Source organism: Desmodus rotundus, chromosome 10 (genome assembly GCF_022682495.2).
Source record: "Desmodus rotundus isolate HL8 chromosome 10, HLdesRot8A.1, whole genome shotgun sequence".
In the NCBI taxonomy this organism is placed as follows: Eukaryota; Metazoa; Chordata; class Mammalia; order Chiroptera; family Phyllostomidae; genus Desmodus; species Desmodus rotundus.
The window spans coordinates 91,354,262-91,417,929 of record NC_071396.1 but is presented as its reverse complement, the minus strand read 5'-3'; the positions used below and the strand labels follow the sequence as shown (position 1 = coordinate 91,417,929).

At 39.1% G+C, this 63,668-nt stretch overlaps 1 non-coding gene and 1 pseudogene across 1 annotated transcript; both read right to left on the bottom strand.

Moving 5' to 3' along the window:
• Positions 1 to 27,178: 27,178 nt before the first annotated feature.
• On the bottom strand, positions 27,179 to 28,117 carry LOC112322877 (putative monooxygenase p33MONOX pseudogene; annotated as a pseudogene).
• Positions 28,118 to 33,595: 5,478 nt separating this feature from the next.
• Positions 33,596 to 33,698, bottom strand: LOC128779482 (U6 spliceosomal RNA). Its single transcript, XR_008425457.1, has one exon. It is a non-coding gene; the product is annotated as a U6 spliceosomal RNA (small nuclear RNA).
• Positions 33,699 to 63,668: the final 29,970 nt, after the last annotated feature.

Here is a 63,668-nt window from a genome sequence, read left to right as displayed (position 1 = left end):
TTTTTTTAAAAGTTGGCTCATTTTTTTTTACCAATTAGCTTATCACTAACTCTGAATGTCTTTGTGAAGCATGTGTGAGGGAGCCTTAGAGGCTCAAAAGTTTGTAAAAAAGAGAGATAAAAACAACCTAAGTAGAAAAAAACATCAACAACCGGTGTGTGGTTAGTACTGATACTGAGAGAAAACATAAAAGCATAAGAAAGTTTTCTATGTGAAGATAAAGAAAAACTATATTTTCAAGAGACGGCCTATTGTTTCAAGAGCACAGGTATGAAACCACATTATAAATCAGTGGAGCTGGGACGTGTCCTGAATGATACGATACTTTTCTACAGAACCAGGTGAAGCTCCATCTCCACTGTGACCAGGAGAGCTGGTGTGAGTTCTCGACACTGGGGGGAAATGCCCCCTGGAAAGTGAATTTAGATGGTCCTCTGTGGGAGAATTAGTATTTGTACTGTGTACGAGTATGTACACCTGAGTAAACACAATGAGTTTGATCAAATAGTTTCACCCATAAAGACTAGGGAAACCCGAGAAATAAAAAGACTTCTCTTTTCTTGACACTGGCAAAAGCCACAGGGGGCCAGGCCTGAAGCCTCCTGCCCCCATCCGGACAATTCTGGGAAACGCACCCTGGCACCTCTTCATCCGGACGCCCTTCACCACTCCTCTGTGAACCGAGTCCTGAAGAATGAAATACTTTGGGAGATGTGATACCTTAAGGCGGCAATTTTCAACTCTTTCCATCTCATGGCACACATAAACTAATTACTAAAATTCTACGGCACCCCCCAAAATATATTTTTTCCCAAGCTGACAAAAAAGGGATAGCTGTAATTTCTATTCATTCTCACTAGACAGCTGCCGTTGTGTAGGTTGTTGTCATTTTCTTATTTGACAATCTAAAAAAAAAAAAGAGGTCAGTGCCCCTGACTAAATAGTCAGGTATTGGCATGTTTTAAAAATTCTTGTGGCACACCAGTTGAAAATCGCTGCTTTAGGATATTGTGGCCTTTTGGGGGAGAATGGCTGGGTGAGGGAGAATACTTCTCAAGACAATGGTGAACCCAGGAAGGTTTGAATGTTTCTTTCTTTGAGTTAGAACTTAGGAATTGCCATATTTAGCATCCAGGCTATTTTCCACCCTATCCCCTGTCCCCAGAACCCTAATCACCTCTGGTTAGTCTCCATCCTTTACGTCCTTCAGTAAAGTGTGTTGTGCACGTACAGTCTCTGTATGGTGATATTATGGAGAATTCACAAGAAGTGTGAATCAAGAACTGTGCCCTTCTCTGCAATAGCCTCTGGGGGTGTCAGCACAGTGGTGGCTGCCTTGCATGAGTAGAGAGTTTCCCTGGAATTAGGCATTGCGTCTCTGCAGAAAGAATAGTGGCACTGGAGAGGCAGCAAACTTGCAAAGAGGAGCGCCTACACAATTAATGGACTCAGGGATAATTGTCTGCCAAATTCTCCCTTGCTCAAATGTATGCTAGAACAGGGGTCCCCAACCCCTGGGCCACACAGCAGTCGGTGAGTGGTGGGAAAGGGAGCAAAACTTCATCTGTATTTACAATAGCTCTCCATTGTTCACATGATGTCCTGAGCTCCACCTTCTGTCAGATCAGCAGTAGCATTAGATTCTTATAGGAGCGGGAACCCTACTGAGAGCTGCCCATGCGAGGGACCCAGGGTGCACGCTCCTGGTGAGAATCTAATGCCTACTGATCTGAGGGGGAGCTGAGGCAGTGATGCTAGTGCTGGGGAGCAGCTGCAAATACAGGTTATCATTAGCAGAGGGGTTTCAGTACACAGAGACCATAATAAATCAACTGCTTGCAGACTTATATCAAAACCCTACCAGTGAGTGGCAAGTGACAATTAAGCTGCATCTGGTGGCAGACTATAAGGCCATCCAAGCCCACACCCCTGTCCATGGAAAAATTGTCTTCCACGAAACAAGTCCCTGGTGATGAAAAGGTTGGGGACCACTGTGCTAGAAGAAGATGACCTTTTAAAGTGGTGAGGTTAACACTAGGAATTACATAAAATATTACAATTTTCACAATTGTTAAGCGGGGGGGCAGGCACAAAACTATATCTATACACTGTTCATACTTTAATATTTACATACCTATGTATGTTTATATGTATGTTTCATATAATTATATATATATATTTGCTTCTAATGATACATGATACAAAGATAAGACCATTTTTACACATACATAATACATAGTTTATAAATAAAAGGCTAGAATTTAATGACAGAAATTTAATACTCTAAAATTTTATCAAGGGGTTTATATTCAGGATTTTTTAAAATATATATTTATTTATTTTTAGAGACAGGGAGAAAGAGAGGGAGAGAAACATCAATATGTGGTTGCCTTTTGCATGCCCCTAACTGGGGACCTGGCCTGCAACCCCGGCATGTGCCCTGACTGGGAATCGAACACATGACCCTTTGGTTCGCAGACTGGCACTAAATCCACTGAGCCACACCAGCCAGGGCATGGATTTAACGTTATAAATTATTTCAATTGTTGGACTTTTCTATATATTCTACAACTGGTATCTATTTCTTTTGTGTTTAGAAGAAATAAAATTTTAAATCCTGAGTAGTAGTTACTATTTGAATAGCAGTCTAGGTAGAGGTTTTTTAGAGAAACCTGGGAATACCAAGGTCTCCTCCATTATAAATTCTCCCTCGATTGCTTTAAAACCAGCCTGAGCTCCCTGCCGAAGTGAACAACCATTATAGCACACTAATTAAATCTGGCCTTACACTGGAGTATCATAAGGTTTATTTCGTTAATTCTTTTGAGCCTGGTTATTTCAGGAGAAACAGAATGATAATTAAAGAAATATCTATTGTTATTCTCAGCCTCTACTCCACTGAGGTCTCTGCTCACCCCAAAGAACATTCTGCCTTGGAACCTGCGATGCAGCGGCCTACCTTGTAACGTGTCAGTTCAGGTATCTAGCTCATCAAGACCCAATGCTGTGAAGGTTTCCGGAGTATGTTTGACTATTTTTCCTTCTTATTAACACTCTCCTTTGGCACATTCTCAGAATCACCTTACATTCCCTGGACTCACACTTCTGGCTTACACTGCCTGCTCTGCTGTGATTTCAGATGTGGGCTAGATTGTAAGACCAACAAGGTCAAGAGCTCCTAGTTGGAAGAAGCTGTTTCATGTTTTTAGACTCTGATGAAATGCTACACACTCCAGGTAACTGATTCTCCCTCCAGCTACTTGACATGAGCCTCTCCCCTGACAGATATTACAACATGATCTGTGTTATGACGACTCGTGTGCCCTTTGGGGAGAGCAAGAACTTGTGTGATGGGCAGGACAGAGCACTGGGTTGGCAAGCAGATGACCTGGATTCACTTGAAGTTTCACGACTTAGTGAGTGACTTCGGGCAAGTCACTTTGCCTAGACAGCCTCCGTTTTGTTGTCTCATGTACTTCCAGAATTTCTTCAGGGAGTCAAATAAAATAACGTACACAAGCTCTGGCTGGTGTGGTTCAGTGGATTGAGCACCAGCCTGTGAACCAAAGGGTCACTGGTTCGATTCCCAGTCAGGGTATATGCCTGGGTTGCAGGCCAAGTCGGAGGGGCAACCACACATTGATGTGTCTCTCCCTCTCTTTCTTCCTCCCTTCCCCTCTCTCTAAAAATAAATAAATAATACCTTTAAAAAATACTGTACACAAAACCATGCAAAAGGACATGCAAAATGTTTATGCCATTTTTCACAGTTGAGTTCTGAATAATGGTCGATTATCTTTGCGGGCTCTAAAACACCCAAAACAAAACTTGCTACCTTCTGAGTACTGTGTAAGTCTTGTTCCTTAGGTTAATATACTAAATAAACACTGGATCCGTGAGAAACTCATGCAACATTAACCAAACGAAACTTTGAGAACACTCCCATCCTGGGACACCTTTTCAAAGATCAAATTTTCCCAACTTTCTTCAAAGTGAACGCTTTGATGTGTCTCCTGTGCCCACGCTCGTTTCTTCTTATTGCTGGTTTATGGGAGCTCGCCTCATTTATGGGCAGATTGCTCGTGTCTCAGATGCCTCCCATTTATAACCAGCTCTCATGCTGCCCCATATTTCTTATTGATGGCTTTTAAAAAGCACACCAGCCTGCCATCCCAGCACAGCCTCCACAGTTTTCCTGTTGGATCTTGTTCATCTCTTTACAAGGCCGCAAAATACACATAAACGTGCTTGCCACAGCCCGATGTGGGAAAATACGAGCGATAATCTTGGATTTCAGGAAGAAGTAAATGGTGTATCTATACCCCAAAGGGAGGGCATTAGAAGTGGTTATAGCATCCGGCTGCCAGGGACTGGCGTCATGTAAATGATGCTGACTGGAGCTAGGAAAAAGTATACTTTGTAATTTAATGGTGATAACAGCTAAGATGATAATTAGGGTGCTGATACTAATAGAAACAATACCTATTTCAGTGTCATAATAGACTTGTATGTTATTTGTTTCTCATAAACATCATTTGAGGTAAGTAGGGCAATGATTATTAGCTCCTCTAAAAGATAAAGCAACTGAAGTCGAACTAGGTAACTTTTCCATGCTCCCTTCATTCACTTATGAAGTTTATGTAAACTGGTAGAGCTGCTCCTGTATCCCCAGCACTGTTCCAGAGACGTCTGCCCTCAGGCAGCCTGTGTTCTAGTAGCGGGGTGACAAGTAATGTGCAAGAGAGTAAAGATAATGACAAATGGAATGACGACGATACACATAATGATAACTTTAAAAAACAGAGAGATTGCTGGAAGGGGGGGTAGACAGGGGTCTTCTGAGTGAGGGGTCAAGAGATGTCTCTCTGAGGGGTAAACATGTGACCTGAGAAGAGGGAAAGAAGAGACAGCCAACAGGATAGCCATTGAGAGGAATTCCAGGAAGAGGGAATCAGAGGTACAAAGGTGTTAAAACAGGAAAGGGCCAGATGCGCTACAGAGTATGAAGTTTAGCTGTCTGTGCGACTAACCTCTAGGAGCAATGAAGACAGGAATCAGGTTGACAGGGGAAAGCCAAACTGTGCAAGGTTTATGACCCACGGGTAGGGGTTCATATGGTGATTTAATCTCTCTCCAGCTGCTTGATATGAACCTTTCGCATGGCATTTTGAACACTGGCATAAATCCTATTTAATTATGATGTATGTTTTTGTATTACATTGTTGGAATTGATTACCTAATATCTGCTTTTGAATCTTTAGATTTATCATCTCTTATCCTGTCTATATATGATTGGGGATAAAATTTATGCAGTGCTCCTGAAATAATTAAAGTGTACCTTGTGTTCTAGAAAATACCATGTAAGAAAGAAAATATCTATTTCTCCAAATGTTGATAGAAGATGCTTAAAATCTAAATTGAACAAGTATTCTTATGTTTGGGGGAAGGAAAAGAAATAGTTTGGCCTTTTTATTTAGCATTTTACTATTATTAAATGTTATTAACTTATTCATATTTTAGTTCTTTTTTGAGTCACTTTAACATTTTAGAATTTTCCAGGAATTTCTACTTCTCATTCTTCTTGACAAATTTATTATCACATATTTTATGATGTTTTAAATTCTCTTATAGCTGACCTATTTCTTTTTTTAAATTATCTTTTACTTAGATCTGACTTTTGAATTTTATATCTTCTACCAGAAAATTAGTTATGTATTTAAGAAAAAGAGGTTTTTTAAGGAAGCACCTTAAGATTTTCTATTTTGTCTTTACTTTGCTCTTTTCTTTGTACAGATATGTATGTGTGAGTAAGTACACACACACACACACACATATATATACGTACGCATGCAAATGATTTTCTGTTTTTTTCTTTACTTTGCTCTTTTCTGTGTGTGTGTGTGTGTGTGTGTGTGTGTGTGTGGACACCTGCTCCCCAGCCCTCTACACCCCTGATGAGCTCATCTCCTCTCCTCTGCTTCATTTGGTTTCACTCGGGTCACACGAGACGTGCCACTGTTCCTCACGCTAAGCAAGCTCCTGCCACGAGGTTTTTGTGTTTGCTGCTTCCTCTAAGCAGAACACCCTTTCCTTGGATGTTTGCTTGGCTTGTCTTCACTTTCTTCTTGTCACTTTTCCTATAAGGACTTCTCTGAAGACCCTATTCTAAAAGCAGCCCACGCCCTATCTATGCCCATACTGTACTATTAGAGCTGATCTAGACACAGCAGTTTGAACTCAGGATTTTAAAAATTACACACACACACACACACACACACGTATACATATATATATATAAATATTTTTTTCAACAAAACTGTCAAGAAACCAGGTTCTTCCTAGAATGTGCACCTGATATATACCACTAAGAATCAACAACTTTCTTCTAATATTATTGTCGCTAAAAGAACCCCAGTTTCCTTGGGAAAATGGGTAATTTCCATGTGTGAAGCAGAGACGGCCGAGGGGAGAATGGGATATCTTTTGCAGAAAAAGGGGTTTCCAAAGATTGTGGCCCTTTCAGAAGAACAAAAAGGTGACAGCTTGAGGTGGCGGGGGCTCTCCCCATGACAGCTCTGGCAGAGCGGAGCTCAGAAAGGTGGCCGTGGCAATACTGGCTGACTGCACTGAGTCCACGAAAAGTCCCCGGTCCGCAGTGCTCCTCCCACTGAGAGAAAGCAGGGTGCGGTACAGAAAATCGCCTCTGGTGTCTTTGGGAAAAAACATGTTAACTTGTATTTACTGGAATATTTACAATTAACTTCCCTTCTTTAGGTGTTACAGGGATAAGGGAAAACATTAAATGATACCACAGGAATTAATCACAGAAACCCAAACGAGCTATTTACAGGTCAGCCGGTAGAATGATTTTGCAAAGATGATGTGAAAACTGAAAGACACTTCAGGGACATAACAACCAGAGGTAATGTATGGTTTGGGTTTGGATCGTGACAAACAGAAAAAGATCAAAGGGCATATTTGGACAGAAGAGAACATTTTATTGGTGATTATATTTTGTAACTATGTAAAAAGATACTTTTAGTTTTTGATAAAGCACATGAAATATTTAGGGATGGATTGTTGTGATGTTTACAATTTCCTCTAAAATACTTCAGCACAGTGGATAGTGTAAATGTGTGAAGGGGGGAGGGTAGGATAAATTTTGATCTATTACATACCAGAGTGGCCAATTGATTTAATGACTGACCACAAAGTATGATATATATCTTCACACTTGGCTTCTGATAAATATTTATCTTAACATTCAGCCATCTGGCATGTCAGACTTAATAATATGCATTTGTTGTACAAGTTAGTTAGCATAATAAATATTAAAATGATTAAAACTTGCGCTCATAAAATTAGTGATTTTTTAATTAGCATAAAGAATATAAAACTTTGAGGTTTTGTTAGGGAAATGAATGGTGGTCAAAATACATGGATTGTCTAAAATCTTATTGAGACTGTCTGCATTGTTGCATAGGGTATAAGAATCTGTGAATTCTTCAGATTCCTGTTTCACAATCATTCTCTAGGCTAGATGTATAACTGGCCATGTGTCTAGCAGCTGGCCCTTGTTAACGGATACTGACTAGCAGTGTCAGCTGCTCTTGCCCCTGATGTCTTCTCTCACTCACTCTCACATGGCACAGAAGACAATGGAGATGAGAGAGAACAATGCTAGGGCAGATGTGGTGCCAATGAGCAGCTGGGCAGCCATGTGAAGGGCACGCAGGAGCTCTTTCTGCCATTGCAGCTGGCTGTGGATTCCAAAACATTTAAAACTAAACAATGCAAATTAATAATACTGCCAAAACAAATCATTTTATAACAATTGCAGGAGCAGTAGTCCTCACTCTTTCTCTTGATCCTAGAAGTTGGACCAATTGCTCAGGGTAACAGAACAAATTACCCTGTTTTCTAAACCTAAATTAGATGCATTTGAATAAATTAAATGCAGTACATAGAAATAGCTTTAGGTTGGGAATTCCTGATGAAGTTAAAAATGAATTCTTAAAAAGTCCTCGTGTACCAATCACAGCAATATCCATCATCGTTTCTAAGGTTCTGAGAGCTGTTGTTTGTTAACGCAAAAGGCCTCTGCACCCCGAATCATGACTCCAGTAGCTCCCCGGGCTCAGTAAACCACCACTCAACCATAAATCCTACATCATTAGAGAACAAATTACTCTGTTTTCTAAACCTAAATCAGATGCATTTTAATGAATTAAATGTAGTGCATAGAAATAGCTTTAAGAACCCAAATATTCACTAGTAGCCATGTTTTTCTTTCTCATCTTTTTCTTAAAAAAAAAAAAAAAGCAATAAACCTGAAAATATGCAAATAAAAAAAAGGAAAGGAAAAGGAAAAAGTTGGTGCACCTGCACTTGTACCCATGTAATCATCTCCGAAGGGTACATAAGTAACAAACAAAGTAGATTAAAATCTCTCTAGTCGTTTGTCATCAATTGTGATAACTCTTTCTCTTCAAAACTCATAGTAACTTCTTCCCAGAGCAACACTGATAATGCCCAGATAATAAATTTTCTAAAGGTGTATAAAGTTATTGAGGTGTAAGGACGTGTGCAGAACAAAGTGTTTCAGCCTGGAATGAAGCTGACTTCAGATTTTTACTGTGCCTGCTCTATGAGGCCCTTCCAGGCCGAGCTGACTCTATCTTCAAACTGGGGATAAATCAAACTCAGGGTGCCTTCCCTAAGGCAAATGGTAGACAGGGTAGCTCACTGTCTCAGAAGCTGTCTACTACATTCGAATTCATAACTCGCATGAGATTTCACTTTGTTGTTGTTGTCAAGTCGTGGTGAAGGGGAATGCAAAGGCTACAAGGAATAACCGTTTGTTTCTCTGGGGTCCCCCGGCGGTTGTTGGGGTCCCCCGGCGGTTGTTCGGGTCCCGTGCACAGCTCTCGCGGTGTCCACTGTGGTAACGGCAAACACATCTGTCATCGCAGCCAGAGTGAGCACTCCTTGAGGGGATGAACTGTGTCTATTTATCCCGGTATTCCCAAGGTTCGGTACATGTCTGGTACATATAGGCACTTAACAAATAGTTTGGGAGTGGAGTATAATCCATTCATTCCCTTGGAGATTCACAAAACTTATAACTAAAAACCTAACTAAATTCAAGAGAAAAGAATGCCCAAGAGTAACAATGCATCATGAAAATGGCTTTTTGAAAACAAGGTAGAGAAAGCTCTAACCTATTATCTGTAGTTTTCTCTAGGGGATTTAGGCCTTAATAAAAATTACTAGATTAATTTAGCCAGAAAATATGACAAAACCCTGTAACGTTATGTGAGATGTCAAGGAAGGAGGCTAAGAAAGTGTGCCTGGTCTCCTTCCCTGAAAATATTCACTAATCCCCACTTTTCTGAAATCTCAGAGGACAAATTAGGATTTATAAGGGAAAATAATTAGAGACGCATAGCCTGCAGGTAACCTACAACTGCAGCTGAGTATGTATCTATTCAAAATTCAGGATGCTGATTCTTTGTTCTGCTTTTCTTCTCCCCAAAGGGCAAAGCCAGTGAAAATACTATTGCTTCATAGACAAATGTGTGTGCCAAAGGCTCTCTTTGCTGTTCTCTATAGATAAGAAAGGTTTTGTATTAAATAAAACCTAGGCTGCCAACAAATCCTACACTTGGGTCATTTGCCCCAATTAGCTGAAATATAAGGAAGCTAAAATTAATGTTTCCAAGGGCTCATGATTTTCTGCCTACAGAGTCGGTCTTTTCAGGGAGTTAAAACTGTAGTTCTAAAAATTTTGAGGTAGTGATTTAAATGCAATGCATCTATTGGGCAAGGTGAAGTTATTTTTTTCCTTTAAATTTAGCTAGTTGACACATTCTTCATATCCCATTAGATAAATATCAAAAGCATGGGAAAACAAAAGACAGCCGAAGGCTGGTCTTGGGTTACTCAGTCATGGGCCACAGTAGGAGCGAGAGCAAGGAGGGCGTGAAATATTAATTTTGGAATGATGATGGATAAAATGGTTAATTTAATACTGCATTTCTTTTCATGAAATATTTGCTATACTACCCCAAAAGACTTTCCTGTAGAATACTTTAAACTTGGCCCATTTTATTTAATTTCCATGGTTAGTGCTTTAAACCTCACATATAAAGCACCTAGAAAACTCCTTCATAGTATGAGCCATCATCTTTGAAAGGAAATTATTGCAAATAAGCATTATGGAAAGAATCCTGCAGGTAACTTCTTTGTACTTACTGGCCTGGGCTTCCCAGTTTGTGGACTGTGGGTCTGCCACAGGCCCGAGAGACAGGACTCCATGGAACACCACTCAGCAGTGGGGAGATGGTGACCGTGCTACCTCTGAAGGTCAGTAACTACCTGATCTAGGGTTCTTGATTTCTCTGGCAATACTGTGTTTGATTTTCTGATTTCGGGATTTAGTGTCTTCCCTGAAATCTCTATTAATGGACATACCAATTAGCTGGGGATTTTTTTCCCCTCATATTTTGGAGCAATTCTCTGCTATTTCTACCCTCCCTACCATCACACTTTTCAGGCAGAATCCTTTGAATGCCATATAAACCAAGGGAGTTACTGACCCTCAACATGGCTTTTTTTTTTTCCCCAAAATTTAATCTACTAACATGTATCAGTTATAATACAAATTATGTGTATTTACTAAATCCAGACATCTGTATATTCTGAATAAGAGATTATTATCCATTTTTGCTTCTGGCCAAGCTATGTTAATTTGGAGGAATGTAATCTCCCACCTTGTATCAGTTTGCTAGGCCTGCTGTCACGACGTACAGCACGCTGGTGGCTTAAACAACAGAAACTTTCTGTCTCACAGTTCTGGAGGCTGGAGGTTTAAGATCACAGTTCCTTTCGAGTGCTATGAGAAAGAATCTGCTCCCTGACTCTTCCTAACACCAAACGGTAAGCTTTCCCTTCCAGCCCTTACACTTAACGAAGGATGAAGTCTTCACCTGGCCAGGAGAAATCTGATACATAAGATTTATTTTAAAGCCAAATTTACTACTTTTAGAAGCTGAGATTATTTTATTATATTTTTGATGTCAAAATGAATTTGAGGCTACCAAATTATGCTGATAATAGGTAGTATGCATGGTCTTACTTATTTACATATATATATGTATGTGTGTGTGTGTGTGTGTGTGTGTGTATATATATATATATATTTATTTATTTAACTGGGAAAATACTATCAGCAAGATTGTGTAAGGTCCTGAAAATGTTACTGATCCATGAAATTCCAAAGCAGTGTACCACATTAGTTGTCATTGTATATTATAATTTTCCACTGTTATGCTTCTTCTGCCAGCCAGAGACAGGGAGAGAGAGAGAGAGGAAGAGGAGGAGGAGGAGGAGGAGGAGGAGGAGGAGAGAAGACAATATTTTCTCTCTGGAGTAAGTGTAGTAGAACAGGAAAAAGAAGAAGGAGTACCTTTACCCTCTAGAAAACATGATCCACTTAGTGTTCTGTAATCTTATGAACCCCAAAATTAGCAACACCCCCTTCTTAGTGATGGGTTAAAGGAAAGTTTGCCACCCTTATAAGAGATTTCCATAGTTGATTCTCTAGCTAAAGGAAGATTCGTTCTGGGGCCAGTCTTTGCCTCAAGTCCTCATCCTCATCCCTAATCTGGTCAACTGAACTGAACAAAAAGAAACGACCTTCAAAGTCTCCCCAAACGGCTAACACTTGCTCTCCCCCTCAGGCCCCAGCCCTCCTACTTCTCCAATGCAAAAGTTGCACCTATCACCCAATTGTCCTCTTCCTGATCTTGCCACCAAGAACGCCACAGCAAAGGGCCTGAGAAGTGGGGTTAATGAGAGTGGGCATGTCTCCCACCTCCGAACACACTCCTCCCTTGGTCACCTCCACCATCGCAGTCTGGAGATCATGGGGTGTCTAATGTTTACTGAGGCTCCCATGGAGGAGGACGAGGATGGACAACGAGGGATGTAAAACCATCCTAGGGTTTAGGAAATAAATTGGACGTATTAGATGAAGACAGAGAAAAATAACGCAGGTTGTAGTTCTTCTTCAGCACGCCTCTGCCTAGCTGCACGATGCTAACCATGCAAATCCCTTTGCTGGGAATGTAGAGGACAGGCTTAGCTGTTCATTTCTTTCTGCCTCCACTTTCCAAACTCATTTTGGGTCCTAAGCTGCCCTTTATGGGGCTCCCCCCATAATGAGTCTCCATAAATGGTCTGTTCTCCAATATCACATCTGAGATAAAGCAAACAACGTTGCCATCTCAATCTGAGGTTTTAATCGATGTCTAACTAGAAAAGGGAGGAAGATGAAACACTGACAGGTGCACATTGCAGAGTACAGGCTTTTCGTCCTACAGGAAGTCGGTCCGGCCACAGAGGGACAGCTGGCACAGCATGCAGGGCTGTGGCGCCAGGTTCTTTTCCATTTGGGGCCGCTCAGGTCCCTCTCCCCTCCATTCCTGGCTCATTTCTCTCTCTGCTTTCTTTTTTAATTGAATTGATTGGGGTGACACTGGTTAACCAAATTACACAGGTTTCAGGTGCACAATTCTACAATATACCATCTGTATGCTGTGTTGTGTGTGCCACCCCAGGTCAAGTCTCCATCCATCACTATTTGTCCCCCCGTACCCTCCTCCACCTCCCTCCAGCCTCTAACTCCTGTAATCGCCACACTGTTGCCCTTGTCCATGAGTTCTTTCTCTTTTCTCTTTTTTGCTTAATCTCTCCACCCCCATCAGCTTTCTTTGCATGTTTCTCATTCCATTGGCAATACTCAAGCCTGAATAATTGATCACTTTAGGAAGAACACATTACAATGTCACTGTGTTGGCATCTGATAACAAGTTTCTGATCCTAGAATACCCTCTTTCCATTTGAGGTAAAGAGACATTTTCCTCGACTGTAAAGGGGCAGTGGGAGAGCCAACTGAATTTGTATTGAACAAACTTTTATCGAATGTAATCAAGTGCTGAGATACTTGGAATTCATGTTGATTATGTAAATTTCTTACGAATGCCTCCACAGAATTTGTAAGCAAGCTGCCTTTTCTTATGAAGAGGAAGGTTTGTTTTATTTTCTCCTTTTCCTTTCCCTTCCTCTAGAACTACTTATAGAAATGTCTTAAGAAAACAGTCAAGCTTTAAAGGGTTTGCAGCAAAGACCAAAATCCCCACTTCGTTCAGAAAGAAGGGTTTCTGGAGGCTACACCTAGTCAGGTGAAGGTATGTGGATTTTATCTGTGAGAAATAGGTAGCTGTTGAAAGGTTGGAAATTGCTGAGGGATATGACAAATCTGGAGACTGAAGAAAATGAATCAGGCAACAGTGGACAGATAGGCAGGTGGGTGGGAAGGAGTGGGTTAAAGGATGCTGACAGTCCACTACAGCCCTACAGGATCCCTACAGCCTTCCCCATCTGTAAGAATTCTTCAGCAGATTGCCAAGTGCCACTTGCAGGAGCCCTCCAACTGTCCCGCTCTCCCTCCTAAATGTCTAAGGCGTGTCCTTCTAACCACATGCATCCCCATGGAGAAAGTCTGAGAAAGACACACATATCCACATGAACATATATATTCACAATGTATACACTCATTCTGCAGGTGAGCATTTTATAGCATATAAAATGTATATTAAGTTATATTTCAATGACAAATAGCATCCACATTGTCAAATGATTTAATACAAGATGTTCTCATTAATTCAACTCTGTGTCTGTTCAGAGTGCATCTAAGCTCCCAGCGTGCTTTCGGCAGCATTATTTATGTAATGCCACTCTCCCAGGTGTCGATACTCCTCCCCCAAAAGGAGCTGTTCAAAGGGGTTCAAAAAAGCATTACTGTTATCTCTTCAAATCCATATCCTCATTTAATAACATGTATTTTTTTCTGAGTCGCTTCTCTTAGATTTCCCATCTCCAACTCTGTTTATTTGTTGAAAAAGATAACTTCCTCTGCATGAGCTCCGCAGCACAGTGGGAGGACGTGCAGCAGGAGACTGCCTTCAGACTCCCAACTAAGCTGCAGCCAGACTCAGTCCCTTCCTCCAGATCGCTCTCCTCTTATCAGATAAGTGCTTCAAATACTCACTAAAAGTTGCAATTCCTAAGTGTTGGGAACTGACTCCAGTCCATTGGACCGTGCCTAAATCTTAAGTCTTTTGGAGACAATAAGAGCCACTAATGTATTTGAGGCCCTGTGATGCTCCCTTCACACCCTTACAAACAGCAAGCAGTACATTGAAAACCAGCCATGGACAACATTTTGCCTCAAAAACAATGTTTATTTAAAAAAAAACTTTATACTTTTATTGTAAGCAAACAGAAATAATTTCTTCCCCTGTTCTGCAAGCTTATAGTCTTTACACTCTTTTTTGATGCTGTGACTACGGCCTCAACAAAAAGGCCCACTCAGAACACACAAGCCATCCTTCCAGAGCTAAGATTTTGTTATTTGCATCATCATTGGTCAGCCATCCACTGTCTTAAACCAATGGCAGGGCTATATTGTCTCATGCACCATCCTTAATGTAAAAACTACTGATCTCACTGAATTTGTATGCTATGTTTTAGCAAGGTGGGGAGTGGCTCTGAATTTTTTGATCAATCTATATACTTTGAACACCTTTCAAAATCACCCATGAGCAAATATTTTTATCATTTACCACTCTAATTACAAAATAAGCAATTTCACCCATAAAAATGTTCCTACCATTCACCAGTCTAATTTGCACATAACATAAGGCATTGCCCAAGATACCGATACCATGTAGTAGCTTCATGTAAAATACACTTTTCACATAATGCTACCTATTATCTGTTCAGTGTGGATTCACAGTGAGGAGCTAAAGCTAAAGCCTTAACTACTTAGCATATGCATAATATCTCATTGCCTGTGCCAGAGTATTTTAAAGTAAATTGCAGATGTAATAAGCTGGAAGGCATATTGAAAAATACTGGACATGGGAGTAAATAAAACTGAACTCTATTGATGAATTTCTTACAAACAATATTTATGATCTTACGGAGGTTACTCATTCTAGTTATCAGTTTCCTTCCTTCCTTCCTCCTTTCGTTATTGAATATGTAGTCTCTAATACCCTTTTCACTAATATACCAACCAACAATGCATAGTACATAACCCTTCAGAGCATAATATCCTGGTATTATTACTATTTCACATGTGGAAATGGAGCCTCCAATGTACCCGATCTGTTTGATATTCTGTGCTTAAGGGCAAAGGCATTTCACCATTTGTTTTTCTGTGATGCTCTATTAGAGATTTACCGATGGAGGGCCACATTACTCTCTAGTATCTGACTCAGGTTTTATACAAACAGGGTTTTCAGATGTCTTCTCGCAGTTCTCAATCCCTACCTATTAGGCTCTACTATTGAGCCTCAGTTCAAATTCAAGAGGCACACGCACCCCCTAATGACCAGTGTTTTGTTACTGGGTCAAGCCTTTGTGTTTGATATTCTCTTCAGAGAAAGTGTCTCCAGTGGGATTTCTCAGCCCCTCAGAACTAGACTTCTGGTGAGTATGCCCCGTTGGTGAGACATAGCCAGAATCTACAAATCTACCGGTCATTCACTCCTGGAAATAAATATTTCAGTATCTACATACACCTCACAGGAGAAACATCCTTGCCTGAAAGTGGAGACAGTCTCCTCTGACAGCCTTTTAAGTTGTTCCGAGAGAATCAACACTCAGAGCCACAAGTTTCTAGGCCGTGAAGACGGTTCCTTTACCTGGCGTGGTAGAGCACAGCTGTTTAAGTGCATTTGGGCAAATGACAGATACCTGTATTTTGCTATGTATAATGTTTTTGGCCCAAACTTCTGGAAAAAAGTCTCTTGTTTCCATTTTTAATTCAATTTTATATTTATTTACACTTAGATACTTGTTTTTGTATTATAAAGAAATTTTAGCTTTTATTTTTAACATATTATGGCATAAGAAATTTTACATAACAAATAATTATAAAATGCAAGAACAGATACAAGGTATTTCAGATATTACCCAGGTATAAAGTGCATCTGTATTTTTCCCTCAAAAATTTGGGCAAAAATGTGTGCATCATACAGAGCAAAATGCAGTATCTCTCTGTTCTTTCCAAAAATTTCTCCCATAAGCTCCTCCTTGAAAATGTTCTGGTGGCCATGAACTTTCCATCCTGGATAACAGCATCCCTGGCTCCTTCAGCCCTTTATGCTTTGGGGGATACAAGGCACCTTCAAAGGAGCCACAGGCTGAGAAGCTATTGTACATCACGCCAAGGCCAGTATGCAGGTTTCCCTGACCCAGACTTTACCGACAGTTCCTTTCTCCCCGCTCATCTTCTCTGTTTCTGAAAAAGGTAAGTGAAGAAGGACCTCTGAACCCTTTTTGCAGTGCTCGTGTTGTCCCCGACCTGCTGTCAGCTAACTGGGTTCCAGTGAGGCAAGTTGGCAACACCATTCCTCTTCATTCCATCAGAGGACATCGTTTTATCTGCCAAAATTAGAGACCCTGCCAGCACTAGGGTGGGTTTTGTTTATATAACTGCCATGAGTCAAACACTTGAGGAACGAGGTAACGAAAACTGGTGAAAGCGTTTCACAAGAACTCTGACGCTGTATCACGTGCAACCTCCAGACTATTTATCTAGTTTCTATCTTGCATTCGCTCCTCTGTCAAAAGGTCAGACATTTCACTTCTCTGAGTGGAGCAGGCATTGCTTCCTTGTGATGGGGGGCAAACAATCACTGTGCCCATGGCCTTGATACCATTCCAGCAATGACAGTAGTATTCTGATCTGTTTTGTACCTTTTGGGGGACAGACACTAGAGAGTCAATATTAAATGTGTTCATAATTTGTTCCCGTATGCTGCCTGTGGCAAGATCCCATTAGACCTTTCTTTTCTGTTTTATCTGGTCAACACATCAACAGATCTCCACTTAAACAGTGTAAGGAACTTACATAGGGAATGGTAAGTAAGCTCAATTCCTAGAGAAAGAAGTTTTATGCTGGAAATGGGTATGTGTTATTCATTCTCCCACAGTGCGCTACAGATAACTTATGGGGAATAATTCCAAATATGACCATAATCTCTCTTCTCCAGTAAAATGGATACAGCACACCTGTAGCAGAGTCCCTGAAGTTCAGACTCAGGTAAGGCTTTTCCCAAGGAACTTCCCTAACAGTCTTGGTCAAGTCCCTCCTTAATTAAATGTATTATTATCTATCTGCACTTTGATCTGCTCTTCCAACATCACATGTGAGTTAATTTTCTTAGATATAAGTGATTTACTCCTTTCCAAATATGTTTGTTTCATAAAAATTTATAATGTTTAGCATTACCCTTAAAAACCATACCAGGGCTAAAGGGTCTTCAGTGTTGTAGTTACGGGGTAAGCTCCTTTTCTTAAATTAAATTAATTGGGGTGACACTGGTTAATAGGTTAATATGGGTTTCAAAGGTACATTTCTATAGTACATGAACTTTATATTGCTTTGCGTTATCACCACCCAAAGTCAAATCATTTTCCATCACCAACATCAATGTACAAAAATCCAATGCTTTCCTATACACTAACAATGAAACTCCAGAAAAAGAAATGAAAAAAATCATTTTGCAACTGTAACCAAAAGAATAAAAATGCCTAGAAATGAACTTAAAAAAGGATATAAAGGACCTATATACTGAAAACTACAAAGCACTATTAAAAGAGATTGAAAAAGACACAATGAAATGGAAAGATATTCTGTGTTCATGGGTTGGAAGAACCAATATAGTTAAAATGACCATATTATCCAAAGCAATATATAGTTTAATGCAATCCTGATCAAAATGTCAGTGTCATTTTTTAAAGAAACAGAACAAAATCATCAGGTTTGGATGGAACCACAAAAGACCCCAAATAGCCAAAGCAGGATTTCTCAAATCCTGAGAAAAAAAAATTGAAGCCAGAGGGTCTCACACTACCTGGCTTCAAATTATGCTACAGAGCCATGATAATCAAAACAGCATGGTATTGGCAGAAAAACAGGCACACAGACCAATGGAACAGAACTGAGAGCCCAGAAATAAAACCACATGTTATGGACAAACAATTTTTGACAAGGGAGTCAAACCACCAAATGGAGAAAAGAAAGCCTCTTCAATAAATGATGCTTTCCAATTTTCCAATAAATGGAAACTTTATTCTTTCCTTTTTCATTTATTGGAAAATTGGAAAGCTACATGCATAAGAATGAAACTAAACTACAGTTTGTTCCCATGTATAAAAATTACTTCAAAATGGATTAAATGCCTAAATATAAGATCTGAAACAATAAATTACATAGAAGAAAACATACATACTAAAGTTATGAACTTTGGTCATAAAGGATATTTTGTAAATTGGACCTGACAGGTAAGGGTAATAAAGGAAAAAAAAAAAAAAGAATGGGATGATATCAAACTAAAAAGCTTCTGCACAGCAGAAGAAACTGACAACAAAACAAAAAGGCAACCAACTGAATGGGCGAAGATATTTGTAACAACAGCTCTGACAAGGGGTTAATATTCAAAATATATAAAGAACTCATACAACTCAACACCAAACAAACAAACAATCCAATTAAAAAATAGGTAGAGGACCTGAACAGACTCCTCTCCCAAGAAGAACATACCGATGGCATTAAGCTACTTAGTGTTGCTCACGTCATTCAAGCTCTCACAGTTTAGGGCTTGCTGAATGCTCTCTGGTATCATTCATTCCACAGGAGAGGTCCAGGTGATCATTTCTCCTGGCGCTGCATCCGTGCACCAGGAATGTTTCTCACAGGCTACTTCAGTTCAGAAATACTAAAATGTATAAAGTGAACCTCTAAAATAATAATCCACGTAAAACATAATACAGTGACGCTATTATTGTATAGCATTCCAACTGATTTCCTCATGCTTTCAGCTCTGTCGCCTAAAGAAAAGTTCCACTCCCCAGGATTCTCAATGGCCCTGACCTCTCCTCTGGGCATTTATTTTTGGTGTTCCGTGAATATGCCCAGTGAAAGGAGGAAGCTGTTTGCTAAGCACAAACCTATGATATGTACCTCACAATTACAGTCAAGTAACACAACCAGCCACCACTGACCAATTCTAGCTTGATACCAGTTATAAAGTAATTTATAGAACTACTGTTACTTCACATCTAGAAAGAAATGCCATGTTTTTTTGTTTTAAAATGTCTCTATGATTGCTAACTAGAATTAAAACCAATTTTTAAATAAAACTTCTGTTGATAAAATGATAGTCTTCTTACCTATTTATCTTTGTAATCACATACAGCTTTAGCAGTCTGAAAACTGCCATTAGGGAAAGAATATATATGAATTACTTTAGGAGGATCTATGTGTATCTCTCCTGGAGGACGAACTAAGAAACCCACCAAAGTCTTCCACCATCGATTCATTGACTGACTTCTGACACTATTTCCAAAGTGTTCAAGAGGCCAACAGTTCTTCTCTTTTGTCCTTGAAATGTCCCTTCTGGAATTTATTTTCAGGGTTCAAGCTGCAACCTGAAAACCACTGGTATTCTAAATGGTGGATTAGTTCTTCATAAATATCCCAGAGCATGCATTGCACTCAGAGAAGTCATTAACCCTTAGTAATTGGTAGGTGTGGAGGGTAGCCAGTAAAGAAATCTGACTATTTAGTGCTTAGCAATACCTGGTTCGATATACACCACATATTTTCAAATCACACCAGAATTGGTGCCTGTTCACGATCAATTTTAAACTTGCCTCATGCCTGATCTGGGGTGTGAAGAAATTATGTCTCTTTCAATGTCCTGACAGAGACAATAATTCCATCTGAGTATATACTAGAATCTTTTCCAAGTTCACAGCAACTGTCACCTTCTCCACTGGTTGTGGTGGACTTCCTGCCTTGCCAATTACTAACGTTGCGACCATAGTTCTATCTAGGATTCCCATATTTAGCAAATAAAAATGCAGAACACTCAGTTAAATTTAAATTTCAGATAAGCATGCAATATTTAGAACATATTTAAACTAAAAAAATATTGTTTATCTGAAATTCAAATTTAACTGGATGCCCTGTATTTTATCTGGCAATTCTTATTCAATCACTTTAGTCAACTGAACTTATTTTCATCATCTCTAAAATGTTACCTCTTATGAGCTGCTGAACACATTAAATGTATGAATGGCTAAGGAAGTGTTCTGTAAACTATAAAAGATTACTCGCATGTTATTATCATCATTATTACTACTTTTCAGACCTAATTATACAAACTTTATTTCCATAAAGCTTATATTTAAAACACCACCAAACATATTATTTAAATATTAATGATTTTTTCAAATGGTGAAAATAATGGTGTATTTTTTTAAGCAAGCATTTAAGACTGTGTCCTGGTATCTACAGCCACAAAAGCTGTTTTCTAGTAGTTTCTCCTGATGTTGATGGATTGCCTGCATCTGTTGTATAAACAATTACAGTGAAACTATAGGAAACGTGGTTCCAACTTGACTTGACTCCCTGAAATATTCTAGCATATGGCGAAGTGGTAAGAGCCTGGTCCCTGGTTGTGAGTTTTGAGAGATGAGGAGAGCCCACGTTTTTATATTGCACAGTTGGATCCCTGAAGCCTTCGTTAGTGGGATACTTTCAGGAAAAATTGTCAAAATAGTAAGCTCCTTTCTACCCATCCCTGAGACAACAGAACTTAAGAAGTTTTACATATGAGAAATCAGCAAAACAAACTTTTTCAAGTGGATAATTTTTTAAACCTATTTTCGAATAAGTATTTACATTTTGGGAGGATGGAAAATAAGAGAACACACACAAAAATAATCTAGAGTGGTTGCTTTAAATCAAGTATTAAATCTATAATTTAAAGAGACTTTCACAGCCTGGACACTTTCCAGATTTCAAAATAAAGGAAAACAAGAAACCTTTACACAACCATTCACAGTGTAGCATGAAATGAAGAAATCATAGAAGTAGGATTATTAGTACGTGGTTCCTTCGTAGTTCAATACACTCTTAACAGTAGAGCCTCCTTTACAAAACTACACAATATTGTTATGAGGAAAAGTGGAAAATGGTAAATCCTAGCTAAAAAGTGTGCCTTTATGGAGCTTAATTGCCAGTAACAGCAATCCAAATCAGACTCACTGACATGAAAGCAACAGAAAGACTGGGGTATCTCATAAATTAGTCCACCTCGAAGGTCAATGTCTCTACCTGGCTTCTAACTGGAATCAGGCACTCAAATACCACTGGCACTCTGAATCCTGTCTCACATCTGAGTCTTTCTGCATGTCAGCTCATTGTAGACGGCCGGGATTTCCCCACATTTGGGGGAAAGGCTGTCAAAGCACCGGAATACTACTAGAAAAGGACTGACTCTGATAAACGCAGTCTGAAAAACCATAGGAAAGAAGTCTGATTGGTCCCTCTTCCAATCACCTGTGACTAGAAGGTGCACAGTGGAATTAGGTGCCCACTGCTCTATTATGGAAAGTTACCTGGGGCAGAGTTATAATTACATGACAGACATTTCTGGGAGAAATCACATAGGTGGGGTGGGAGACAAAGTTTACAGAAAGCTTTCTACTCACAGGAAATGTAGAAGAAAGTATACTGAGCCGGCAAAACAGTAGGTATTCAATGCAGAGAATTGACAACTATTAAATTAATAATCAGACACAAAAGCAAATTGCAATTCTGTGAATGCTCAGTTAGAGCAGGACGCCTTATTAGAAGGCTTAGAAAGGCTTTTATGAATGTTCAAACCACTTTAAAAAAGGACCAAAATAACCCCTCCAACGGTTACTGTGTCTAGAGAACGATAAAAACAACACGGAGGTGTGAAGGCATGGTCTAATCAATGCCTACTGTGGGCCAAGCTGAAGACTTTGTATTTTTTTCAAGTGCAATAGGTTTTGATTAAAAAATGTGATAGGATCCAGTGGATGTTTTCATAACCGATATCGCACAGCTGAGAATTCCAGAGCCATGACAAATAAAAGTAGGAGATACCAAACAAAGAAATAAAACTGTAGTGGGGCAAAGCGAGATATGACGACTAAAATCCCTCACTGCTATTTTGACAGATCATGTTCCCCGCTCCCCCCCCTTTTAACTGCACCGGAAATCAGCACATGGAGTATCTATATTCAGCCAGGCTGATGGAATTTGACATTTCGTAATATGTGCCCACCTGTTCCAAAATCATGAAAACAAATTTAAGTGTATGGTGAGACACTAGATTAAGCTGCTATGTGAGGAAAGAAAAAAATAGTAAGCTCGAAACATCTTTCTGTAATAATTATTCCATAAAAATAACCATGTCATAGTCACGGGAAATTAGAAACGCCTGTGAGCACCCACGCATCCCACTGCCCAGGTGGCAACCGGCCTCGCCCAGTGACCAGAGAGGAGGAAGGCCCGCCGTTATTAAAGACACTGTAGAAGCTGATGGCAACAGTAAGTTACACAAAGAAACAAAGGCAAACAGAGGCTGAAAATACTTGTCTTTGATTTTCTTTGTTATTAATGTTGCTAGAAACATAGCTGGTTTGAGAGAAATTGGGGATATAGCTACAGCAAAGGAATGAAAATACTCCTGCCAGTCTGCAGGAGGACACACCTGATCCGGCCCTGAGGCCACCTACTGCTTCTAAAATGGAGCAGAAAAAATCAGTCAAAAATCACCAGCTAAGTTTTCTACATATTGGCCACCAACAAATTCAGTGGAATTTTTTTTAATTTATTGACTTGATGGTGAATTTTGGCCCTGCATAAAGATATTAGCTGAATCATCAGGATAAGTTCACCAATGAAACACATTTATTCTAGTGCACCATATTTTTACATAATAAAATCCTATATGTTAAATAAATGAATTAAAAATATAAACAGAATGCCCCCTGGTTAAGATAGACTAAGCTGTTCTGCTGGTGCAAGAGACCTAATATTAATCCAGTGTCTTAAAAAATAAGAAAGGTCTATTTCTCACTCACATAATAGTCCAGGGTGGGTGTTTTAGGGCAGTGGGTAGCTTCCTGCATGCCCTGACTCAGAGACCCAAAGTACAGGGGCTCTGCCATCTTCGAGCAGTGGCCATGCTTTGGGCATCTCATCCAGTAGGAAGAAAGAAAAGAGTACTTCCAGCAAGACGTGCAAATGTCAGGGGCCAGGTGAGAATTCAGTCACATGACAGTCCCTACTTGCAATGAAGGCTGAGATAATATGGTCTCTGGGAAGACAGCTAAATCTCAGCCCAATTCTCTAATTTAGAAGGAATGAGAACATGAACTTTAGTGGATATCTAACTAATTCAGTATTTAGAAAAATATCATTCAAATACATGCAGAGGCTTCAAATTTAAGGCCCATCCTCAGGTGGGAGGTGGGTCTGTGGGGCTTCTGTCCACTTGGCCAGCAAAGGAACTGTGGGTGCTGTGAAGGGCACGCTTCTTCAAGGGGATAGATGTCAGCTGCACTTAGGGGCTGTGTGACCTTGAGTGTGCTCAGAACAAAGTTTACCTCACAGGATTATGCTGTGAATTTAATGGCTTTAAGTACTAAAGTAAAGCTAATAACTCAGTGATGGTCCCAGAATGAGAGAAGAACAGATGGGATTTTGTGCCTCTCTTTTCTGTATCTTCTGACCAGAGAGATTCCTTTTTGTGATAGAATGAGACTTAGCCTCAAGAATAGTAGAGCTGCTCCCTTATACCCCCAAGAAATTGAATTAGGATATGTTTGCAGGTCAGGTAGGATTTAGGGTTCTACTCAACGATACTTGGCTTCATCCAAAAAGTCCTGTGGCCCATCCTGCCCTCCTAACCTGAGTTGTTCCCAAAGGAGCTGCAAATATCAGGAAGGGGATCACTTCATTTTTGCCAGGCACCAGTAAGACCCAATGTGGGAGTCCCTGGACTGGGCCAGAGCCCATAGCCTTAGCTTCCCTCACTCTGAAGGAAGTTCCAGATCTTTCCTCAAGAAGGAAGAAGTATGGTGAGATAGAAAGAGTATTAATGAAGGAACTTGTCCTCTGTGGTCAATTTCCTAGGCAAGCCAAATAGAAATAGAAAAGTGATGGGAGAGATGTATTAGCAGGTATATTCTACAGAGCTCATAGCCAGAGAGAGAGGGAGAGAACGAGGGAAAGAGAAAAGAAGGAGGAAGAGGAAGAGAAGAAGGAGGAGGAGGAGAAGAAGGAGAAGAGGGGAGAGAGGGAGGAGAGGGAGGTAGGGAAGGGGAGGTATGGAGAGAGGGGGAGACTGATTGATTACAAGGAATTAGCTCACAGGATCTCAGAGGCTGACTCATCTGAAATCTAAAGGACAGGCCAGCAGGCTTGAGACTCAGGTAAGCATTGATGTCAAAGTCTTGTTCTGAGTTCCTTCTTCTTCTAGAAACCCAAGTCTTTGTTCTTAAGGCCTTCAACTGATTGACTGAGACCCACTCACACACCATCAAGGATAATCTGCTTTACTCATTCCTACTGATTTAAATGTAATTTTTGTTTGTATTTTTATTTTATTTTTTTGAGTATTATTTCTTCTATTACCATTTAGTCCCCTTATACCCCTATTTACCCCCCCCCCCACAACATCTAGGCTGGAGTTTGACCAAACAACATGGCAACATAGCCCAGCCAAGATGACACCTAAAATTAAACATGACAGCAGGGAATGGCCTTTAAACACATGGATACCCAACACCTGAGGTTGCACAGCCAGACCAGTCTCCCAGAATCTGAATCATCAGGTTAATTAGGTCATTTTCTTTGGAGAAGATAATAGGAAGGTGCTAAAATAAAGCAGAGGCTTCCCTCCCCCACCAGTGAAGGAGGATTCCTATTCTTTTTTTTTTTTCTTTTTTTTTGGCAGGGGTGTGTGATGAGACTACCAAATAAAATTTATAAGGAAAGCTTATCATATGAAATAAGGACAAATGATCCTTACATAAGCATAGCAGTAGAGTATGGAAATCTCTAAATAATTTTATAACAAATCCATCCTAAATAAATAATATATATGTATTTTTATGGGGAAGAGAGTTAATATTTAATATTAAACTTACTCATGTCAAAAGGCAGAAAGGAACTAGGATACTAAATCTGGAAACATGCTAAAATGCAAGCAATGTGATAAATCTTTTGTATGTTGTATTTTTATAAGTTTCCTTTAAACAGCTTTGCTGAATATTTCCCAATAAATTTTACAGGAAATTGGCATCCTTTAAATCTTTTGAGGCACCAAATAATAATAGAATATATTAGAATGAAATATGGCTACAATTTATAGTGAGAATCAAAGACACAGGATAAATGTTTTAAACGAGAAAAGTTTATGAATTAATTAAACTATTTTTTTTTACTAGGAGCAATTTCAGCCTAGTGCTATGGAACTCACAAGTTCCTTTGTTCATGAAGGTTGAAGTTTTATGGACATATAACAACAACAACAACAAAAGAATTGACAACCTATAATGTGTCTAAAGAAGGGAGAACTGAATTGTCAAAAATAAACAATTGTTTACTCTTTGGTATATTTAGTCAATAAATGTTCTAAAAGCCTGGAATATTCAGAGTACTGATGTGTAAGATAAAATTTGAATCCTCAGAGCAATTGTTCTTAGCTTCGAGTTGTAGAAATATTCTATAAGTCATCTTTTTTCAGCTCATCCAATCAAAATGTTTGCTCTGCTACAACATAATTGTTCTTGATAATAAAGCATTTTGTGAGCATTTTTGATAATAAAGCATTTAGGCATGAGGCTAAAGTGTTTCACACTCACTGTACTGAAGTGATTTATTTCTCCTGGAAGAATTTTAGTAGAAGTGAGCGTTAGGAATCCTCTAAGAATATAATTCTAAAACCCAAACATAGCTGAAGAAATCCAGCATTGAATCTAACTCTCATTTGCTCAAGAGTAATGTCCATTGTTTTCTTATTGCCACCACCACTGCTGCTAGCCCAGATATTATACATTATGGAGTCCCTTAATCAATTATCACTGTTTTTTTTTTTTTTTCAGAAAGCAGTACAGATTTTTATTGTCAATACAAGTGAGAGATACGAGCATAACAGAAGACACAAATACATTACTTGTTCTCATCATTTGGAACTCCAGGCCCTCTCTATGGAAAGGTCAGCCCCGCTGGCCACGTAAACATGCTCCTTCCAAAGCTAAAACAGCAGGGATTCGACACAGCGCTCAGGACAACGACCAAACAACTGAACAGCGAGGAGAAAAGAACAGGTGCTTCCTCTGGCTCCTCTCCTCAGTGAGTGCTGTGTTTATACAGGTATGAGGCTCATTTGGGGGGAAATGGTGGCATGAGGAACATTTTTTCTCCCTCTCATCTCTAAGAAAGAGCTGCAGGCCCTGGTGACGCTTGTTTTAATGAACATCCAGACTATAACCTACACAGAGTTACTTTACTCCCTGTTTACTTTGAAAAACTTAATGTCCATTTATACCAAAGCAGTGGGCTGAATTTTCTCCCTGAGCAAGTTTTCCACAATTGGAGTTAACTTAATCTCACTTTAAAGTGCAACAAAGGACATGCGAGACTTGTGTTTGCTGAAACGTGACACGGAAGCACTGCCCAGCAAACCTGTCCTGCTGGGACAGGCAATGCCTGTCTGCGGAGGCACAGCAGTAAGAACTGTTTCTGCCAGAGAGCCAGGGCTCCAGTCTCCACGCAGCAGGAGGGTCCCTGCCAAGTCTGGCTTTTCTTTGTGCCCAGATCTCAAACAGATGGTAGGTCCCCTCACTGACAAGGCTGGAGCACACAGCACCAGCAGTCGAGGGGGCCAGTGACTAGTCAGTGAGCACCTCTCTGCCATGACCTGCCCATGCACACACTGGCCATGGCAAAGGAACAACAGAAACATTATCTGCCTAGTAAGCAATGATCAGGTTCTTGTCTACCCTAAACGATGCAAACACAGGTGATGAGGCCCCCATACATCACGGCTGAGACTATTTAGTCTAAGTATAAATTAAAGCAACATACGACATCTTCCATGCAAGGACAGGCTTTGCTCTCATGTTTCTCAAAAACCAATTATGTCTCCAGTTCCAGCCTCAGTTTAAGAGATTTAAAAAAAAAAAAAAAAAAACAGCCCAAACCTTTCCTAATTCAGAGCCAGGATAATAGGGGAGAGGGTGCAAGACATCCTCTATCCAGAGTCACTGGAAGAGAAAGCTCTAGAAGCCAGTGGGTGTGAGATTCTGGGTCCATTGGTGGTTGTTTCTTCCCTTCGATCACTGGGATGTCCATTGTGGGCAGCTTGAAGGTTATTGGATCTTTGGCCATTCGGGTAGACTATGCATGGATCAGCTTGCTTGGAGGAGGCTTCTGGGCTCCTCTGTAAGCCTGGGTGGCAAAACCTCCCAAATCAGACTTCTGGAGAGCTCTTGGTCCAAAGAGTCTCCATTTATCTGCCGAGTTCCTGTCTTTATCCCCGATCCAGAATCTAAGGTGCTAAGATTTGGGCCAGGTAAGGCTGTGGAACAGCCAGAAGAGAACCAGCCTCTAGGGGAAGTGGGGGTGCTGCTGGGGGCAGACTGGGCTGAGGCTGGCTACTTCTCTCCACTCTGTACTTTTAGTTTGTGGAGTGCTTCTGCCACCCGAAGGTACTTGGCCTCCTCAGTGGAAAGGCCCATGTGCAGTGTGTAACCAGCATCTCTCAGCCCTGCCTGCTGCTCAAAATGCTGAATGCTCTCCTGGGTCTGTTTTGTGACCAGAGAATTCATGATGACACGGGTGGTTTTAGCCTTCGCCATGGGGACCTTGTCCATACTGTCAATGGCCAATGACGGCATCATAGCAGGGGAAAAGACACTGGCCTCTCCATCTTCCACTTTGGTAAAGTGCTGATACTTGCGCTCTGTAGTCACTGGCTTCTAGGGGATGTTGCCCATGTCTAATATAGGAGGGGTCATGGGTGCAGGGTCCTCCAGGGTGTCATCATAGCTGAATGCCAAGTGGCACATCCTCATGGGCAGGGACACCTTGCCTAGAGGCCCACTACCCACCTTGCTCCAGAGCAGTCACTCCTGGCTGTCTTGAAGCCATTGAAAGACTGGGATCCAGGTACTTTTTCTATATAGATTCCAGAGCTGAGTCCGTGCCACTGGCATACAATGATGTGATGATTATGCTGACAGATATTAATGAGGAACACTGTCCAGCTGCTGCCAGTACAGCTAAGTTGCTTGGGAAGAGCCCGTCCATTCTGTAGGTTTGGTTTCACTACCTCGGAGTTGCCTGCAGCCAGACCTCCGGCACTGAAAAGGCTCCAAGAACCCATGTCTCTCTCGAGGTCAGGGCATAGTCAGGACCCAAGCTACGGTGTGAGCAGCACTGAGTCAGCCTCCACCCTAAAGAGCTCAGGCACTGACCAGAGAGCGTAAGTTCTAATCAATTATCACCATTACAGAGATAAACGCAGCAACTCTGCTGGGGCTTAATAGTGTTAGTTCTCACTTGTCATTTCGGTATTAGCTGTCACAGTTCAGAAATGAAAATCACACATGTTCCCAATTTAAAGTTGTAAAACAATGAATTACAGAAAAATCACGTGTGCTTGTGTGCATACACACACATTTTCCTATCCTAGAGAAATCTATGTTTGCCATAGAATTCCTCAAGTCTGAAAGAAGATCCCACTCCATTCTCCCTGAACCAACCCCCACCCCACCCACGCATGCACACCCACTTGTACCAACACACACACACACACACACACACACCGATGCTCACACATCCAAATCTACTGTTTTTCTGTACTAATCTACCTTGTTAACTTCTGCTTTTCTTGTTTCCTCTCTTGAGCTTTCTTTTGCTTGACTGCTTTCTGGTGTTTGGTTGGGTATTTAATTTGCTTTCATTCTTTCCTTTTTACTAGTGAAAGAGTCTGTGTTATGAATTTCCCTCTGACCACGGCTTCAAGTGTACCCCAAGGGCGCTTTACGTAGTGTTTCGATTGTCTTATTAAATTCTGCAGTTTCAGCCTGTATTCCCTTGTTTCACCCATGAGTTGTCTAACAGAAGGTTTTGAAAATATTTCCTGGTAGAAGGGAGTTTTAATTTTTTGCTTTGCTAATAATTGCTAGTTATATTGCATTGTAATCAGAATATTGTTGGTAATATTTCTGCACTACAGAACATTTTGATGTGTTCCTTGTGAGCTAGTGTATGAACAACTTCATAAATGCTCCATAAGCACCTGAGAAGGAAGTGCATTTTCTATTATCAGAGCCTACCACTTGGAATATGATGATAACATCTCTTTTATTATGTTATTTAGGTTTTCTGGCTCCTTAATTATTTTTGGTTTGTCCACTTAATTTGTTTTGTGTTTCTATGAATGTTCTACAGTTTATATTCATAAATTTCATATGATTGTTTTGACTTGTGGCATTTAGCATTAAAAAGTATCTCTCATCAGTTTTATTGCTTTTTTTGGCTTGAATATTGCTTTATCTGATAATAAGTTCAAATGTCTCCTTTCTTACTGTTTCTGTGGATTCATTGTACCTTTGCCTATTTTATTTGTTTGTGTTTCTAATTATTTTGTTTTAATTATGTTCCTTGTATACAGCATACAGCTATGTATTGCTTTGTAAAACAAAGTGAAAATCACATTCTTTTAACAAGTCAATTCCCATTTACGGATATGACTACTGTGTCTCAATTCTGACGGTCTCAATTCTGTCACAATACTGTTAGATCTATGTATGTTAGGTCATACTTGCTATGCTTATTTCTTTATACAATGTGTATTTGCTTTTCAATTAAAAATGGTAATTAAGAAGAATTATATTTTCATTTTAGTGGTTACCCTTGAATTTATATCTTCTATAATGCCTTTTATCTTATGTGTTCTTTGGAAAACAGTTTCGAGTCAAAATTCTTCTTAGAGTCTGTCTAGTCCTGTAATCTTAATATCTGGTGTATCACTTCCTAATAGCATTCTTTAAATTCTACCTGTTGCCTATACAAAAATCAATAAACTTATTCTACTTTCTACCCCACTGTCTTCTCCACTCATATTTAATTACTTTATTTTTGCTTTGATAAAAAATACAACATCTGTGCATTCACCTTCTACCCTCGCTCATGCCATTATTGTTTTTCCTTATTTGTTTTTAATAAGTCAAATGTACTTTGATCTTTGGCCTGGTGGCCTTGAGAGATCTTTTCTTTTTCTTGTTTTGTTTTTGTTTTTTTGAAGTCTAGTAATTTTTCTAGGGTTTACCTTGGAGACAATCATTCTGAGTTGATTTCCCAGATGTGCTGAATCATATTTTCTGATACGGTGACCACACTAAATTTTGACTAGATTTATTTCGCTTTCTTCTGTTCATTCTGTGGATCTTCAGTGGTTTGCAAGATTAATAGTTAGGAGGGCACATTGTCCTGTACATGTATCAACATCTGGATTCCTTAGTGAATTTGTGGCGTGTGTGTGTGTGGTTGAGACAGGGATGGGTATCTTTCCCCTTCGCTTTCCTCTTACCACCTAATCGCCAAAGGCACTCCTCCCTCATGTTTGCCTTTTTCTTCCCCTGAACTTCTCAAGCACTATCATTTCTAGGAGTGTGTCTTTGTACATTCCTTTCCTACCACCCACACTCTCACATACTGAGTTACATTGCTATCTGCTGACTAAGACTGGCTTAACTTCACTCAGGTCACAGCTTCCTTCTAGTTTCTCCCCCTGACTTTTTCTCAGACTGCTTACTTGGCCTCAAAGTCTTGTGACCTGGTGGGAACATAAGAGATCATGTACTGCTATTGGTGATTTTTTTTCTTCCATTTTTCCTTATTACCTTTTTTGTTTACAGTTATTCTAAAATTAAGCTATACTCTATCTCCAAGTACATTGAGTGAGTTACTCATGTGCAGTTTTATTTGCCTTTCTGTTTTTTTCTCTATTTTAGGTAGGAAATATTGAGAGACATGGACTTAAGAACCACTAGTTCTGCAGCACCCTATCTCCTTCTCTTTTTCATGAAAAACCAGAATTCAAATGGTCTCCATAGGAATAGCTAGAAGGAATTAGCTAAATGCTTTCCAGCCTGTGGTTAATGCTACTCATGTGGCTTTCTAGGGTACCAGTCTAAATAGGTCCAAGGTAAATTTTTCTTAAAAGTTATCCTTATTATAAATGTCTTTATTTATGCCTTTAAAATACTGATGCTGCTACAAGTGAGATTGTGGAGTCTTTAGGAAGCAGACTCTCGACTTTCAATATGCTCCAAGTCCCAGCATGAATAACTTCAGATCTCCTAATTGTCTATCTTACGAATAATAAGCACATTCAGCAACAATAGTGTAGTTTCATTATTGAAGTGAAAACCTAGAAGAGGCCTTAGAGATGATCTGGTATGACTAGAAATTAAAACCCCAGTAAATAAGACAACCTTTAAAAATTGTCAAAGATATTGGCCAAGTCATTACCAAAAGCCAACAATCCTGGTTCTCAGTTCAGTATTTTTTTTTATTTTATTTTTGGGTGTTTGTTTGTTTGGGTTTTTTTGCCTCCAATATGTGTTCATTTATTGTACACTTACAAAAGAAATTGGCCACGTCTCTGCTACATCCTCCCCCAAAACAATATCTTTATGCAAACATTGAAACATTAAAACCAAATAAAAAAAGACAAGCTAATTTTAGGACAATTATTTTTCTTTGTAGCTCTCATAATTATTGAAGTTCAAATCTCTTACAAGTGACCAATGTCCAAGTGACTTATAGGGAGGTAAGAAAAATTCCACATTACAGTTTAGAAAATTCAAGTACAAAAAGAGTCCATATGTCGGAATAGCCTTTCCTTTTAAAACTGTGGAACATGTGAGTTCTTCATATATTTTGGAAATCAAACCCTTGTCTGAGGTATCATTGCCAAATATGTTTTCCCATATAGTTGGTTCTCTTTTTATTTTAATGCTGTTTTCTTTAGCCATGCAGAAGCTTTTTAATTTGATGTGGTCCCATTTGTTTATTCTTTCCTTTATGTCCCTTGCTTTAGGGGACATGTCTGTGAGGATATTGCTGCGTGGAAAGTCTGAGATTTTCCTGCCCATGTTTTCCTCTAGGACTTTTATGGTGTCACAACTCATATTTAAGTCCTTTATCCACCTTCAATTTATTTTTGTGTATGGTGTAAGTTGGTGACCGAGTTTCATTTTTTTTGCACATAGCTGTCCAGATCTCCCAATACCATTTGTTGAAGAGACTATTATTACTCCATTTTATGCTTCTTCCCCCTTTGACAAATATTAATTGACCATAGAGACTTGGGTTTATTTCTGGGCTCTGTTCTGTTCCATTGGTCTATGCGTCTATTTTTACGCCAGTTCCAGGCTATTTTGATTACAGTGGCCTTGGAATACAGTTTGATATCAGGTATTGTGATCCCACCTGCTTTGTTCTTCTTTCTCAAAATTGCTGCAGCTATTCGGGGTCTTTTATGGTTCCATATAAATTTCTGAACTTGTTCTATATCTGTGAAATATGCCATTGGTACTCTAATAGGCATTGCATTGGATCTATAAATTGCTTTGGGTAGTATGGCTATTTTGGTGATGTTAATTATTCCAATCCATGAGCATGGTACATGCTTCCATTTGTTTGTGTCTTCCTTAACTTCTTTCTTCAGTGTTGTGTAGTTTTCTGAGTAGAAATCTACAGGTCTTTTATCTCCTTGGTTAGGTTTATTCTTGTTGCTATATCAAATGGGATTTTTTCCCTGATTTCTGTTTCTGCTGTTTCATTGTTGGTATACAGGAATGCCTTTGATTTCTGAGTATTGACTTTGTATACCACTGTTTTGCCAAATTCATTTATTAGGTCAACTAGTTTTTTTGGTGGAACCCTAGTATACTGTTGGTGGGAATGCAGACTGGTGCAGTCACTATGGAAAACGGTATGGAATTTCCTCAAAAAACTAAAAATTAGACTGCCTTTTGATCCAGCAATTCCACTGCTGGGATTATACCCTAAGAGCCCTGAAACAACAATCCAAAAGAATCTATGCACCCCTATGTTCATAGCAGCACAATTTACAATAGCCAAGTGCTGGAAGCAACCTAAGTGCCCATCAGCAAATGAGGGGATCCAAAAACTATGGTACATTTACACAATGGAATTCTGTGCAGCAGAGAGAAAGGAGCTCCTACCCTTTGAGACAGCATGAATGGAACTGGAGAGCATTATGCTAAGTGAAATAAGCCAGGTGGTGAGGGACAATTACTATATGATCTCACCTTTAACTGGAACCTAATCAACAAAAGAAAAAAGCAAACAAAATATATCCAGAGACATTGAAATTAAGAACACTCTAACAATAGCCAGAGGGGAGGGGGGAAGAGGACAGTGAGGGGAAGGGTTTTCAGGAATTATTATAAAGGACACATGAACAAAACCAAGGGAGAGGGTGGAAGCAAGGGAGGGAGATGGGTTTGGCTGGGGTAGGGGGTAGTGGTGGGGAGAAAATGCAGACAACTGTAATTGAACAACAATATAGTAATTTTAAAAAATAAAAATAAAACTATGAAACACTTCATGAATTTGCATGTCATCCTGAGCAAAGGGACCATGCTAATCTTCTCTGTGTCTTCCAACTTTAATACATATATGTGCAGCCGAAGTGAGCAACGGTGCTGGTTTTTATGCTCTAATGCCTAGTTTGTATGAGAAAATGCTTCAAAAGAATCAAGAACTACATAGTCAGTAGTACTAGTACTACACAGTACTCGAGCCTAAACAGAAAACTGATTCTGTGTACTTCCTGTGTTACTTTTATAGCAAAAAGAGCTTCTAAATAGCACTGAGAACACAGATAATAGTAATGCTTGTGCCTGGAGTTGGTAACAAACCAGTCAAAAACAAATAAAATGGATCCCCACGCCAAATAGTAAATATATGATTTCCAGCAAGTTTTATGTAATATTGAAAATGATTATCACACTATATTTCTACCTTTTGGACTAGTGGTTCTCCATGAACTCATGAACTAGATGAAGAACCAGGAAGTCTAATTTTTAGATCCTTTTTAACTAGGACATTCTTTGATTTTCTGATAGTATATATCAAATCATCAATGTTATTCAATAGAAATCCAAGAACACCTACCTCATTATAAATGTAATAATCGACAATAAGGAATTTAGATTCTGCTCTATTCATAAAGAACTCTTTTCATGCACAAAAATGTTTTGAAGGTAGGGTAAGGACAGATTGGGATGGACTTCCCAGCCCTCAAACATTTTAGCTTCTTCTTAATATAGTCCTCAAATCTGAGACGGAATGAAAAGGTGGGTTTTGCTAGAGACACGTGCTTGTCACCACTATCACCTGTGGGCCTTACATGTATGTGTGCATACTAGCCTGTCTTAGACGGAAAAAGGTAAGCCCTTCCATTTTTAAGTTGGTTTTCACAGAACTAACATTTTCTCATGTTGTCAGCATTTAATTTTTCACCAGTGCACTTACAAGGTTTCATGAGCAGTTGAATGCAGCTGTGGCACTAACCCTGAATGAAGCATGACTCCCTCCTTAGAGCCTTTGGTACCGAAACAATGGCAAGAATTAAACCTTCACCACTGGCCGTTTTCCACCGTGAAGTTTCTCATTGCAAACTCACCAGTAGCTTGTGACCTCCGAACCCAAAGGCCATCAATTACCCAGCGTGCAGGGGTCGGATATAGGGAACCAGCAGCATCATTTAGCTGTCAGGCAGTTAACATCCTATCATAGGTTGAAAAGCAATTTGCCCAATATTTCAACTGCCAGAGAGAATTCTTTATTAGCTTTTGGATACGTTTGCCTTTCAACCAAATGATCTGAATGGCTTCTGTGGTAGGAGAGATGCTGCTCTCAGATAATGATTTTGCATTTCACCTCATCATTAATGCTCTGGACCTCACGGGAAGTCACGGTGCCTTTTGTGAAGGTCGAAGCATTTTATAACCTTAATAAAGACTCATATAGCCTTGGGAACATCAAGTGTGAGCAAGGGTGGGAGAGTGACTGAATAAAAATGTAACTAAATTGTCACTTCCACTATACTACTTGAATACTCAAAGGATTTCGATTGCAAATCAACAGTTAAAGAATACAATGGCACCCCAAACTTCAGTGTGATTCAAAAATACATACACAGAAACTGGCATTATTCAAAGAAAAATGAGAGAAATTATCTTTTTCCTCTCTTTAGAAAAGCTTTTTTTCTGTAATTTTTTACTTAATTGCCAAATGTTTCACATGGGTGCCACACAGAGGTAGGTTAATTAGATCATGAAAGATTTGAATTCAAAACAGTTAATAGTCATGGTGGTTCTTAGTTATTATAAATTTATTCCTACATATAATTTAGTTCACTGTATTTTGTATTGTAAAACAAATATAAGAGAATAAGCCAAAAATATTATGAAAACTATATCACTGTCTCCATTTCCCAAAGTATAGGTCACTCTGTCCCAAATATTGCTAATAACTCAAAGCTTTCAATTACTTACTTAAGGTACTCTCCATTAAAATCACCCCAATTTATAAATTCAGTGAATTCTCTTTTAATTTTCCTAGGTTTCTACTTCCTTCCTTCCAGCATAGTTCACCAGTCATACATATGTACCCAAGAACTAAGAAAAATAAAACAAAAATAGGAGCTGCTATGCCAGGCATTGTGTGATACAATATTATCTCATCATCTTTGACCTTCATAGAAACCTTTAGAGGAAGGCATATTATTCCCATTCCCAGACTCTGGATAAGAGAGGTTAAATAACTTTGCAAGGTCATATCCCTGATGAATTTTAGAACTGAGTTGTGCTGAATTCATCCTGTCTTTCAGGTGCAGTAACCCACCCGTCTAGGGCAGCAGTAGAGGGGGGCAGGCCAGGAGGATGGGCGAAGGAGCGCCTGAAGGGATTCTCAGACCAGCAGTAAATCTGACCACAGGGCTGGTCCTCAGGGTGAGTACTGGGGAGCCAGACGTGCGAGTAAGGCTCTTTCATGACCCTGAGGTAAATAAGGCTCTAGTTTCGTTAGTAGTTTGAAGTAGAAAATAAATAGACTGGCACCTGTAGACTGGCAACTGGCTGGAAGGCCACTGGGTTTTCCAAGAAATTATGCCATCATCTAAAGGAAAATTTAAAGTTTTCTACTTTACTTGTCCATAACTCTATGAACTTGAGTTATGTGAGGGCAGGGTGCGGATATATATTTTCATTTTAATGCAAATATCCAGAAAAGCTTGCTAACAAGTAGGTCCTCAATACATGAAAAATAAAGGTGATCAAATTCAAGCTAGGCAGGGGGCAAAAGTCAGGATTCGGGTTCAGTTCAGTTTCCCAGGCTAAATTCTAAGGCCTTATTTCTGGGTATATGTACCACCCAGCAACCGGAACACATCAGTGTGCCCAAGGATTCCAGAATTTAAGAACAGGGCTTAGTGACTTTAACTTCTTCATTATAATCTGCCACATTGGTGTACTGACTTTCAGAACGAGAGCTTCCCTCGAGCTGGCCAGACCTGCAGTACAGAGCAGAAAGCCATTTGATTGTCTCAGGTTTATTTAGTACATCCCTACAGTCTTTGCAACTTGTAGATACACCCACCATTAACCCAAACCTGGAGCTGACCTGACTTGGGTCACTCAGTCCAGCTCCAGTAAGCACCATATTTCAGCCCAGCCCTAATATGTCTTGATTCTTATTTTAACCTTCATTTATTCATTCATTTATTCCTTTGTTCTCAGATATTTATTAACACCATAGTGTACCAGGCAACGGGGATAAAATAGTTAGCTGAATAACTACCATGGAACATACCAGCTGGCAGGGAAAACAAGAAACTAAGCATGAACTTACAGTGTAAAAGGTTTTGATAAGGAAACATATGGAATGGTAGCAAACCACATGCTTGGTATTCCCAGTAATTCTGCCTGAGGTCAGGGCATCCTGCTGGCATCTCCTCCCTTTACTCAAGTTTTTCTATTAGTAGATACAGTAAAGGGACGATTTCAGGAAACCCAGTCAATACTGGACGTGTCACTGGAGTCTCAGCAGCAAGAATAGTCTTACTTCTATTTTTTTTCCAATTCTTCCTGATGGTTTTATTTGAATATGTATTGCGGAAGACTGAGCTCGTTAGTGAGTAAAAAAGAACAGGTACAATGTAGTACTCTGAGGAAGAGAGAAGAGAGAGAAAACCCTAAGTAGTAAAAAAATATGTATGGCTTCAGTGGAATTGAAGGAATATCCTTTTTATTGAATTTATTGGGGTGACCTTGGTTAATAAAATCAGACAGGATTCAAGTGTACAACTCTGTAACCCATCATCTGCATACTGCATCCTGAGCTCACCACACAAAGTCAGGTCTCTTTCTGCAACCATTTATCCCCCCTTTGCCCTCTCCTGCCACCCACCTTTCCCTCTGGCAATCACCATTCTGTTGTATGTAGGGATTTTTGCTTAATTTCTTCCCCTTTTTCACTCAGCCCTCCCAACCTTCTCCCTTCTGAGAGCTGTTAATATGTTCTCTGTATCTATAAGTCTGTTTCTATTTTGTGTTGGTTTATTTTGTTCATTGGACTCCACATTTAAGTGAAATCATATGGTATTTGTCTTTTTCTTACTGGCTTATTTCACTTAGCATAATACTATTGAGATCCATTCATGCTGTTGCAAAAGGTAAGGCTTTTTTTTTTTTGGCTGAGTAGCATTCTATTATGTCCTTCAACTTTTTTATCCATTCATCTACTAATGGGCACTTGGGCTGCTTCCTAATCTTGGCTATTGTAAATAACACTGCTATGCACATAAGGATGCATATATTCTTTCAAATTAGTGTTTTGGGTTTCTTAAAATATATTCCCTGAAGTGGATTCACCAGGTCACAAAGCAGTTCCATTATTAATACTTTGAGGAAACTCCATACTGTTTCCCGTGGTGGCTGCACCAACCTTCATTCCCACCAACAGTGTACAAGTATATTCCCTTTTCTCCACATCCTTGCCAACACCTGTTGTTTGTTGATTTATTGATAGTAGCCATTTTGACATGAGGTGATCTTATTGTGGTTTTAATTTGCATTAAACTAAAAAGTTTTTGCACAGCAAAGGAAACCATCAACAAAATAAGAAGACAACCCACTGGAGGCACATATTTGCCAATGATACATCTGATAAGGGGCTAATTTCCAAAATTTATAAAGAACTTACACAACACCTTTATTTCTGGTGCAGCCACTATGGAAAACAGTATGGAATTTCCTCAAAAAACTAAAAATTAGACTGCCTCTTGATCCAGCAATTCCACTGCTGGCATTATACCCTAAGAATCCTAGAACACCAATCGAAAAGAACCTATGCACCCCAATGTTCATAGCAGCACAATTTACAATAGCCAAGTGCTGGAAGCAACCTAGGTGCCCATCAGTAAATGAATGGATCAAAAAAAACTGTGGTACATTTACACAATGGAATACTATGCAGCACAAAGAAAGAAGGAGCTCCTACCCTTAGCGACAGTATGGATGGAACTGGAGTGAATTATGCTAAGTGAAGTAAGTCAGGTGATGAAAGACAAATACTATATGATCTCACCTATAAGAGGAACCTGATAAGAAAACAAACAAGCAAGCAAAAGAGAACCAGAGACATTGAAATAAAGAACAAACTGATACTAACCAGACGGGAGGGGGGAGGAGAGTAATGGGGGAAAGAAGGGAAAATGTTCTTAAGGACCCATGGACGAAGCCAAAGAGAGGATGAATTGAGGGTGGGAGGTGGGGGGTGTGTGGGGCAGGGGAAACTGGTGGTGGGAAAATGGAGATAACTGTACTTGAACAACAATAAAAAAATAATTAATAAAAGTAAAAAGAAAAAAAGAACTTACACAACAGCACAAAAAAACAAAGAATCCAATTTAAAAATTGGGCAAAGGACCTGAATAGACACTTCTCCAAAGAGGACATACAGACGGCCAATAGACACATGAAAAGATGCCAGAAGACCTGCTTCTTGCACCAGCTTGCTTGTCTGCACGGACACTGTGAAACTGGAGCTGATCTGTGTTCCCTCTTTACTCTTAAACTGGGGCAATCAAAGCTCGATGTGCAGCCTCTGCTTTCAGTCATACTAATTTAATACTTTCCTGATCTTGTGTTCCATTTGTTCATTTCCTTTACCACTAACTTCATTCATTTATCTTTCTAAGTTGCCTCAAGGAGTAGAATAAGATGAGATATAAGTAAATGAATATATCATCCTAGAAATATTCCTCTTACCTATTGGGCATCTGCCAACTTTGTACATAGCAAATGCTCTTGTATATTTCTCTTTCTTCCTGGACAACTAGACTGAGAGTAAGATCGAAACTTCCTTTTAATATTTAATTGTTTGAGAGGCCTAGAGGTACTACTTTCAATGCAATGACCTAAGTCAGAGGTAAAATTCATTAGTATCTTCCTTCATTCACCACTTTTTTATTACAGGGCAGCTCTGTGCCAGGCACTGTTTGAAGCAATGGGACATTAAGTAACACAATTTTTTAAGAGGATAAGCATCTTTGCCATCATTGAGATTCCATTCTAGAAGAGACAAAGAATGAATACATGCTCTGTTTGAAGATGAGAAATACTACAATGAAAGATAAGTTAGAGAAGGGGGATAGAGACAGATAGGGTATTGTTCTATGTACAAACATCAGAGAAAGAATCCTTGGTAATTAAAGAATAATTTTGTAAAAATGGTCATGACGTTTTCTAGGGAAAAACCTTCTAGGCGGAGGAAACAGCAAAAGCAAAGATCTTAATACAAGAATTGTATTGTTTGCAAGTTTGCAAGAATTGTTTGCAAGTTTGAGGAATCCTGAGGAGGCCACGGTGAATGAAATAAAAATGATGAAAGCTAATAAAATAATGTGGATCCCAGCCCTCGGGATCCATGTGCTGTGGCATCAATGGACAAATTCACATGGACTACCGAGTCTTGTGGAGGAAAAGGGACAGCTGGGCCACTCATTCAAGGAGAGTTCCCTGACCCTTGCCTTATGGTTTTTCTGGGCACATTACATTGAGGATGGTCCTCATTTACTATGCACAGGTTTGCGTTGGATGGTTACCTTTTACAGAAAACAAAGGAGAGGATGTTGCTACTTACATCAAAAAGGAAGGATATTTGCAAATGTAAAGGGAAGAGTGGTTGAACTGGTTACACTTGTCCTTGAAAGGTTTAGCATAGATTTTAGGAAGTTACTTTAAAGATATGCAGTTTGCTGCCTCAGTTCAGGGTGGGGGAGTTTTAGCAAAAGCAAGTCTCTTAGCCGCCTAGGTACACTGCCGGCCTGATTCCCCACCAGAGAACCTATCCGTGGGTGTGGGTCCTGTGTGCTGGACCTCGCTCCCCACTGGCTTTTCCGAGTGGGAGCGGGGTCCATGCCACGCAGAATGGTCTCCTATGATAAAACATGAGGCCAGGAAGGTAAGGACCTGGCAGAATGTCATATGGTGCAAGGGGGGATCAGGGTGACCATTTCATAGAACATTGGAAACAAACCCGGGAAGCAATGATGGCGGCCTAGACGTGAGAGGCAACAGTAGAGGTGCTATGAAATAACCAGGTTCCAGAGACACTGTGAAGGTAAACTGAGAGGTTTGCCTAATAGATGTGATGTTGGGTGGGAGCTGACAGATTTCCAGTTTGTGAGTAGCAAATAGAGGACGAATCACGTTGACTAAATCGAGCAACTTTAGGGTAGACAAGTACAAGGCAAGCAAGGGCCAATCCTGAGTACAGAAATGAGGATTTGGGAAAAAGCCAGGAATGAAGAGGGAGAAGATAAAGAATGGAATAAGGGCAAGAAGATAGAGAAAAGCAATTTCAAGGTGAAGAGCAGCCTGACTTTCAGCATACCCTGACAAGAGCTATGTGCTTACTGCCGAAGACAAGGACCCACTGAACACACCTGCAGGACCAGCCCTTCCCACCGCCTTACATTAGAAACAGGCACCTCATGAGAAGGGGTCCACAAAATTCTGCTTTTGGACCTACCTAATTGAGAAAACTGGCTTGCAAATAATACTGAATGCCAACTGTAATTGAAAAATAATATTTTAATAAAGAGAGTTATGAGTAAGCCATGAACAAAGTAACTATCACTAATATACTCTTTCTTAAGTGAATTCCATGATAGATCTATCTTAAGGTGAATTCTCCTCTGGAGTTACTTTGGTAATAGGGAGGGCACATTTTTTTTCATGTGTTCTTGTGTGTTTCTTCTCAAATATGATAACATTTCCATCTGTGTATCTTCTCTGACATTCCCAATGAAATTGGGATCTTTCAATCTATACCTCTCAAAGTGCCACTCTCTCAACACTAAAACCAAAGCTGATTTTTGTTACCCAAAGACAGGGGAAACTCATTTAGAGTTGTATGCCAAATAGTCTTGTTCTCCAAGGCCTTGGCATTATTTCACTGACATTGGCAACTTTCTTATAATGAGATATCTAGATCACAACAATGCGGTTAGGTTGGGTCCATCAGAGGTCTTCTTATGAGTCTAGATACACACTCTTTTAATATAAAAATTCTATTGTTTTTCTTTGCCACATTATAATGAGTGATGCAGTCCATTCTAGAATAATAAGATTCAGTCTTGCCAGCTCTATAAATTAGGGGTTATTTTTTTAAAATGCACAAGTTATGGTGAGGTCAGAGCCCTTGTTTCTCTTGCTTAAGGCATTTTTTAAAAATCTGTGAATGATACAGAAAAAAAGATGAAAATTAGATTTTATACTGATAGGTTACAGAAAAAATAGACTCTACTTCATGGAAAAATGCAAGGAAAGAGGGAAAAGTAATAAAAAAAGTGAAATCATACCCATGGGGAATGATGCTCCTACCATAAACAAGCCTTGGCTATAATTCTTAATCTCTAAACTAAATTTATGATTATTAGAACTTTTATGGGGATCTTAAAAACAGTAATTGTTGTTAATAGTTAGTAATGCTTTCTCACAGAAATAGAAAAGTGGGCAAAAATTGTGATGAAACAGTTCAGTTACAAACAAACCCGTACACATACAAACACAAATACCCACACAAATATCTGTTAAATAGAAGAAAATATGTTCACCTTTATTTTTACCTATCAAATTGGCAAACATCTATTTAGAAGATAATATCCAATTGACAAGGAGCCTTTTATAAAATATATGGGCCTTCTCATATATTGAACAGATGACAAATTGGCAGTTTTAGAATAGTTGACAGCATGTGCCCACAGCACCAGCAATGTTGATATATCTTGATCCAGACATTTCACATCTGGCAATTTAAGCTGATAAAATAAGCATTGAATTATGGATTGATGTTCAGTGATGTTCATCAAAGTGTTAACTGCAATAATGAAATATTGTAAACATTTAAATATTTAAGAGTAAGAACTACTTTAATAAATTATAGTATGTTATGTGGAGATTAAGTATATTTGAAAATGATATAGGAAACATTTTAACATAACAAAGAGGGGAAATATTAGGATACCAACTATTTGGGAAAATTCATTTTCTTCACTAAGTAAATAACCTATGAATGCCATACAGGATAAAAATAGCTAAATGAAAATTCATCAAAACATTAGTTGTAATATCTTTGGTAAAATTAGGGATGAATTTTTATAAATATTTTTATTTATACATTCCTCTAATCTAAATTGTATGCCAAAGAGAGGGGGAGAGAGAAGTGTTTTTAAAACCTCTGCAGAGTGGGTGCTTAGTTATTTAAGTGAAAACAAACATATAAGCAAATATAGCCATTAAATATCTACAGAGCCCAGACGTACAGAGAAAGCCACAGACTGACAACTCTGAGGACCATGTGTGGGTGACCAAAGGAAGCAGCATGAATATTTCCCCCACGAAAGGACTGTGAGAGTTTGCATATTTAATGTAAAGTTGTAACTATCTGCTTTCGTGACCTGATATGAAAAATACACACATAAAAACTCCTCAGAGTTCAATCCGTCTCCTTGCTGGGAGGCTGAGTCAGCCTGTCCCTCGAGGCCTCCTTACCTTTCAGAGTCTGAACATTGCGGTAAGTCAACACTTCACCCAAATAACTCAATGTTTCCTTTAGGACACAGGCTCATTTTACTTACAGAGTTCTGCATGAAAGATACAAATGTAATTTTCTATATGTCTATTGAGGATCTGGCATCTTAGAATACTTGCACTCTTATGTTTTGTCTACATTTTCCTTTATCTACATTTTTGTTCATTTTCAATTCCTCTTAAGATGAACCCTTCTTTTCTCCTATTTCTTGCCAAGTGTAATACTTTCTCCAAGGTCCAAGGTATGTCCCCCGTCATCCGTGAAAAACTTCCTTTACTCAACAGTGCTCAGTGTATCTCTCCCTTAAGCATTTAAATCTCTACACGATTTAACAATTGATCAAAGAGTAATTGTTTCAATAGTTTTCCACTACAACTGGGGGGTACTGGAAGGCAGAAATCTTGAGATACAATAGTTCTTTTTTCTCCCTAATGCCTAACACAGTGCTGTTCACACTCAGTAATGACTAACTGAATGACTTCCAAACATGTTTGAAGTAGTTCTATGTTCCTTCAGCAGCTTTTTATCAAAACAATGCAGTGCATTCGGTGTCTTGAGGCTTTAAAAGAGGCAACTCCAAGGCATGTACAAGAACTTGGACCAGATGGGTCTTTATGTTAATGTGGCAGGGCAACGTTTCCAATGCTGAAGGACTGCTTCACTCCACCTCCTCCTGTGTAAACTCTGGGTTGTCACACCTTAATTATTTAACAGTCAGCCCCTGCCTGGCGTGAAACCAGAAAAGATTGGCTCGTTAATGTTCCATTCCAGCACACAGTCTTTCCAAAGCCTTTAAGAAACTCATGAATATTTCATTGTCTTCATCAGTGCCAAGAAGATGGCACCATTATCGAAGAAACCAAATGCTACTTGTTGGTTTGCTTCCTTGAGTTACTGACATCCAAACAGGGCGCATTCCCTGAATGATCATTTCTGTGAGCCCATATACATTGACAGGTGACATAAATGAAAAGCAGAATCTGAAACAGGGCAATCAGTAAAACAAAGCATTTTGGGTGGGGGTAGCTCTTCTCTTTGAAGGCAGATACCTGCTTTAAATTGTATATGTATACTCAATTAGAGCTCAGGAGTCAGTATGAAAATTTATTTTTTCGTGGTACTTAAAGAAAGGAAGAATTTTAAAAAGAGAAATGTGGCCATAGAAAATACCTTAATAGACAAAGGAAGAGACTCTGGTCTTTGTTTTCTTCCTTTTTTTTTTTTTTTTTTTTGTCTCTTTTTACAGAATACTTCAAGCCAAGAAATCTCCAGGGAGTCTGAATATTTAATGTTATGTTTTCCCACCCTCTCCTCTTACACTCTTTCCTATATGCTCAGGAGCCATATGATTGGGGACATAAGGAAGAGCTGCTTTACTCAAATATATCCAAGCTGTAAGCCAAGTTTGAAAATAGAAACTTCAAAAACTGTATATCATATTTTAAAATCGACCAGGTCCACACTGGCCAGTGGATTATGATAGTATATAGGACGTAATAATGCAAACCCTGCATTGTTAAATATAATTATGTTTTCCAATTACTTATTAAAATGTACATTTGGTACCTTCAAATTCCTGCCAAAGGCACAGACATTATTTTCCTATTTTATAAGGGAGAAAACTGACATGGAAAAGTTAAATAATTTGTCTCTGAAAAAATTAGTAGCTATCTGATGGTGGACCTAACTGTAAAATGCCCGCCTTCCTATCAGCCCAGACCCTTCATTCTGGAGAATTCCCTTCTGGAGAATTAATGACAATACTGTCTGGGAAAGATGAACTCTCCACACAAGTGTTTGGAAGTTGGGTGCAAGACCTGAGTCAAAGTTGGCATGGAACTCTGAAATATCTCCAGCTGACATCTAATTATTTTTTCCATAATTTAAAAAGGTTTTGAAAATATCTGATCACCTAGAATGTGCCAGTAAGAATATGGAATCAGGTGCAAGCTCAGCGGCTTGGCACCGCTCATCTGAACCCCTCAATCAGATCATGTTCCTTTCTGTTTATTTTCAAAGGCTTATTTTATTCTATTTTCATGAGAAGGACAGGTCATTATCTGTAATTTAATGAGACAATTAAAATGCAGATTGAACAGCGCTACAATAATAGAGTTATGTAATAGTATAACTGCAGCTGGTAGCATATACTTTTAAAAGAATAAATACAATTCTTGATACAGTCCCTGAAAATTAAATTAAATTTGCCATAGTTTGAAATTCTTTGTTTCTGTGATCATCGGTTCAGTACTTTTTCCTAGATCACTTTCCTCTTTGGCCAGTCAGCTTTGTCTGCAGGCAGTTATGCTCAGCAAACAACATCGGGAGCTTCAAGGGCAAAGAGGACTGAGAACAGCCCTACCTTTCTGGTTCCCACCTACCGGCGGAACAAGGTTATTGCAAGAGCAGTGGTGCTCCTAAGATCATCAAGTGCCATGGGTTCTCAGAGTGCCCTGAATCTGAATGTAGAATCGAGACCTTAAGTGCCAGCCTGCAGTGGAAATGGTTGCAGACAATTTGAATGGGCATCTCAGGTGAAGGTGTTTCTCAAACACTCACTATCTCTAAGCCATCTACCCAATAAATGTTTGAAGGATGTGTTAAATAGTTATTCCTATTTAGGTAAGAGTAATCATTCTTCATTTCAAACATACCAAAGGAACCAAGAAAAGGAAGGCAGACACAAAACCTGGCAAGACTTCATGAGCTAAATACAATACTTTAGATGTAAATGTCACACATGCATTGATTAAGCTTATTATAGTGCAAGATCCTTGGGCTGAGAAGTAGAAAAAATGAATTCTTATCCCAGATCTGTCACTAAGTAGAAATAAATGTATTTTTCTAGCCTATATTGCTAGGCTGTGTCAGAATATGTAACTAATGTGAAAGTTAAACTGTAATTGTTTATAACAACCACTTCATAAGTGAAGGTGCTCTTAGTATAGTTTATTAGTATAAATATTATTAATAGCGGAAACAGAAATGAAAATGAATGTAGCACAAACACAATTATAGGAATACATAAGTATTTCATGACCTAACTGCAGCTTTATATTCCGCATAATGCATATTTATAACTGAGGGGATTGTTTGTGGCCTGGAAACTGATATTAAAAAGTATTACAGTCCTGGCCAGGGAGGCCAGTCGGTTGGATCATCATCCCATCCACCAAAGGGCTGCGGATTCAGTCCCCTGTCAGAGCACATACCTAGGTTGCAGGTGTGACCCCCGGTCTGGGCGCTTATAGGAGGCAACTGATCGATGTTCATCTTTCACATTGAAGTCTGTCTCTGTCTCTGTCTCCCTCTCTCTCTCCCTGCCCCCTCTCTAAAATTAATAAAAACATATCCTCAGGTGAAGATTTAAAAGATAATAGTAAAAATAAAGTAATAATTACAGAAGAAAGTTCTAAAATTCCCTGGTAAAGTTTATCAAAGTTCTGAGGAATTTTTTCTTCTCTAATTCCCATCCTAAATTCCTATGTCTAAAATCTAATACCATGTATTTTCTTCAGAATCTCATTTCCCAGTCAAGCAATCTCAATGTCTATAATGGTTATATATCAATAAAATATTTATTACACTCTTACAGTGTGTTCAATCTCTATTTAGCCCTGGGGAACACACAGAAGTAGAAGACAGTCCTGTGTGAAAGAGGTTTAAAATCTAAGCTTATGAGAATTTAGGATAAAGTACAGAAATTGTTTAAGAATGAGAAGTGGAATTAGGGTTAGAATGTGGTGTAAAACGGGATTTCCTGTAATCACTGATAGGAATGAGGCACTGTGGATCATTCAAACCCCCCTTCTTCTCTTTTCCTGTCTTAAAATCTCCTTTGACCCCATACATGCACCTAGTTACAATAGTACCTTGTTCCTCAACTTCAGCCCAAACTCTTGAAAGCCAATTGTTTCCTGAGGTCTTATCTGCATTGCATTACTTGCCCAAGATAGTCACTAAAAGCAAATATATACAACTTAGGTTCTCTCTGACGAGCTCAGCATGGAGCCCCACTTGTCTTGGGGCATGTGCTCTGCTTCTGAAGTTATCACAGGAAACAATTTTTCCAAACTTTTTGTCACTGTGTGACATGTACAGGCATCTTTTCAAACTCTAATTTCAGGTTTCACCCTGTTTGCGGCCTGACTACTAGCCTTTGCCATATGTTTTAGAAGCCTCTTATGGTCCGAGAACACCCCACCTCTGTATGAGTCAGGATAACTTTTTTAAAAAATGCTAATGGCTTAAAATAAATTTAAAATATCTTTCTTTTCCATCAGTGCAAATGGAATCAAAGGATTCTAAAATAGCAGACCCTGAATTGCCACCAGGAAAACTGTCTTTTCTTCATCAAACTGCATGCCACTTAAATTTGGGGATTGTTGGTTACAATAACTAGCATTCATTATCCTGACTAATAAACTATTGCTCTAAAATCCTGCCCATTTCATTGGATATCACAACTGCAAGGCCAGTTGCCTAACCCAGAAACCTAGGCAATAGTTTTGCCTTTACTTTTTTCTTGTTCCCATCATCCAATCTTTCATATGGTCTTTTGGATTTTTCCTTTCACATGTATTATCTTTGAAATATGTATATTTGTTTGCATCACTAATACATAACCTTATTTCAGGTTACTCTCAGACAAATTATACATTCTCAAAGACTATATCCTCCACCCCAACTGCTGATATCCAATAATCCATTTTCCACACTGTAGCTTGAATAATTGCTGAAGGGTCCAGTCTGCTCAGATCATGTGCCTACTCAACATCATTCAAGGAATTGCTATTGCCATAGAATACTGTCCTAATTATTTAGACTTGTTAAGACTTTTCATGACCTGACCTCTGTTTTCCTCATCAAATCACCATTTGCCCTTCAAAATCCACAGTTTCTCAAATGTGCCATCCTCTCCCATATTTCGGAACTTTTGCATAGCCCTAGCTTTTGCATAAAGTTCACTCCATGACTCCACTGCTCTTCCCCCCTGTTTTTCACTTTAAACATTGCTTCTTCTTGGTTGTCTTTCGTGACTCCCTAAAATAGCTGTATTATGTGTTTCATTCTGTGCTGTCACAGAACATCAATCTCATCTTTAACCACTGCCTTCGTGTCAGACTATCCCTACACCTTATGTCAGGGATGGGTCTTAACCATCACTGCATCCTGAGCACTTGGCTTAGTTCGTGGCTCAGAGTATGCTCAATGCATCTTAGATAAGTGAACAATTAACCCTCTCTTTGTATAAACGGTCTTTTGCAAGTAGCGCTGCTATAAACATTACCTTGTTTATTAAACAATTAAACATTGTTTAATGTTAAACAATACAAAAATTACCTCCTTGGTTAAATTTATTCCTGGGTACCTTATTTTGGGAAACAGCCTAAGTGTCCATTAGTAGATGAGTAGATATAAAAAGCTATGGTACATTTAATCATGGAATACAACACAGCAGTAAAAAAGAAGAAACTTACACTTTGGAAAAGCATGAGTGGATCTGGAGAAAATTATGCTAAGTGAATTAAGTCAGTCAGTGAAAGGAAAACATCCCATGATCTCACTTATGTACAGAATCTAATGGACACAATAAACTAATGAACAAAATACTAACAGAAGCTTAGATACATAAAACAGACTGATGGCTGGCTGCCAGGAAGGACGTGGGGGACAGGATGAGAGATGGTGAAGGGATCAACCAAAGAACATGTATGCACAACCCATGGACACGGACAATAACAGGGGCATTGGCTTGGGCAGGGGAGAGGCTGGGACTGGGTGGAGGTGGGGAAAAGGAGAAAAAGCTGAAACTGTAATGGCACAAACAATAACAATAAAATTTAAAAATGAGAGTAGGGGCTTTAAAATCTCCAGGGTTCATAAGAAGTCTTACCCACTCTTTCAAAATTCAAAATATTCCCACCATTTTGTCCTCTTTGGTACATAAAATATAGAAATACCCTTGACTACATAAAGCTAGTGGATACATGTATAGAGAAAAGGTAGAAATTTAATGTATTTTTATTCTTACATTTCTCTTCCATAGGCTAATTATCTATTTTTAAAACTTTGCCTATTGCTACATACATATACATACACAAATATACAGAATAAAAATACTTCTGCATTTATCAAAACCAAGTAAATCTTTTAAGACTTGCATTCATACTTAAGGCATATTCACCAGACATATCCATTTAAGCACAATCCCAATCAAGGCAAAAGATTGAACTTAAAGCAACAATAAGCCCTTGGAATCAGCGTCAACAAGGAAATCCAATTAAATCACACCGTAGTGTTATACTTTCAGCGGTCCAAATTTTATCCTTGACAATAACCAATATGGTTTCTTGTGGTTTTCTTTTGTGATTTATTCCAATACTGTAAACAAACTCATCTAAATGGGCTCAACTAAAATACTGTTTAATATATTCCCCTTTATTGGGAACACATTATTTCTTTGTGTCAAAAAATTAAAGTAGGTCATGAAAGCACTATTGTGACTGTGTATTTTGACTGCCAAAATTGCCTAAATACATAGTATCTACTACAGCAATATGCAAGCTTACTTTTTATTTTAAAATAAGTGAAAAGAAAGTAAGAGGAGCTAGTTATGTCTGACGTCTCAAAAGCCTGAATCTCAGGTAGACAGGACAGTTTCTAACTCATAAGCGCTCTACTGTTCAGCCCCACGGCGTGACAAGATTCTAAAGCATACTGACATTTGGTGTCTTATTTTTTCACACTTAATAATTTCATCCCAATTTCACAACTATGGAAACTACTTAAAACAGCTGTGCATTTCTCTCTGTAGACTTGCTGTATGTAACAGTACACGCCTTGGGATTCGTCTTCTTGGTCTTTTCACGGGTATGCATAGCTCCTCAAGCACCATGCTTGCATTCAAATTGCTAATCTTTTTAACTGGACAGAATCAAAAGTTGCCTATAAAAACATTAAATCTGAATATTACTAGTGGCTTTTTCGGGGCTTAGGAAAGAGCTTCCCTTTTACTCTAAATATGTCCTTGCCTTGCTTGAAAAGGGCTCAAATCCCTTCAATCAGGGTCTGATCTTTTTTCTATTCCTACATATAAAATTGAAAATGCAAATGTCCTCAAGGGAAGGAAACTAGTGATTTGTAATGTCTGGTATTTGAATAACTATCATCAGTTTCTGATGAATTTTTAAGGAGAGGAGAGGAAAGGGGGCCACTGGACAGGACAAAGAGGGGAGGCTAAGCTACCAAAGACGGACTTCATCAATTTCCTATCTGTGGAGCCAACAAGTTCTTCTCCTCGTGTTATTTAGCCACTCCTGACTCTAGCTTGTCTGTGGTGGGTAGAACAAAGATCTCACAGCAATGGTTCATTCTTTATCCCTCAAAATTGAACACAGAGTCAGTCATTTTTGACCTTTTGGGTACCACCTTCAAATTCAATCATAACATAGGAAGTATCCTATGTCATTCAGAAATTACTCAGAAAAATTAGAGTAGTTCTTTTTCCTGGTTTTAGGATAAATTAGTGTTTTTAACCTTGAGAATTTTTAATTTAATCTAAAGGGGAAGACAAGGTGCTTTGTTAATTTTATCTGTCTTCAGAATCAGCGGTCAATAAGGTAAAAAAAACCACAAAAAACTAACAAACAAACAAACAAACAAAAAACAGAAAAGAAAAGAAAGCCAGGAGAACCACCACTTATTAAGCTTTGAGCTTTTGTAGGTAGGGGGATCCAAAATGCATGGAATTTATTTATAAAAAATTGTGTATTTATTCTCACATGTTTAAACTTCAGTCACCTTCAAAGTACTTTCCATTTGATGAAATATACCTACCCAGATGTTTTCTTCCACTGCTCAAAACAGTTTTGAACTTGTTGATTTTGATGCCTTTTAGTGCTTTTGCCATTTTTTGTCTCACCTCTTCCACAATGGCAACATATTTCCCCTTGAGGACTTCTTTCCTCCAGGGAAACAACAAACAAACAAAAAATGTGGCTCGGGGTGAGATGGGGTATAAAGGAAGGGTGGGTGTGGGGGTCATGCTGTTCTTGGTCAAAAACTGCTGAACACTCAGCACGGTGTGGGCAGGTGCATTAGTTAATAGCCCATCATGAAATGGGCAAACGAGTTGAAAGAATCTTCAAACAAAATTCACTGAAGCTGAGCGCAGCCTCTCACAACAGTGCCAGCTGATGCACTGATACAGATGGGTTCCTAGTACACTCACGTAGTGGGGGAAGCCTACTATAAGGAATAATTCCTCCAGAAGATAATTCTGGGTTTTTGGGTCCCCCTCATGTACCAAACTATGCACTTTAGACATAATATTTTAATTCTTTGCAAAGACCCTAAAAGATAGCTATTATTAGCTCCATTTTAAAGATTCACAACAATGACAAACAAAACATAAATCTCCATGGTCTAACACAGCAAAGGACCACAGTCAGAACTAAACATTTTGTTAATTTGAAAGAAAATGCTTAATATCTATTTTATTTTTTAACGGAAATCTGCTGACTATAGCTCATGTCACATTATCAAGGGCAGAGCTTATCAAAGAATATAATCTAAGCACTATGTTAGGTCTTCCTCTGCCACACAATTCTAGTTCAAAGAAGGTTCTTTTTCTTTTAAGTACAGTCTCTGAAAGAAAAAGAAAAATTCACAAAGCATTTGTAAATGCAGTAGCAACAGCCTGATCCTCGACCTAGCTAGCATTTAGAGCATCCCATTTGACCAAATACATGATGTATGAGTCAGCAGACTAGCTGTGAAGATAACTCATGATCATCACTCCCAGGAGAAAGGTGACTCCAAAATAGCAACCCCAGAAAGCCATCCACCAAGGGGAACAATTATGCTGATGGCATTCTATCCTGCTGCTGCTTGCAGGCTGCGTATCACAGCAGTTTCCCCTGTAATTTCGCATCTCTAAGCACATACAGCTTGCATGTTCCAGCACTCTGCACTGGAGTTTCCTCATCTATAAAGCCACTCTTCAAACAAGGCCTGTGAAGAAAGAACTACTGGGAAGCAGTGCTTCATGAAAGGAGACACATTTGTGGATCCTTTGTGAGCAGACAATTACATACTATCATTTTTTTTCATCTCTTAAAAATCTCCTATTTTTGGAAAAGATGCCAGTATAATTAAAACTGCAGTGATCAGGTAATCAGGAGCAACAAGAATGAAAGAGAAAAAATCAAAGACCTATTATGGTAAAGGATCAGAATCCAGCCAGATTCTAAGTATAGTCTAATGTCCTCTAAAAATAAAGGAACTGCCCTATAAATTATTGCCATGTTTCCACATGGTTCCTTATTATAGGAGGGGAAAAAAACTAGAACAATTTAAAAGTACAAGGTCTGTCTGGAGAAAAGTCCAGCCATTGTTAATATAACAAGAATGGTTTGCATAACATCAGTGTAACCTGGCAGCCAAGGAGAGTGGATTGGACTAAGCATGGATGAATAATGAAGACTTCACTGTACTAGTCAGTGGGGTAGTAGATGCCATTGAGTGGGCATGTGTACTGTGTGGCTGTCACATTCAAAATGACTGAGCAAGGAGAGCAATGAATCTACATCAAATTTCGCCTTAAGCTTGAACATTCCTCCATGGAAACTATTTGGATGATTCAGAAGGCTGCAGTTATGGGCAACTGGTGATTGGCATATTCATCATAACAATGCACCCACTCATGCATCACATCTCATGCAGAGTTTTTTGGTGAAATGTCAAATCATCCAGGTGACTCAAATCCCTTTAGCCCAGATTCGGTGCCCTCGACTTCTGGCTTTTCCCAAAAACTAAAATCACCTTTGGAAGGGAAGACTGTAGATTTCAGACCATCTATGAGATTCAGGAAAATATGGGGAGGCTGATGACAATTCCAACAAAAGCTTTTGGAGAGTGTTTTGAACAGTGGAAAAGATGCTGGGAGAACTGTGTGAGTTCCCAATGTGCCTACTTTGAAGGGGACTGAGGCATTACTGTCCTATGTACAATGTTTCTTGTATCTTGTAGCTTCTTCAATAAATGTCTCTATTTTTAATAGTACATGGCTGGATACTTTCTGGACCTATCTCTATATAGTATTTATACATTCTGAGAGAGAAAATATATATATGAGCATCACATAAGTAGAAATAAAGAGCAACCAAATGAAAAAAGAAAAGTGCATTTATTCAGAGTTTGCTATATCAAGGAAGAGAGCTACCGTTACTAATACCTTGGCAGAGATTCAAAGACCAGCAAAGTGGGAAATCTGAATAGTGGGAAAATTCAGGTAGTCAGTGTTGGAAGCTGTTGGCATGGGGAAGTTCTAGGTCAGCCAACTAAAAGCCAGGTAGCCTATGTGACTGGGTAGGGATGCATAACTGGCTTTCTCTGTTTGGTCCTAAGTTGGAAGTGGGGACAAAAATTAGGGAGGCTGGCAGTTATTAGTCAAGTCCTGGTCACTTGGGCTGTTTTAGAAGTTACTGTTTAGTTTCCTGGATTATCGCTAGAGATAGCAATCTAGCTTCCTTCAAAGTATGATTTATAGCAGTCTGGTTTCCCGGGCTGTTTGTTGTAGATAAGGGGTTGCTTTCATAGGCAGGCTGCTGCAGGCTGTGGGTCAGAGCTCTATTTTTATATATGGTCCGGGCACCGTCCATTTGTAAATCCAGTCTCTCGCACACATTTATATCATCGAATAAGGAAATGTTTTAAGTTCTACAAAGCTTTGAAAGTGGTGACTTTATTATTTTATCAGGAAACAGAAGGCAGTATATTAACATGATCACAGAGCCTACAGTACCCAGTAAAAAGTAGACTAACCTTTTTGTGATATTCTGCAAAAATTGTTCAAAACATTTAGAAAAAGTACCAAATCAGAGCTCTATGATTGTAAAACAAAAAAATGTTGTTCCTACTGTAAAAGTGTTCTCAATAGTCTATTAGATATTGTAGGACGGCATTTTTAATGCGATACATTTAACTCCGCCTTTTAGTCCTCCACAAACAAATCTAGTTTAATGTCATATTGAATCTTCTCACAGATGTCAATCTTTATACATTATGGGTGGACTTGATTTCTATTTTACCTTATTCTAGTATGTTTTATCTTATTTCCAATTACTCAAATTTATATGCAATCAAGGCTGTTTTCTTGTATGGCTCTCAAATGGCTACAAAATTCAGAATAGGATTTCCCCGGAGAGTTTGGGCACTGGCAATAGTAGCAGAATCATGGTGTTCCATCCCAAAGTAAACAAATGGAAGGGGACCCAACACACCTTTAATTTACTCTCTGAACAACAAATTCCAAGTGCAAGTACACGCCAAGTGCAAGACGCTGTGAACTTGTTGCTGGGATTTCAGAAAAAAGTGATTTAAACCCTGCCTCATAAAACTTAGGTTCCAGTAGACAAAAACAGACTTATAATCAAGTAGGAGGAAGTACTAATTAGTCATTCTTCTGTAAAGTCATTCCAGAAGTGTTTGTAAGATACAATAAAAACACAGAGGGGCGTGTTTCCGTTCTCTGGGATAGGAGATAAAACCTCAAAAAAAATCTCTTTAGAACATAGAATTTTGGATTCATATATTTTACCACTTGGACAAATTCAGGAAAGGCATTGAAGACAACAGAACAGAGTGAGCAAAGGCATAGACCATGAAGTAGCCTAATGCACTTGAGAAATTATAACTTCTAGAAAGAGGGTACATGTTGAGGGGGGATAAAGATTAAAATGAGAGGGTTTTTAGGAACCACATCATGAATACAAGAATATCTGATTAAGGATTTTACACTTTATTTCTGGGAGCAATGAGGTGTCTTAAGGAAGAATATATATATTTGAAAGTGGCATGGGTTTTTATCGTCAAAACTTATTTTTACAATTGGTTTTCTAGAAAGATACATCTACTGTTTATATATATATATATAATATTCTTGTATATTTTGAAAACAATTTAACTTCCTTGTAGTTCTTGTAGTTACTTATGTGAGAATCCTGATGTTCTAGTAAGAACATTTACAAAGAGACTTCATAGTCAGGACCTATTTGCATAGCAGAAATGAGATGTCTAACATCTAAGGAGATACAATTGACTTGCAACTGAACAGAGGAAACTGATCCTCAAAGAAATCCTTAAAAGTAATGCAAGAAGAGACTTTAGAGATCACCTATTCCAATTTCGAATTTTACATGGACAGGGTGTTAGAAATGTTGCTGGAAGCACCAAGGTACAACAGACGCGATGCACCAAAGTGCAACTTTCCTTCACATATTTTCAACAAAAAAAGTAGAAAACCAATTACTAGACTCAAGGGTTCAAAAGAATTTTGTCGTTAGAGATTGAGTGAGAATTTGGAGAACAGTTTCCTGGAAAGAGGTGTCTTCGTTGTTGTGAATCCCTCCTGCCCCATCTCAGGTTTGGTGAGTGGGACTTCAGTGTGAACTGTCTGAATGTGAGGGACTGCAGTGGATTGGCATCTGACTGCAGACTGGAAGAGCTAGAAAGTCAAGAGACAGCTAGCTAGTAGCCTGGGTAGCAGGAGCACAGGTGAGGTGGTGAAATTGGTGATAGCAGCTCCCACCTAGCGTTAACCAGGGCAAAGATTGAATGAGTGCTTCTTTTTGACCCAATAAGAATGGGCCAAGCATGAGAGAGCAGCAGTGTGGGGTATTTTAGATCTTATCCAGTAAAAACCTACAGGGTGACAAGTAGGCCTGAGCAAGACACCCAAGGTTTGTTTGCTTTTGTTTTTCTTTGTTTTTTTCCAGAACAGAAAGATCACCTACATCAAGGGAACTATGGTTAGATATCTCCAATAATAATGGGAAGTCCCTCAGGATATAGAGTTGTCAGTTTTAGCAAATTAAAATACAAGGTGTCAGGTAAATTTAAATTTCAGATAAGCAACAAATAATAGTATAAGTATGTCTCAAATATTGTAGTGACATAAGTACACTAAAAAGCCCTAGTGTTTATCTGAAATTCAAATTTTCCTAGGCATTCTCTGCTTTACCTGGAAAACCTGTGGGGGGAACTCACTTCAGCGTTGAACACTGGCGAAAATCAGAGAGCACAGAACCAACATGTGATTCTACCAGCCAAGTGTGAATTTTTCTTCTCCCTTTGCCATTCCTGCTTCACTAAGATTCAACAACAGAAGGCTCATCAATTGCAAATTTGGAGAGAAGGATCAAGGGACGAAAGGAGAATCTGCCCACATCTCTATCACCCACTGCAGCAACCTCTAGATGGGAAGCTGGGAATGTGACTATGCCGGGGGACTGGACATTTTGAGTGCTGAGATAAGTCTATTTTATGACTCACACTGACTATAAAGCATTGACTTAATTAGGAGATAGAAAAGTTGTGGGTTTACCTGAGTTTTCCTCCAAATTAAGAGGAAAAAGCAACTTCCAATCTCCTGTGCAAAGTAACTGGGCAATAGGAGAAGAAAATAAATTTGCACTCTGATTGCATTTATGAGCCTACCTTGTTCAATATACCAGTTAACGTGCAAATTAGCGTACAGAGGCCTACAGAGACCAGCTGATGCTCTGACGGCAGACTGCTGCTAGAGATGGATGCAGGTGAACGGGGACTCAAGACTTCCCAGGACACTCTGCCACTCTGACTCCGTGTCATCCTGCCAGCAGTCGACCATCCTCTCCTCTTCACAAATTCCCCAGGAACTAGAAAAGGCCATAATGGGCAAGTTGACTAAAAAATATTCAAATAATTATAACTTGAAATCTTTCCAAAGAGACTTTCATGAAAATTCAATACATTTACCTATCCAAGCTGCACGAACTGAATATATAAAACCATCTACTGCAGGATGTTAACCTGGGTTCTGCCTAGATGAGCTTCCCAAAAGGAGACAAAGCCCATCACTCCTTGATGGAGAAGGTGAAACAGCACACACATTCCTCTGGAGACTCCAGGGAAAAATCATCTCCTTGCCTTTTCTAGATTCTATAGGCCACATGCATTTCTGGGCTTGTGGCTCCTTCCTCCACTTGGAAAGCCGGCACCTGCAGCCTTCCGACAACTGCTTTCATCATTCCCTCTCCTTATGAACTCCCTGCCTCTGCCCCCGTCTTTCACTCGGAAGGAGCTTGTGGTTACAATAGGCTCTCGCAGATAATCCAGGATAATCTTCCCATTTTAAGTGTGGGTGGAGGTGGAAGAGGGCATAAGGGGGATAAATGGTAATGGAAAAAGTACAATACATTTTTTTTAAAAAAAGATCTTTCACTCAATCATAGCTGCAAGGTCCCTTCTGCGATGTAAGATAACATATTGACATGTGGTAAGGATTTGGGGCATAGACATCTTTAGGGACCATTATCCTGTGTACCGCAGATATATTCTCATGTCCTCCCTTTTTGGGCAAATTCTAAATTCTAAATGAAGAGGCAGCAATGGCTGCACATGCTGAGATTTCTCCCTTCACTCTTTCCTCTTTCGAATGAAGGCATTCATCAGCCCCGTTTTTTTAACTTAAGGACTCCTAAACTCTGATTACTTTCTGCCATAACTAAAAACTGACATCTATTTAACACTCACCTTTTAGAATCACTTTACATCACTCCTTAATCTGTCTGCTTTCTCCTCCCTATGACTGAGTATCCTCCCTGCCTGTCCTGGGGACTCGTCTTCTTCCCCCACTCCAAATGTGTGGTTCTGCTGGAGACACCAATCTAATCCCCCGTTCCGTTGCTCTGAGTGTGGGTCTGTGGCCCAAAGCCGGAGAGAAAAACTCCGCCTGAAGATGTCTCTTTTGACTAAGTACGGACATGTAAACCCACTTGGAACCATCAACACTGAAAGACGAAATGAAGTCTTTGTCATGTGTCCCTAAAAAAAGAAGAAACCGGTCTTCAGTAGAAAAAATGAAGCTGAGATTCCATGGGGCAAGATGAATGAGATGAAGGAGTTGTATTGGCCATTTGATTCCCTGAATTTACTTGACCTGAAGATCAACTTACCTCTGTCCTTCCCTGTTATCAAAGTCAAAAAAATCCTTTTGTTTGTTGAAACAAAATTAAATGGGATTTCTATCATTTGCAGCCAGAATATTCTTTATTAGTATAGTGATGTTCTGAGCAAAGTGTTATACTAACAGCGCCCCATTAAATTATCAAAATGATCTTGCAATGGTATAATGCCTGTCTCTATTCTACAAATGAAGACACTGAGACAAAGACTGGTTAAGGAACCTGCCGATTATTATATTAATAGTGGGACCAAGAGTCAAAATTTAACCCAGGTCCGCATATCAAAAGCCTAGTCTCCCCAGGACACCAGACCACCGCCTCTCCTCCCCTGCGGTGAGACTGCAGACGGGCCAGCCAAAGACGTGTCTCCCCGGCACTCTTTGAGCGTGTTGCACTCAGCCTCCTATTTTGCACGTGCAGTTTCTTCAGTTTTGTTGGGTAATCGCTACAGTGCTGAGGAAAGAAAATGGTTGCTGGATAAGCCATTCAAAGAGGAATACTTAGCATTCGCTGCTGCTGGTTACGTCAGCTGTTGCTCTTAAGGAAAAGAGAGTCTTTAGACCACAAATTGGTGATTGGAGTTGATGATGCCCCATCTCCTCTTGTACCTACACTTTCCAATGTGTGTTGTAAGCTGTTTGAATTTTGATTTGTTTTGAGTAAAACTTTTAACTTCAATGTGATACGATACATTTGAGGGCCTAAAAGAAATGATGAGTTCTCGGAGAATATATCAAAAAAGACTTAGACAAGCAGCTTTTCAATCGGTTCAGTGCCGTGGGGGAAGAAAACCATTCCAAGAAAGTTATTAGGTACTGTGATGAGGAGCCAAGGGGTGAAGTTCCAGATCGAGGGCAGGATGAGCAAGGGGTGTGGGCGAGGTGGAAAAAGGTTGTTATCCTGTACATACTGAGAGCTTTAGGTAGGCTGATTTAGGCAAAAATATCACTCCCTCATAGAGGTTTTCCTTCAATCTCCACTCCAGATTAGCTCTCCAATGATACACTCTCTTGGCCAGCTTCACGTCCCCTGTATAGCACTTACTTATGTAATTAATTGATCTGTTATTTATTTGTCCTCTGCGTCCCCACTGGACGTGACTGCAGGCTCCATGCTTGTGTGGTTGTATACATCCTCAGTACCTAAGAAGAGAGCTCTGCACTTGTTAAGGGAAAAAAGGGACAAAGGCAGGGATGCTGACTCATGTAGGTGATGGTATAGGAAAGCAGGTGACAACCACTTCCCATGAGGCACAGAGAGACACACTGATTTCAATTGGATTCTTTGCACTGGCTTGTCAGGAACAGTCTACAATGTGTCCTTTTATCTCCAGCAGTACTTCTAACCAACAATTTTTATCAAATGGAGATTGCATATTTCTTGTTCAATCCCTCTTATTGGTTGTAACATTATCACTGAATATACCAGCATCAGTTTAACACACAGTATGCGATGAGGTAATGCCTTGTTCTGGTATTTGAGGATTTGCTGCCATTTCATCACTTCAGAAAGGAAGTACCTTCTCTGCTATTAAAAGTATTTAAAGCCATGGCTGGTGTGGCTCAGTGGATAGAGCGCTTGCCTGTGAACCAAAGGGTTGCTGGTTCGATTCCCAGTCAGGGCACATGCCTGGGTTACGGGCCAGGTCCCCTGTAGGGGGCACTTGAGAGGCAACCACACATTGATGTTTCTCTCTTTCTTCCTTCTTTCCCCTCTCTAAAAATAAATAAATAAAATCTTTAAAATATATATTTAAAGCTCAGCTTTATACTAACCCAATTTTCTTGCTCTTAAACATCTGTTCTTGGTGTTACCTTTCTGCAAACTCTCCTCTCTTCCCTGATCTAGTGCTTGGTCCTGCAATCAGCACATGCCGCCTTCTCATCAGCAGCTATTGTCTTAAGTTATTCTTCTTGACTCCTTTTTATCTACAAAAAAAGTTTCTTTTTTAATACCCTCTCACTCTCTTCACTATTTATTCACAAGCCTTTCTGGTGGTTCCTCGCCTCTTCCTTATGTCTCTGCTACTATCTCCAGACTTTACATTTGCCCCAGGTAGATAAATGCTTGTCTACCGAGGTCATGCTGAGCTAGGGAAAACAGGTGTTGAAATGATCAAGTGAGGAGCCAGATGCAGGAAGCTGAGCATATATGAAATGAACAGACCAGAGGCCATGTATACAAAAATGAAAACAATAAGGATGAGGCTATGTAGAAAAGACAGCAGTCAAGAAGTCAATTTTCCATGAAAACAGTCAATAACCACGAGAGCTTCAGAGACATGGTTACCCTCTTCAGGTTGCTCTTTTGCATAGTTTTATTTTACCTTTAGAGCAAAGCTGTATTATCTTTTCCCTCCCAATGTGGAATAAAGACACTTCAGAATATTCAGTTATGTGGAACCACAATGATAAGTCTCTACAGTCTACATAAGGTGGGGAAAATATAGCTGAAATTTCTTAACACTGACAGCTCAGAAAATCTGACTGTAATTTTAACTTAGCAGTAGACTGGCCAAAAGAAAGAGATAAAAATTAGGATAAAGTAACGAATACAGATAAAATAGGAAACAATTTAAAGTTTTTATATTCAAGATCCAGCTTCTAAGGATATGTTTACGAGCTGTTCATTTGTTTTATTCATGTATTAAAAATGTCTTGGTTGTACAAAAAAAAAAGTATTTGAGTGTGTTGGCTTCTCATTTTGCTAATGCCCAGAGTGGTATTTAAGTACATAGATAAAAAACTTAGTCTGGCCCTGGCCAGGTGGCTCAGTTTGTTGGAGCATCGTCCCGTACACCAAAAGGTTGTTGATCAGAACTTTGGGCTGCACATAGGAGGCAACCAATCAATGTTTCTTATATCCATGGCTCTCTCTTCCCCCTTCTCTCTCCCTCCCTTACCTTCCAACCCTCTCTAAAAAAATCATAAACACATCCTTGGGTGAAGATTAAAAAAACTTAAAAAACTTAGTCTGTATTTCACCTTAAAAAGAGAGAGATGCAGAGAAAAATGGACGGTAAGATGTCCCGTTATAATAGTCAGTGATGAGACCACTAAAGGTTCAATGGGTCCACAGCAAGAAGAGTCCCTGATGCTGAAGCCTCTGTGTCCTAAGTCTTAGGACCCTACAGTCCTTGCATCTCAGTCAAAGCCAGCTTCAGATGAACCTGTCCTGAAGATAGCTATCCGGCACAATCGTTAAAGGAAAGATATCCAGTGCTCCCAAGAGTAAAATAAAGAAGATTTCATAACACTGATTTACTCAGATATTTTCCCACTTCACTAAATTCAGCTGCCACCTTAGGAAGTGGGAAAAGGGATTATGCTTTTGGATATGAATACATTAGAAAAGTAGCATCTTTTATTTCCCTTCAAAAAGAAAACACCTCGTCCAAATCAAGCTGTGTTATCACTAAGGAGTGGGATCCTGCAGAAACAGCTCCCACCTCCAAATTCTATTTTAATTTTATTTACCTCTCATTATTACTTCAAAACCACCATGGTAATATTTTTAAGGTGCTGTGAAAATAGCAAGTGAATTTAACTTCATGTTAGATTTCTTGAATTACTCCAATTACTTTCAGTGCTGAGTTTCTTTTCCACCCCAAAATATATCCCTTATATTTCTAATGTAAGGATCCTATATCAAGTGTTTGATGAGTTTATTTAATATTATTTTAAGTAATTTCATTATGAAATATGACATATCACCAAAAAGGTGCACAAATATGTACAACGCAATGGATTATCACAAAACAGACAACTGGATAAACACCATCCAGGTAGTTACAAAGCAGCCATGGGGATGTCAAGTGCAGCATAGAGAATATAGTCAGTAATATTGCAATAACTATGCATGGTTCCAGGTGGGTCCTGGGAATACCAGCAGGAACACTTTGCAAAGTATGTCTAACCAGTATGCTGTACGCCTGAAACCAATACAAAATAACATTAAAAGTAAACTGTCATTGAAAAGTAAAAAAATAAAAACCAGTGCCAATGACACCCTAAGGCCTCTCCTTCCACAGTGGTCCTTCCTTTTCACTACCCCGTCACTCTTAAGAAAGAGTTGGATAACCCCTGATGTAGAGCATCCCATTATTTGACACCCAAAATTACCAGTCTATTATTCTTGACCGCACATGTGTGTGGGTTTAATACTGGGGCTATTAAGAATGAAGTTGTTACAAGCATTCTTTTATCTATCTTACGAGACTATATTGCTGAGTGCAGACTCTGATGAGTGTCTACAACTTTAGTAAATAATGCCAAAAAAAGGTTTTATGAGTGGTTGTGCCTATTAACACGTCCATCAGCAGTGCGTAACAGAGCCCAGTGTTGTTCTTCCTCTCCAATAAATTTGAACCAATTTGCTGTGCATATAGGAGCATCTGATTTTGTTCTTAATTTTAGTTTTGTATTCTTTTTTTAAGGTTTTATTTATTTATTTTTAGAGAAAGGGGAAGGAAGCAGAAAGAAGGGGAGAGAAACATCTGTGTGAGAGACAAACATTGATTGGTTGCTTCTTGTATGTGCCCTGATCAGGGACTGACCCTGCAACCCCGGCCCTGACCGGGGATAGAACCAGCGACCTTTTGTGTTACGGGACAATGCCCAACCAACTGAGCCACACTGGTCAGGGCTGGTTTTGTATTCTTGTTGGCTACTGGGTTATCTACTTTTATGAAGTGGCCATCTCAGATTTTGGCACAATTTTTATTATGCTGTCTCTTTTTTACAGATTTGTAGATTTTATATATTCTGTATTCATACCTTTCAAAAGTTATGTTTATTATAACTATCACCCACTTGGTGGCTTACCTTTAATTTTCTTAAAAGAAGTTCTAAATATTACTGCAGTTACTTAATCCATCTTTCCCTTCCGCAGCATGCTTTCTACAGACTGCAATTTTTACCTGCCTAAAAGTCATGACCCCACAAGACAATATTCTCTAATGCAACTTATGGAAGCTTGGTGTTTTGCAACTTCAAATATTCAAACTGCAATCATCCACCTGACGCTGATTTTTGCACCTATTATGAGGCGAGCTCAAGTTTTACTTTTAAAATAATGTATATCTGATTGTTATAGCAATATTTATTAGAAGGAGCTCTGCATTGCTAACTTAATTTTTAATCAAATATTCATATACACAGTGTCTGGAAGTAAACTAAAGTTATACCCATATAACTTTACTAAAGGTAAATGTATTCATATATTACAATCTAGCAATTACACTTCAAGGTACATAATCAATAGAGAAGCATGTATATTTATAAAGGACATGCACAAAAATATTTTAAAACAGCATTGCTTTTAATAGGCCAAAACTATTCATAGAAACAAGCTAAGTAATCAACAGGAGAAAGAATAAATACAGTGCTTACATTTATATTAGAAGTATCCATACAATGAAAATACAAAGCAACAATAAAAATGATGAACAAAGTTACATATTTCAAGAACAAATCTTACTAATATAGTGT